This window comes from Nicotiana tabacum, chromosome 24, assembly GCF_000715075.1.
Source record: "Nicotiana tabacum cultivar K326 chromosome 24, ASM71507v2, whole genome shotgun sequence".
NCBI classification, from domain to species: Eukaryota; Viridiplantae; Streptophyta; class Magnoliopsida; order Solanales; family Solanaceae; genus Nicotiana; species Nicotiana tabacum.
The window spans coordinates 70,880,518-70,952,606 of NC_134103.1; the positions used below are offsets into that span (position 1 = coordinate 70,880,518).

Sequence of the window (72,089 nt, forward strand, 5' to 3'; positions counted from 1 at the left end):
CTGGGGCTGTAGTTAAAGTTGTCTTGAGCTTCTGAAAGCTCTGCTCACACTCCTCGGTCCACCTGAACGGAGCACCCTTCTGGGTCATCCTGGTCATAGGTGTTGCAATGGATGAAAATCCCTCCACAAATCGATGGTAATACCCCGCCAAACCAAGAAAACTGCAGATCTCTGAAGCTGATGACGGTCTAGGCCATCTCTGTAGCTGCGGATCTCTGTAGCTGATGTGGCCCAACAATGCCACTGAATCAAGCCAGAATTCACACTTAAAAATTTTTGCATATAACCTCTTCTCCCTCAAATTCTGAAGCACGGTCCTCAGGTGCTGCTCATGATCTTCCCGAGACAGGGAATATACCAGGATGTCGTCAATAAACACAATGACAAAGGAATCAAGATAAGGCCGGAATACATTGTGCATCAAATGCATAAAGGTTGTTGGGGCATTGGTCAGCCCAAATGACATAACAAGAAACTCATAGTGACCTATATCCGGTCCTGAAAGCAGTCTTCGGGATATCCGGCTCCCGAATCTTCAACTGATGATAGCCAGAACGCAAGTCAATCTTGGAAAACACCCTGGCACCCTGTAACTGATCAAATAAATCATCAATGTGAGGCAAAGGATACATGTTCTTCAATGTAACCTTGTTCAACTACTGATAATCAATACACATACGCATAGAACCATCCATCTTCTTCACAAATAAGACCGGAGCACCCCAAGGTGATACACTGGGCCTGATGAAACCCTTAATTAAGCAACTCCTGCAACTGCTCCTTCAACTCAGGAGGAGCCATACGGTAAGGAGGAATAGATATGGGCTGAGTACCCGGCAACAAATCAATGCCGAAATCAATATCTCTGTCGGGCGGCATGCCCGGAAGATCAGCTGGAAACATATCTGGAAAGTCCCTCACTACTGGAACTGACTCAACTGTAGGGGTATCAATACTGACATCTCTCACATAGGCCAAATACGCATCACACCCCTTCTCAACCATTCGCTGAGCCTTAAGAAATGAAATGACCCTGCGGGGAGTATACTCTAAGGTACCTCTCCACTCTAATCTCGGCAAGCCTGGCATAGCCAGCGTCACGGTCTTAGCGTGATAATCAAGAATAGAATAATGAGGCGACAACCAGTCCATGCCCAAGATAACATCAAAATCTACCATACTAAGTAATAACAAATCGGCTTTGGTCTCAAAACCCCTAAGAGCAATCAAACACGACCGATATACGCGGTCCACAATGAGAGAATCTCCCATAGGAGTAGATACATAAACAGGGGAACTCAAAAAATCCCAAGATATCCCCAAATGTGGAGCAAAATAAGAAGACACATATGAATACGTAGAGCCTGGGTCAAATAATACTGATGCATTCCTATGAAAGACAGGGACGATACCTGTGATGACTGAATCTGAAGCAACGGCCTCTGAACGGGCTGGAAGGGCATAGTACCTGGCCTGGCCTCCCCCTCTAGGGCGACCTCCCCGACCTCCACCTTGAGCTGGATGAGGAGGTGGGGTAGCAGCTAGTGCTGGAAGAATGGTCGGAGGACCCGGTGGAGCACGTGGAGGCTGATAAGTCTATGGAGGTGCACCCCTCCTAGCTCTAGGGCAATCTCTAACCAGGTGATGAGTGTCACCACACTGAAAACAACCTCTCGGAGGACGCGGCGGCTGAGACTGACTCGGACCTGGCTTGCTGGACTGGCCGGTGATAGCACCTCGAGCAGGAGGCATACTGGATACTAGCGGTGCATAATAGGGCTCCTAAGGTCTAGGAGGAGCTGGGATACCGCTAGCTGCTGGAAGAGCTTAATGAACAGGGCGACTCAAAAAACCCCTACCATAGCGTACTACTGGTGCAAGAGCTCCTGAATAATGACCAGTCTATCGAGACCTCTTGGCCTCTCTCTCCTCTCTGTCCCGGTCAATCATGCCCTCCACTCTCCTGGCAATGCTCACTGCCTGCTGATAGGTGATGTCCATCTCCAACTCCCTGGCCATACTAGTCTGAATACCGGGGTGGAGTCCCTCAATGAAGCGACGAACCCTCTCTCTGACTTTAGCAACCAGAGCCGGCGCATGGCGAGCTAACTCACTGAAACGGACTGCATACTCCGACACAGTCATAGCACCCTAACGCAACTGCTCAAACTCTGCGCCCCAAGCGTCCCTGAGGCTCTGAGGAACATACTCACACAAGAACATCTCTGAAAACTGAGTCCAAGTGAGTGAGGCTACCTCATCCGGACTACTCAGCTCATAGGCATGCCACCACTGATATGTCGCTCCCCTTAGCTGGAAAGCGGTGAAAGAAACCCCACTCGTCTCCATAATGCCCATAGTGCGGAGAATACGATGACACTCCTCAAGAAAACCCAGAGCATCATCTAAAGCTAGTCCACTGAAAGTAGGTGGGTGGTACTTCTTGTACCTCTCAAGTCTGAGTTGCTCTGCCTTAGAAGCAGCTACCCTAATCTCATGCTGAACCGGAGCCACTGGGGGCATAGGAATATACTCTAAGGCCTGATCAACCTGGACCCTCTGCTCAGGAGTGCAGGCTGCGGGAGTCTGTGCCCCTCCCCCGGCCTGAGATGTAGCGGGAGCTATCGGAAATAGTCCAGCCTGAGCCAGAGTGCTGAACATGCTCAAGAACTGAGCTAAAGTCTCCTGGAGGGATATCCGGTGTTGGCCCTCCAGCTGGAGCTGCTGGGGGCTCCTCTAATGCATCTCTCGCAGGTGCTCGGGCTGCACTGCGTGGTCGTCCTCTACCCCGACCCCAGCCTATGGCTGCTCTGACAGGGGGCTCGGGTGCCTGATCGTCGGTCCTCCCAGTACGGGTCCTCACCATGTGTGAGAAAGAATAGAATAGAATCTTAGAATTTCTAGTGTCAATAACTCGCACGACAAGGAAATCAAAGAATTATGATTATTCTAACAGTTACATAGCCTCCCGAAGATAAGTACGGACGTCTCCGCACCGATCCGCGAGATTCTAATAAACCAGCTTGTGAGCTCTGATACCAACTTGTCACGACTCAAATTAACCCTCCGTACGGTGTCGTGATGGCACCTAGTCTTTACAACTAGGTAAGCCTAATATTACAAAAAATATAAAGAAAACACAACATCTTAAAGATAAACAGCATATTATGAATAGCCAAGAGTAGTACCACTCGGCATATACAAAATAATTTTTCCAAGACTCGGAATATCACTAAGTCACAAGCTGCTATAATCTATGTAGCTCTATACAAAAGTCTGAAGATAATAAAGAAAGTCTATAGGCGAGGGAGTAGAAGGGGACTCCGAAGATCTGCGGACGCAAGCAGAAGTACCTTGAAGTCTCCTAGAATCAGCAGCACGCACTAACCCCAAGGCTGATAGCTCGTACCTGGATCTGCACACGAAAACATGTGCAGGAAAGGGCATGAGTACACCACAATGGTACCCAGTAAGTGCCAAGCCTAACCTCGGTCGAGTAGTGACGAGGTCAGGTCAAGGCCCTACCGGAGTAAATATAATAAATTAAATAGTAAAAGATATAAGCAAAATTTACGGTAACGCAGTTAAAGAAATTCTCGAAAATTTAATAGTTAAGGGAGCCCTCGGCTCAGAACAAAGTAAACATAATGGGGAATCTCCCGAGATACCGTCTCGTAGTTCAGAATGAATATGTAGTACAGGGGGATCTCCCGGAATACGTCTGTAGTCCCAAAGTAAATATGCAGTGATGTGGGATCTCCCGGAATACGTCAGTAGTCCCAAAGTAAATATGTAGTGCTGGGGGATCTCCCGGAATACGTTCGTAGTCCCAAAGTAAATATGCAAGACAGGGGGATCTCCCGGAATACGTCCGTAGTCCCAATTTAAATATGCAAGATAGGGGGATCAAGTAGGCAATTAAAACACGTAAGCATGCTTTTCTAGTCTAAACTAAATAATTAAGCATATTAGTGCAATTTAATAAGAGGAATAATTTATGATTAAAAAAAGGATAAACGGGATTTTTGCAATAACAGCCCGTGTATGTACTCGTCATCTGACGTACACGGCGCTCACACACCAAATAATATCGAAATATCCTAAGGGGAAAGTCCCCAACACAAGGTTAGGCAAACCACTTACCTCGAACCGCTCAAATCACCTCGATAACACGTTCTTGCCACTAGTATCCGACTCCAAATGGCCCGAATCTATTCAAATAAATTGCATAATGTAAATATAACTACAAGTAACTAATTTAGCTAATTAATTCAAAGCTAAAGCGTGAAATTAGGAAAAATGCCCAAAACGTCACCATGGACCCACGTCTCGGAATCGGGTAAAAATTATAATTTATAAACACCCATTCACTCACGAGTTCACTCGAACAAAAATCATCTAAAACCGACGTCAAATTCCCATTCAAATCTCAGATTTTCAATTGGGGAACCTTTTCCCCCATTTCTAAACTTTTACCCTCAAATTCCTTAATTAGACTAGGAAAACAACAATAGATTATTGTATTATGATCAAAATAGAGTTAGAAATTGTTACCCAATAGTTCTCTTTCAAAATCCCTCGAGAAATCGTCTCCCACCGAGCTCCAAATCAAATTTTGTATTATGAAATTTCAAACCCTCGAAATCCCCTTTTCTGCCCAGCGATTTCCGCATCTGCGCTTATGGGGCCGCATCTGCGGTCTCGCACCTGCGAAAAAATCAACGCAGGTGCGGAAGTCACTTATTGGGCTAGGTCTGCATCTGCGATCCCTGGGCCGCATCTGTGGCTCCGCTTCTGCAGACGACCAGCCGCACCTGCGAGCCTAGCATGCCCTGTCCATTTCCGCATCTGCGAACTCTCAAGCGCACCTGCGGACTCCCCTCCGCAGGTGTGAAACACCAGAATCAGCAATGCACCAGATTTTTCTAAGTCCAAATTTCTTCCCGTTAAGCATCTGAAACACACCCGAGGCCCCCAGGACTTCAACCAAACATACCAACCAATCCTAAAATACCATACGAACTCAGTCGAGCCTTCAAACCACATCAAACAACACCAAAATCATGAATTAAGCACGGATTCAAGCCTAAGAATTTAAAATTTTCCAAATTCTACAAACGACGCCGAACCACATCAAATCTAGTCCGAATAACCTCAAATTTTACACACAAGTCACAAATGATATTACGAACCTACAGCCACTTTCAGAATTCCATTCCGAGCTCGATATCAAAATTTTCACTATCGGCCGAAATCACCAAAAAACTAACTTTCGCCAATTCAAGCCTAAATCTACTACAGACCTCCAAAACACATTCCGAATGTGTTCCTAACCCCAAAATCACTCAACAGAGCTAACGGAGTTGACGGAAATCCATTCTGGATCCGTCTTCACACAGTTCCGACTACGGTCCAAACTCTAAGGCTTAAACTCACAACTAGGGACTAAGTATCCCAAACTCTCTAAATTCCATGACCAAACACTCCGGCAAATCCCAAAGGCAGAAACAAATATGGGGAAAGAAGATATTAGGGGATCAGGGCTCAAATTCTCAAAACGACCGGCCGGGTCGTTACACTATTAAAGGAGGGGGACAAGGAGGTACTAATGATACTTGTAAGCTGGAAAACATTATGTACAATGTCAATGAAGTGAGAAAAGCTATTGTTGAATTTGTAATCATTGATGAATAACCTTTTAAAGTCATTGAGAGGGAAGGTAAGAATTTGATGTCAATTGTTTTGCCTAACTTTGAGTTACCCTCTCGTTTGACTGTTGCTAGGAAGTGTTTGAAAATTTATCACGAAGAAAAAGAAAATCTTAGAAAGTTTATCCAGAACTAACATGTATGTCTCACTAGTGATACATGGACATTACTCTAGAATCTAACTTATATGGTTATAACTGCTCACTGGATTGATGATAACTGGAACTTGCAGAAGAAAATACTTAACTTTTTTCAAGTTCCAGATCATAACGGTGAAACGATTGCAAAGGGGATTGAGGCTTGTCTGTTAGATTGGGGGATTGAAAAGCCATTCACTGTGATCCTAGATAATGTAAGTGTGAATGATGCTGCGATTAGACACTTGAAGGGGAGGATTAAGGATTGGAAAGGAATCATCTTGAGAAATGACTTTCTACATGTAAGATGTAATGCTCACATTCTGAATTTAATTGTAAAAGAAGGGTTAAATAATCATAATGAATCCATTACTCGGTTCAGGAATGTTGTAAAGTATGTTAAGTCTCCAAGATTTACTTCCTTTAAGTCGTTTGTTGAAAAGGTAAAGATAGAGAGCCAAGGTCTTTTGAGTTTAGATGTTGAAACTAGGTGGAACTCGACATATATGATGTTGAGTGCAGCTATTAAATTAGAAAAAGCCTTTTCAAGAATGTATGTTGATGACCATAAGTACCAAAAGCATTTTACAGAAATGATTGGAAGAGGAGGGCATCCAAATGGGGATGATTGGAAGAAGGTAAAAGATTTTATAAAGTTTCTTGACATTTTCTACCAGATTACTCTGAAATTTTCGGGGACTCTGCATGTTACTTCAAATTCTTTCAGCCATGTGCTTTTTAATCTTTTTAATTTTATTACAAATAATTCTCACGGTGATGATTCAGTTTTGATTAATATGGCTGATAAGATGAAAGTCAAGTTTGAAAAATATTGGGGTGACTTTGATAATATGAACATATTATTATTTGTCATTGTTGTGTTGGATCCCCGATATAAAATGAAATATGTGAACTTCATCTTTGCCAAATCTTATGGTCCTTTGGTAGGAAATTTAAGTCAACAAGGGTGATGAATATTTTATCTCGCTTGTATGATTTTCATAAAGATTCTTCTTCTCGAACTTCTGATGAGAATCTGGGAAGTCCATTTAGAATGATGAGTGAAAGTGAGAATGGTGAGATATGGCACTCACAATGGGAAAAATATGTGCAAGAGGAAGATGATGGTGAAAATAAGAATGATCTTGACAGGTACTTGATGGACGATTTAGAGTTGACCAAACATTTAGATATCTTGGCTTGGTGGAAATATGCAAGTAAGAGGTATCCAATTGTTTCTAGGATTGCAAGAGATGTGATTGCAATTCCTATTTCTACCATAGCATCTGAATCGGCTTTCATCACCGGCGGACGAATTCTTGATTCGTATCGAAGTTCTTTGTCGCCAAAGACGGTAGAAGCTTTAATTTGCATTCAACAATGGTTGAGGTCAACTCCTAAAAAATGCATTGTTGAAGATATTCTTGAGGAAATTCAAAAGCTTAAAATAGTCGAGAAAGGTAACTTTATATGTCTAACTCTTTATGAATATATTTATATCCGTAAATTACTTAATGATATTTTTTCTTTCTTTCAGAATACTCCGACAGTATTTTGAGCATTGATTAAATCAGATGATGGAACTAACTTCAACTATATCCTTGTTGCTTGGAATTTAGGATGTAATCTTGATGTCATTGTTTTAGTTTACCATATGAAAGACTGAGTATCATATTATGCCTTTATTATTGTAATGTCTTTTGTGACTTTTTTGCTGTCAGCTTTCTAAAGCTGTTGTTGGAATATTGGTGTTAATGGTTGACACTTGACAGTACATGAAATCAAAGAGTGTTTGAATGTATTTTTATGAGAACGTCTACAGATGTTTTATGAAAAAATTAATTTAGTGAAAGAATCTATAGTGTTTTATGTTTTATGGAGGAATACATAGTATTTCATTGTTTTATATAACTATTTAGTAGAATAAAATGAGAGTGTATGAAAGAGTTTTCTAACTTCAGTTTAGTGGAACAGTTGGCATTTGAATGCGCATAAGAATATTGAGGAGGCTTGTTAAAATGTTAGATTTGGTAGTCCATATCCAAGGTATTTGTGTCGTAAAGTTTAGATGTACAGTGAAGTGCAGGTCAGTAGGGAGCTTGTTTTTAAAAAACCCGATAAAAACCGAAAAACTGACAAAAACTGAATCCATAATAAACCGACTCAATTGGTTTGGTTTGGCTTTAATATTTAAAAAAACTGATAAAATTGGTTTGGTTTCTCTTTATGGGAAAACCGACCCAAACCGAACCATGAACACCCCTAGTCCTCACCATCTGTGAGAGAATAGAATCACAGAAATTTAGTTCCCGGAATCAAACAATCCGCACGATAAGAATACAAGAATATGAAGTTTCCTAAGGGTTCGGCAGCCTCTCGAAGATAAGTACAGACGTTTTTGTACCGATCCGCAAGACTCTACTAAACCTGCTCATGACTCATGAGACCTATGTAACCTAAGCTTTGATACCAACTTGTCACGACCCAAAACCTAGCCCATCGTGATGGCGCCTAATATGGTACTAGGCAAGCCGACACCTCAAAATATTTTCAACACTTTTAAATGAAAAATGAACTAAACAGGTTTGAATAATTAAAGCTCTCATAAACTGGATAGAAGATCAAACTCAATACGTAAGTTCCCAAAACCAGGGTATCACTGAGTACATGAGCGTTTATACATCACAAGTCTAAAATATTGTCAATGAAAAACTGAAACTAAATACATAAAGCTGAAAGATAGGGAAGGAGGGTCAAGGTCTGCGGAAGCCGGGCAGCTACCTCAAAATCTCCGAATAACTAAGCTACTCAGATAATCAGCACCCATCGTGTCCGAAAATACTTGGATCTGCACACGAAGTGTAGGGTGTAGCGTGAGTACATACAACTCAGTAAGTAACATGACTAACTATTGGACTGAAAGTAGTGACGAGCTTCATGGTACAGTTCAATTATAGAATTATAGTACATGAAAGTAGGCATGCTTCCAAGTTTGACAGTTAAAGCCAAAATAGTTAAATTATGTCAAGTTCAATTGAAACAAGATATTGCACATCTCAATAACTACATGACATATATATATATATATATATATATATGCCAACTGATGTACAGACAGTAATGAAAACATGTGCATACTCTCAGAATATCAGTCATTCAGTCCTCCTATTCACTTCAACCTCACAGTCACTCATTCCTCACAGTCACTCCATCCTCACAATCGCTCGGCACTCGCACTCGCACTCAATAGGTACTTGCGCCCACTGTGGATGTGCAGACTCCGTAGGGGCAATTCTAGCCCAAGTGCTAATATAAGCCAATCATGGCATGAATCAATAAACATGTTGCGGCGCGCAGCCCGATCCCATAAATATCCTCACAATCAGGCTCTCGGCCTCACTCAGTCATCAATCTCTCAGTCTCTCGGGATCACAAGATTTATGATAATCAGCCCAAACAATGATGATATAATGTATCAATAAAGGACAACAGAGACTGAGATATAATATGCAAGTAAAAATTATGACTGAGTACAAAATGGAAATTTAACAGATAATTCAACATGTAGCACGACCTCTATGGGTCCCTATAGTACCAACACGTAGTCTAAGCATGATTTCTAACATACAGCAGCTCAATTTCTCTAACACATGGTGGAAATACGGGTAATGACAAGATTAATCAACTATATGGTTCCATGGAATTAACATAGTCACAATTTTTACGGTGCACTCCCACACGCCCGTCACCTAGCGTGTGCGTCACCTCAGCACCAATCACATAACACGTAATTCGGGGTTTCATACCCTCAGAATCAAATTTAAAAGTTTTACTTACCTCAAACCGTGCAAATCTCTACTCCAACATGCCCTTGACTCATGAAACGACCTCTGAATGCCTCAAATCCAGCCACAAACAGTTCGATACAATCAACACAAGCTAAAGGAATCAATTCGATAAGAAAATACTAAGTTCTTAGTCAAAAGTCAAAAAGTCAACTCAAAAGTCGACCCCCAGGCACATGCCTCGGAATCCAACAAAGGTCACAAAATTTGGAAGCCCATTCAACTACGAGTCCAACCATATCAAATTTACCAAAATTCGACACCAAATCGTCACTCAAATCCCCAATTTAAACTCTCCAAATCCCTAGTCTCAAACTCCAAAATTACACCTCAAAACCACACAATCTAGGTGGAAAAATCAATGGAAAAATATTATTATTGAGTAAAAATAACCAGAAGTGATTTACCTCAAGAATCCCTTCGAAATTCCTCTCAAAAATTGCCTAATTCCGAGCTTGAAATGTCCAAAATGATGAAAATCACGGAACTCTCGATTTTAATACACTGCCAAGGCTTTCCGCACCTGCGACAACTTACACACACCTGCGGCTTCGCGGGTGCGACCAAAACATCCGCTCCTATGATTGGCTTCGCGCTTGCGGACTCGTATCTTCGAGCACACTGCCGCTTCTGCGAAGCCAGCTCCCTTTCCCATTTTCGCTTTTGCGTTCATCACGTCGCACCTGCGACCTCGCAGGTGCGGGCAAGCTCTTCGCACCTGCGAGCACTACCCAGTTCCATTCCTGACCACTTCGGTTGGGTCGTTACAATCATGTGGTTAGTAAATAATTATTAAAGTATAAATTTTTATTTTTGATAAGTTTTGAAATCTATTTACAATAAAGATATGAGTCAATCTTAATTGATTTATACCTTTAAATTAAACTTGATCAAATCTGATTCGCCTTAATTCTTATTAGATTTTGTCTAAATATTTCTAGATTTTATCCTAAAAGTACTAAGTGGCTTTTTTTCGGTACGCCACTTACCTCAATATTAATCTTGACTACCCTCTTTTTAATATAATATAGATATAGATATCTATATCCACTCTATAAATTATTTAAATTTAAATTTAAGCGCATGATTTGGAAGATATATAGAGAGAGAGAGAGACAAAGAGAGAGGGAGAGAGCGAGTTAGTTATGCTTTATGTATATTCTTTCGCATAGTAATTCATTTGCCATTTATCCGAGTGGTAAAGATTTGTTCTTATTAAGTTAAATTTTTTTAATTATAAGAAATATTTATTTACGTAAAAAATATTTATTTGCCCGATTTGTCAATATTAATATGACTTTTTTATTCTTGTTATTAAAATATTTTTAATGATTATTTAATTTTTTTCTTACCTTATAAATTTTTTTATATTTTATGTAAAATCTTATTTTAGTGCTTGAAACTTTATTCCTTTATGAGAATCTTCGTACCGATCCGCAAGACTCTACTACACCTGCTCATGACTCGTGAGACCTATGTAACCTAGGCTCTGATACCAACTTGTCACGACCCAAAACTTAGCCCGTCGTGATGGCGCCTAATATGGTACTAGGCAAGCCGACACCTCAAAATATTTTCAACACTTTTAAATAAAAAATGAACTAAACAGGTTTGAATAATTAAAGCTCTCATAAACTGGATAGAAGATCAAACTCAATACGTAAGTTCCCAAAACCAGGGTGTCACTGAGTACATGAGCGTTTATACATCACAAGTCTAAAATATTGTCTATGAAAAACTGAAACTAAATACATAAAGATGAAGAAAAAAGAAGGAGGGTTAAGGTCTGCGGACGCCGGGCAGCTACCTCGAAATCTCCGAATAACTAAGCTACTCAGATAATCAGCACCCACCGTGTCTGGAAACACTTAGATCTGCACACGAAGTGCAGGCTGTAGCATGAGTACAACCAACTCAGTAAGTAACAAGACCAACTATTGGACTGAAAGTAGTGACGAGCTTCACGGTACAGTTCAATTATAGAATTACAGTACATGAAAGTAGGCATGCATCCAAGTTCGACAGTTAAAGCCAAAATAGTTAAATCATGTCAAGTTCAATTGAAACAGGATATTGCACATCTCAGTAACTACATGATATATATATATATATATATGCCAACTGATGTACAGACAGTAATGAAAACATGTGCATACTCTCAGAATATCAGTCATTCAGTCCTCCCATTCACTTCAACCTCACAGTCACTCATTCCTCACAGTCACTCCATCCTCACAATCGCTCGGCACTCGCACTCGCACTCAATAGGTACTTGCGCCCACTGTGGATGTGCAGACTCCGGAGAGGCAATTCTAGCCCAAGTGCTAATATAAGCCAATCATGGCATGAATCAATAAACATGTTGCGGCACGCAGCCCGATCCCATAAATATCCTCACAATCAGGCTCTCGGCCTCACTCAGTCATCAATCTCTCAGTCTCTCGGGATCACAAGATTTATGATAATCAGCCCAAACAATGATGATATAATGTATCAATAAAGGATAACAGAGACTGAGATATAATATACAAGTAAAAATTGTGACTAAGTACAAAATGAAAATTTAACAGATAATTCAACATGTAGCACGATCTCTGTGGGTTCCTATAGTACCAACACGTAGTCTAAGCATGATTTCTAACATACAGCAGCTCAATTTCTCTAACACATGGTGCAAATACGGGTAATGACAAGATTAATCAACTATATGGTTCCATGGAATTAACATAGTCACAATTCTTACGGTGCACTCCCAAACGCCCGTCACCTAACGTGTGTGTCACCTCAGCACCAATCACATAACACGTAATTCGGGGTTTTATATCCTCAGAATCAAATTTAAAAGTGTTACTTACCTCAAATCGTGCAAATTTCTACTCCAACACGCCCTTGCCTCGCGAAACGTCCTCTGAATGCCTCAAATCTAGCTACAAACAGTTCGATACAATCAACACAAGCTAAAGGAATCAATTCAATAAGAAAATACTAAGTTCTTAGTCAAAAGTCAAAAAGTCAACTCAAAAGTTGACCCCCAGGCACACGTCTCGGAATCCAACAAAGGTCACAAAATTCGGAAGCACATTCAACTACGAGTCCAACCATACCAAATTTACCAAAATTCGACACCAAATCGTCACTCAAATCCCCAATTTAAACTCTCCAAATCCCTAGTCTCAAACTCCAAAATTACACCTCAAAACCACACAATCTAGGTGGGAAAATCAATGGGGAAACATTATTATTGAGTAAAAATAATCACAAGTGATTTACCTCAAGAATCCCTTCGAAATTCCTCTCAAAAATTGCCTAATCCCGAGCTTGAAATGTCCAAAATGATGAAAATCACGGAACTCTCGATTTTAATACACTGCCAAGGCTTTCCGCACCTACGACAACTTACACGCACCTGCGGCTTCGCGAGTGCGACCAAAACATCTGCTCCTGTGATTGGCTTCACGCCTGCGGACTCGTATCTGCGAGCACACTGCCGCTTCTGCGAAGCCAGCTCCCTTTCCCATTTTCGCTTTTGCGTTCATCACATCGCACCTGCGACCTCGCAGGTGCGGGCAAGCTCTTCGCACCTGCGAGCACTGCCCAGTTCCACTCCTGACCACTTCGGCTGGGTCGTTACAATCATGTGGTTAGTAAATAATTACTAAAGTATAAATTTTATTTTTGATAAGTTTTGAAATCTATTTACAATAAAGATATGAGTCGATCTTAATTGAGTTATACCTTTAAATTAAACTTGATCAAATCTGATTCGCCTTAATTCTTATTAGATTTTGTCTAAATATTTCTAGATTTTATCCTAAAAGTACTAAGTGTCTTTTTTTCAGTACGCCACTTAGCTCAATATTAATCTTGACTACCCTCTTTTTAATATAATATAGATATAGATATTTATATCCTCTCTATAAACTATTTAAATCTATATATACATCTTAAGATATATATATATATATATATATATATATATATATATATATATATATATATATATATATATATATATATATAGAGAGAGAGAGAGAGAGAGAGAGAGAGAGACAGGGAGAGAGGGAGAGAGAGAGTTAGTTATGCTTTATGTATATTCTTTCGCATAGTAATTCATTTGCCATTTATCCGAGTGGTAAAGATTTGTTCTTATTAAGTTAAATTTTTTTAATTATAAGAAATATTTATTTACGTATAAAATATTTGTTTGCCTGATTTGTTAATATTAATATGATTTTATTATTCTTGTTATTAAAATATTTTTAATGATTATTTAATTTTTTTTCTTACCTTATAATTTTTTTTATATTTTATGTAAAATCTTATATTAGTGGTTGAAACTTTATTCCTTTATCTCACCACAAATTCTCCTTAAGATTGTTAAGTAAAAATTTAATTATAGTAAATGAGATTTCATATATATACATAACCGATATTTCTTATTTGACAATCTCCCCCACAAACTCTACTTAAGCTTGCAAAGTAGCTTGTTAATAACTTGCCACTTGGTTTAATTATTATGGAAACTTTATTCCTTTAATTATTCATAACAGATATTTTTTATTTGACAATCTCCCCACAAACTCTCCTTGAGCTTGCCAAGTGGCTTGTTAATAACTTGCTACTTGGCTTAATTATTAGGGATAACTTTTATATATATATATATATATATATATATATATATATATATATATATATATATATATATATATTATGTTAGAGATTTTCAAAACCCAAAAACCTTTAGGGGTTTGGTTTGAATACAGCTTATGCCGGGATAAGTTATGCTGGGATTAGTTATGTTGGGATTAGTTATCCTGGTATTATTTTTTATCCACTGTTTGGTATGTTGTATTAAAAATGACAATTGCATAATTTCTAAGAAGAAGATATAAGTTATCCCGACACTAATTACCCCACCCTCTACAAGGTATAAGTTATTCCGGTACTAATTATAATCCTGGGATAACTTATATCAGGTTTGCTAACCAAACAAACTATTAAGGTGGTATTAAATTTTTATACCAGTATTATATCTTCTTATACCGCGTACCAAACGACCCCTTATTGTACTTTAATTCTAATCGCTGCAGCAGTAAAAATGGGTACATTTGCAGTAGCGCGACGTTGCTGCCAGAAAAATTTCTTTACAACAACAACAACCCAGTATAATCCCACTAGTGGGGTCTGGGGAGGGTAGTGTGTACGCAGACCTTACCCCTACCCTGGAGTAGAGAGGCTGTTTCCAATAAACTCTCGGCATCCTTTCATCCAAGAACTCACCACCTTGCTCTTGAGGTGACTCGAACTCACAACCTCTTGGTTAAAAGTGGGAAGTGGAGGATGCTTACCATCAGAGCAACCCACCTTGCCACAAAAAAATTTCTTTGTGAATAGTTAATTAAAATTTCCAGAAAGGGGAAGGGGGAAGCCGGCACGTTAAGAGGAGAAATGTACCTTTTTGGGAAAGGTTAGACTGTTTTTGGAAGAAAATCATGGCAAGGGATTTGATTTTGCCACCTTTCTCTATCTTTCACTTTTCTTCCTCTCATCTCTCTCTTTTACCCCATCACGAAATATTCCCCAAAATTTCATCTCCACATTTTCACAAACACATAACAGGCAGAAATCTACGCCCTTCTCTTTCATCTTTCTCACCAGCTAACACATTTTCTAATACTAGTAACTAAACCCATTTTAGCTAAGAAAAAATATGAATATTGAGCAGCAAAAGTTTTGGGCTACGTACTTGTGGTGTTTCTCGTTGCCTCTGCTTTTGGCTACGGAGCATGGCTTATCTTGCTGTACTTCGAGCACAAGCGCCGCCACACAGGGATCGCACTAGCAGAGGTAGAGGCAGAGACAGAGGCAGACGCAGCTGATCATCTCCAGCATTTGATCACCTTGGATCAGATCATGTCGAATCTAATTATAAGTACATTTTATATTAGTGTTTCTGAGAAGATAATGGTTCTGATATTATGGGGATAATGAAGCCTATCTAGACAGTGATTATTAGTATAACCATGTCATTAGTTTTGTTACTATGTACGTAGTATGTTGGTGGTTGGTGTTGGTGGTGGACCATTTGGTGTAAGCAGGATTTTGTACTGGATATTACTTCACTATTAGATATCATAGGATCCCTGTCATAGGAGTTATAAGAAAGCTATGTTTTTGGTTCTTTTAAATTGTAAAGATGGCTTTAGCACATCCTTTACCATTCTGAACCAATGTCTAATTCAAAAGATGTTTTTATAGAGAAACTCTTCTAAAGAAACTGAGCATTCTTTTATATCAGTTATCAGTAGATTTTTGGCAATATACTGAATGATAGAGTAAACCAAGCAGTGTTGAGTAGCATCTTCTTCGATATCAGTTTTCAGTAGATTTTGGCAAAACCAAGCAGTTAAACATCTAAAAGGTAGATCAATTCACTTATAATAACATATAAGAAAATATCTCCTGGCATATATTGTAAACCGTTAAATATAGACGATTACAAGGCTCGTGCACTTGACGAGTTTACAACTACTTCAAGCAAGATTGCAGTACTTTCTTACACTCATTCAATACATTGATTCATATATGATTTTAGTGATGGACTCTTTCAATAGAATGAATCATATCAGAGTACCATTCAATTCTATGCCACAAACGCGGTACTTTCTTACACTTACACATGCATTATATAAAAAACATACTCAAAATAAAACCCAAAAAACAAATATGAATGGCACCCATAAAAAGAAACAACAAAGGAACTGAAGCAACAACCTGATGCAGCAAGCTCTTCAATTATTTGGCAGATCCAAATGCAAGCAGCTGCAGCTCTAGCTCATGCTCAAAAACTGTCATACTGTCTTTGTCCTTCAAGCATATCCATGCGTCTACTCCACCACTATCTCTTGAATCCATCAATATAACAACATTTATGCCTATATCTTTAATTGGATTTACCCATGAAGGTCTTCCCCAGCCAAAATCAACATCATAAAATTGGTAGCCACACAAGCTACTCATATGTATTATCTCTATCTCGCCTCCAAAACGTGCTGCAGCAAACTCTGCGTTGACATAGGGAATGGTCAAAATTGCCTCTTGTTGATTCTGTTTATCCGCAAATTCTGAACTCATTTCTGATAATGCTTTCCTTATACAAGTGACCAAAGTGAGCAAATCAGAGCCATCATTCTCACCTTTACATGCTGTGCTAATTGCAACAACGTTTCCTACACTATGGTTTGGTAACGGAGGGACTAACCTCTTTCGTATATTTACATTGTGCACCAATTGAGATAACCTTCTGATCTCATTCCCTGAAACAACCATGGCACATTTCCAGATCAAAGCTGATACTACTTCAACACGAGTAGGCGCTTGTACTGAACCGCTGACAGCCTTACCCTTGAGTGATGTTATAGTTGAAGCATCAAAGGCAAAAATTTTAGTGACACGTTGCTTATCAAAAAGGACTTTGATTATTACTTCAGGCATAATAGGCTTGGGTGGAACATGGGAAATTGGTGGTGGCAAGAATTTAGCAGCTGCAACAAATTCGGGAACCAGATAATCGGGGCTACCTCGGGCAATTGTTGACCAGGCACTGATGAGGGTGCACAATGTGGCACGATCAGCAACTTTGTGAGAAGCACATATACCAATAGCCATACTTCCACACTCAAAAAAAGTGACTTGAACAAGCAGGGGAGGATATAAGGCTGAATCAGGCAGTAATGATCGGGCCTCTTCAACAGTACTGGGGAGGAACTTTTTATTGACATCTGCAGCCTTTCTAAGAACATCTTCCAACTGATAATTATGAGCAAAAGCCTCGTAAAAAGGCACCACATCGTCGTTGCATTCAATTGAGTTGTTCTTGATTCGACCAGCAAAAGGGTAAAAGCGAGCAAGTGTTTCAGACAAAGATTTCTTCAATACAAGTAATCTTGATAAATTAGCTGCCCGCAGCGATTCGCCAACATACAGGGGAGGAGGAGGATAAAATAGAGCTAAGGGAACAGGTATGGTTAGTACGTGTTGATCCAAAATAGAGAATTCGAAGCATTTAAGGTGACTGGGAGTGCGAGAAACAGGTTTAATGAACTCCACACAAACAATCTCAATCTTTCTTTCCATGTCTAACTTTAGTTTGATCTCTGGCTACTTTTGTCTTTGGTTGTTGCACTCAATTATGCAACTATTATACCTAATATACAGAGATGTATCATGTTTGTGCTTTTTATATAACTCCCAAGTACCGTCTATTGTCGAAGGGGTATTTGAAACAACCTCTCTATCTCTCTATATCTCTACGAGGAAGGGGAAAGGTTTCGGTATGTTGTTGTCCCATGTCCCATCTATTATCAACTTGTAGTACCATATATCTTCTGATTCTAATGTTTTAATAAAAATTGAGGTATCAATTGCTAGAATATATGAGCTGTAAATGGTTATCTTAATCTTAAATTAATCCTGGGTAGTTTGCCTTTGCCCTCCCACTAATTTTAACTTATTAGTCAACAACAGGAGATGAGGTACCAAGTGATCTTTTAATTCTTATTCTTAATAGAGAAAACTACCCGGCTAAGCACTTTCTAAAAGTTATTTAAGAAAATAATATCACTTCTTGTTTATTCCATAAATAGCAGATTTTTTTACATAATTAGCATATTGTAAAATTATGGGCACATTTAATTAGTCAACACATGGCACAAATCACGGAATTGATTTTTATTTTCACACTCTCTCTCCTCTCACCTTCTACTCTAAATTTCTAAATTTCACCTCATAATTCATCTTATACACGTATTTTTATTTATTTATAATTTTGACACCATACATTCAAATCAAAGATTTTAATTAAACATAAAACTCTTCTTCGGTCTATAAGGGTTTCAACCTACAGAAAACTCCTCTCTAGCAACCACTTCGGGGTTATCTCTTACTAACTTCAATTTTTTATTCATTTACCAATTTAAATATACCTGATATATTTCAAGGTATATTATTGTTGTTAATGAGATTATATAGAAACCACATACATACGTACATTTTCTTCACTATATATATATATATATATATTAGAACACACCGGTTTATACTGTATAAATAACATATATATCCTTAAAATATTTTATTATACATTAACCATATGTATAAATGGTTTATAATGTATATATACCACATATATACCTTACATATCTTTTTTAAAAATATACAAGATGATATATAATTTAATATGCAACTGTTAAATATAAAATATGTTGATATATATGGGATATCACATATATTAGTGTACAAGATTGACTAAAAAATAAGATACATGTATCCTATCAAATTATCAAGTTAATATATGGGATTATACGTTAATATTCTTAGGATACAATTATCTTTTCTTAATTGTATTTTATTTGTAAAACATATTTGGAAGATAATATTTTGAGCTATAAAATAGGAAAGAAAAGATTGGAGTTGTTATACCTGATTCCCTCCTTTGATTTAGGAAATCTATTATGGTGTTGTCTATATTAGTTGCCATAATAAATGCCTAACGGCTCCAGAATGACATTAAGTTGCTGCCATTTTTTGTTAATTATGGCATACTTCTATGATTATGTAAAATTTTCTAGAATAGTGCCTACTTATGTTTTTTTCCCTAATAGATAAGCTTAATACATTGTTAAACCCCTAAGCTTGTAGCCAAATTCCTCTTACGCACATCTGTATTGGAGAAACCTTATTTTTTTATAAAATAAATTCATTCTCTATCAGAGAAGTAGAAATGAAGAGCTAAAAGTTTTTAAAAAAATTATATGTACGAATACGGATCCAAACGGGAATCGATAATGGAGAAAAAGTAAGGCGTATTTATCAACGAGCATAAATCTCATTTAATAACTGTGCCTTATAAATTGCATAAATCGCATTTGAAACCAATAAATTTATAGATCTGTATGAAAATCTTACTTTGGTCCCTGGAGTGTTTAAATGTCTCGGTTTAGTACTTGTATTACTTCTGTTTTAGCAAACATCCAATAAAATAAATGTGACTTATATTTATGATGATTTTCCACTTTTTTTGAAAAAAAAATTGCTCCCATTCTCCATTTTCGTTTTTTGGACTTTCTTGTTAGTTACATATGAAGTCTCTTTTAAAAAAATTAACTCTTCATTTATAATCCTTCAATAGAGGATAACTTATATAAAAAAACAAGGTTTCTCCTCTATAATGTAACCCCTTATATAATAAATGATTTGTTAATTTCTTTGATAAATTTAGAAATTCACTGATGCTTAATGAATATAGAAATTTGATTTTATTTCCATCATTTTGCTTTATCCTTAAGTCATATTCTACACATTCCTTTTGCATATTTAATGATATTCCCTTAAAAATAACATACCGCTTAAATTATTGAGCCAAAAGCAATGATAAAACAAGCAAATATGCATATATAAAGCATGTGCAAAAAAAAAAAAAAAAAAATTGCACATCTCGGGAAAAAAATCCTTTTTTCTTACTTAGTGCTACAAAAGCTGAATATTATATCAGATTATATTAAATAGTTTTTTGTCTCCATCAATATTACTGATGTATCTGTAATATGTTCTATTAAAGATTTTAAATTATTTCACTGAGGATTAAAGGGAAAACAATCATCTGTTTTAAACCAGATCATTAGTGGCCCTCCTTTGTAACTAAGAAGGAAAAAAAAAGGTAAAAACAATTGCAGTAAAGTAAAACTTAAGAAGGTAACAAGATGTTTCTGTAGACTTCAAGAGAAACTGAGCATCCTTTTTCTATATCAGTTTCAGTACATTTTTGGCATTATACTGAATGATAGTGAAAACCAAGCAATGTTGAGTAAAATTCAAAGCTTAATCCCAATGCCAAATTATATATAAACTGTAGATACAGCCAGCACCATATACTAAGTAAGAAAATACTTTAAAGTTGAAAGGAAAAAATATTAGCCACAAGGGCAAGCCAGTATGTTTTGAGAGGCAAAGAAAAAAAAAGTCATACATCATTGTATAAATATCTAACCAGCAACATTTACATAATTCTTTGAGGTACTAGCAACTGAAGTAGAAGAATCTATCAAAATTAATTTAGTGATTGATTCAAATATGATTTTAGTGTTGGAGTCATTCAATAGAATAAAAGGGAGCCTTGGAGCAATGACAAAGTTGTCTTTGTGTGTGACTTTTAAGTCATGGATTCAAGCCGTGGAATCAGCCAAGGTGCCTACATCATACCCCCTCAGGATGGCGCCCTTCCTCGGACCCTGCGTACTTTGAGGATGAAATTCCAACTCACTTCCAAGAGTAAAGAGCAGGAAGAAAAGGGAGAAAGGATTTTGACAAAAGCAAAAAAGAACATCTAAAAGGTAGATCACTTGTGACCAGACAGACAACAAACGAAAAAGGAAATGCCGGTGAGGTTTTCTACACAGAAGGGAAAACAGATGTCAAAGGAGCTAATACCATATAAGAAAATGTTTCCTCGCCTATTGTAAATCGTTAAACATAGACGATTACTAGGCTCCTGCACTTGACGAGTTTACTACCACTTCAAGCTAGAAAACTGAGGACTGAGATTTCTAAAAGGTGGTGGTCTCTACTTATATTGGCATTTCAGAAGGGGGGAAATGATCTCCCCAAACTAACAGAGACAAACACACTTCAGCATGCCAAATAAAGTGGAAGGGACAGTTAAACAAGACAAAAGAAGATCTCTAGAAAAGTTGGATGGCCATTGACTCATTTGTTGCATATAATTAACATCACTAAACTAGATTTTAGTTGTCCTGAAAGACTGAAAATATCTTCTATTACATATATTTGGTAGCTGAAATGTAATACAAACATTTGCCTACTTTGTGATAATCAACAATTTCAGTAGCCATGTATCTCTAAAATATTTCACTTAGTCAGAAGTAAAGAGACTATTCAGGAAATGTGTAAAATTAATCCCTTAGTCTTGATTATTGAAGTGGCAACTTGGGGCAGCTTGCTGTTTATACATAGCAAAAGAAGCAACATAGAGTGGAATATACATGATAGTTCACCAGTTTTTATCTGGCGACTAATTTCAATGGAGCGCCAATTCTGAAAGGCAATAAGCATTATAAAGGAGTAATCAAGTTACACAGACGCAAAATTTGATCATGGCTCATTAAAAATGAACACATTGCTAAGGCATCAGAATGATTAGTGTTTTTAAAGATTAACAAAAAGAGTTGCGAGTCCTCGATCCAATCACATAATTTACAAGAAGCAGACTCACCTTTAAGCTAAACCAGGAACAAGAGAACTAATTTCTTTTTCAGGAGATTCATGAAAATAGCCTACGAACTAAGTTGATCACTGTCCATTACTGTTGCTAACAACTAAGTATTCAATTTCCTCAGAACAATTTTAGCAATCTGTCATGGGCTGCAACTGATATCAGTTACCTCAGCAAGAACTACAAAATTTGCACTACTCAGAACAGAGAACAATAATATAGTCAAAGAAATCACATGCAAAGATTACAATTTGAACTAAGTTGCACTTTCCGAGTCAGATTATGACATAAATGCGCCCAAAGTGACATTACGTTCAACATCCATAACTAGTAGCTGATAGCAGGATAGAAAGAATGCTAAATGAAGCTGACAATAGAAAACACAGTGCTATCACAACATAATTACAATAGTCGAACTCATCTAACTGAACAATTTCATAACAGATACTAAGCACCAAATCCTAATTCTTCGAAAAGTAACAGAGTTTGACCTTAAGAGAATAATGAAGTGGGAAAAGGGGATTCACAGTTCCATGAAGACTTGAAGAGTTGAAGACCATACCGACAACTCCATGTAGACATTTACACTAAAACAACATTAGTCCAATAAAAGGTACTAAAACAAAGACCAAATGTTATTCAACACAAATTCTAGAATACATAGAAGTCAAATTGACAGGATTTGCAGAAGGCTTACAATCAACAGTTACCCTGATATCAATCATCCCCTGTTGGAAACAAAGTAAGGACCTTCCTCCCATTGACAGGTGCGGCTGAAGAATCCACATCATCAACATAAGGTGACACCACAGGACTACCATTATGCACTGATGTCCCCATCCTCTGAACCTGCTGCTGTGATTGCCTAGACAAAAATGGATGATGATCAAAATGTCCATTAGCCGGTGACCCAAATTGCCTATACTGCTGTTGAACTTGAGGATGATGGTGTCCAACAACCACTCCCATATGATGATTATGATGCTGCATAGATGTCACTGGCACAAATGGCAAGAACTGGTCAGGATTACCCCTCCCGGCCGGATGCAAAAAATGTGCTGGCACAGGTGAACTAGCAAACAAATTGTCCATTGCAGAATCAACACCTGCCCCTGATAAAGATTGACCACTGTTTCCACCACTACCACCATTAGAAAGACCTTGCATTCTTTTCAAATAAAGCCTGTATTTTTGCAAATGACTAGCAACATTTTCGCGCGTTAGGCCATCGACACTCATCAGTTGCATTATAGTCTTTGGGACAGCATTCTTGATCCCCAAATGAGCAACTGCATCCACAAACCTCTTGTGTAACTGTGGGGTCCACACAAGCCTAGGCCTTTTTAATGTCCTAGCTGGTTCATCTCCACCACCTCCTAATCCATTCAATTCAGCGGACTCAAATTCAGCTGATGAATTGGGTTGCTGTTGAGAGGATTGAGGAATCTGAGTCTGCTGCTGCAGCTTGTTTTGAGGATTATTTGGGCTAGTGGGGTTTGCAATATCAAAAGCTATGGCAAGATCAGGAGATATAAGGGTTTGGGATAAAGGCATTAACTCTTCTGGTTTTGGCAATTCTTCTTCCCATTTAGCAAACCAATTTGAATCCTCTTCCCTCATTTTCCTTACCAATCTTGAAAGCAAAAATCTTGGATTTTCAACCAATTATTTGGGTCAAGATCTCACCTTTATGATTGCTCTAACTTGGTGGATAGCTTGGATTACATAAATTAGCTCTAATATTACTGTCATCAAGGGGAAAAAAAAGATCTCACCTTTATGGGAACTTAAAGATTGACAAAAGAATCTAAAACCAGGCTAGAATCAGACAAAAGAGTCTATGTGAAGATATGGGGGTGGGAAAAAGACAAGTGTAAACATTGAAAGATGAGATTTTTATGAGATGTGTGTTTGTTTTTCTCACTCTCTCCTCCTCTGTAGTGAAGAATCTTGATTTCTGGGTGAGGGAGAAAATGAAGGTTTACTTTGGAAATTTGCACATGTGGATTACGGAGAGGATTGAGGGAGAGTGAGGGTGGATTGTGGAGAGGGGTTCGAAGTGGATCTTGTTTCTTTTCAGCTTTTTAAATATACATATTATGTTACTGTTACAAGATGCTTTTGTTATGATATTTTGTGGAAATTTAGGGGCCATGTGGATGAGAAGCAAGATGGGGTAGGTGTGGGGTTATAGGGTGGCTAGTAGGGGGAGTATGTGATGGCAAAAATACTTATAACTTTGTGTATTATTCCTCCGTTTATTTTAATTAATTTTTTTTTGGCTGTTTTCACACGTATTAAGAAATTCACTTTTTAGCATTAATTAACAATAAAATTGATTATATTAACCTTCATTTGTGCATTGAAAATATAACAAATAATCATAAGCTCTTTACTCCAAGTGCAACTTTTAGAAAAAAGAAGTTAATTTCTGAAAAATCAAATATTACATATCATAAAAATGAAGCCAAAAATCGAAATAAAGTGGACCGGAGGGAGTACATTACGTGAGATACTATTTTCTTATTGGTCCGCTTTTTTAAACATTGTGTTGAATTAAATTCCGCCAGATAAATTGGAACGAGAGTATGTGCTATTTATATACACTTAACTACAGTATATGCATTTTCATCTCAGTTTACACTGATAAGTTTAATGGTTTGGTAGAAACAGGATCTGTAAGCAAATTTTTAACTAATGTGATGTTATTTTTGCGGGATTTAAGGTTCCTTGTGTTTTGGTTGCTTAGCAAAAGAGTCTCTAGAGATGGAGAGTACATGAGATCTTAATGTGATTTTACAAAGTATTGATCTGGCTTTGTCGGCTATAAGTTTGAATAAAAGAAAAAAATTATGATAGCTCAATTATTAGTATAAAGTCATCTGACTATAATTAATCTTTAAAACATTAAGGTAACATTTGTTTCAAAGTTTGAAAATGCTTAAGATAACTTAGATAATAATGTACTAGTTAATTTTCAGTGGTTTCTTAAGTTATCATTTAATCCGACATCAACTTTATTATTTATGCTTATATATCACGACCCAAACCACTGAACTGATCAGATGGCCATGAAAGGTGCTTTTACAGCTCAAGTCAAAGGTCACAAAGATTCTCTTTTTAAAAACACTCTTTGTACATTGTTACAGAAACATAGATGAGATTGTACAGGAATTATGATTGGAGAGAGGATATAAAAATTATGAAGCGGAAAGAGGGAAACACTTTCCCCAAAAATAAAGGAGAGAGAGAACAAGATGAAGTCGAATGAAAGAAAAGGAAAGTGGAAAGCTGACCCCATTTTAAGTATATGTAATACACTTACTTTATTGCAAATATCTATAATAATAACAAGGATTATGCCGCTATGTGCAATGCGAAATGGTCACTAGCAACATCTTTTTAAGATACCTGCTTCCAAATTGGACAATCCACTAGTGAAAACATCACCATTCAACATTACCTAATCTGTGACTTGGCTTGCATATAAAGGATGCGAAAGACATCACCAATCAAACGGAATATTAGTGTAAACCCACTTTTGGTTCTATATAGCTTACAAGAAATGTTTATGCATAATACACAAGATATCATGAATGAATGAATGAAACCGCATTTTATATGCTGCAGATATCTGGTTTTCTTGTCAAACCCCAGAAGTATACCAATGGTGGAGAGCTCCCTCTCTATCTACTTAATACCAGCATCACATCAAACATTTCATGAGCATGGAAGCCTTGAATGCAAACGATCTGTTGAAGGATCAGACTGAAATATCAATTCCTGAAACATTGCCCTCGCTGTAGTGACCGAAACAACTCATTCTGGCTTGCTATTCATGGCTTCTGCAACCAGATGTTCATGACCTTCACTATACAGAAAGGACTCTCCTTTGATGCATCTAAATCAACAACTTTTGGAGATCAATTCCAAATATGTCAAGTTCTTCCTGCTGTATATTTCTGGAGCTAAAATGGGATGCAGATTCGTGAAAGGCAGCATATGTAAACAATGGCAACAGCATCCATCTGTGCAAAGACTCCAATCATAATCTAGATGGCTGTGATAAAAGAAATACCACAATTGGTTAAAGGTCGCACTTCAAGGGAGAAACTTTATGTCCATGCTTACTTTCATGAAGATATATGAATTTGCTAAACAAGTTGGAATAAGGAAGATTTCTAGGAACTCATACAAGGAGACATTCTCGAGAAAACAGTCAGAAGCAAATTAGCAACCTCAATGCACCATATTGACTTGACAAATAATATAAAAATAAAAAAGGGCAGCCCGATGCAGTAAGCTCCCGCTATGCGCGACAAGGGCCTATTGTAGTGAAAGAGAAAGATACTTCTGCTTCTACCTGTGCTTCCTATAATATGTAGTGATTTTGTGCGATACGCTAAGTTGCTCGGACAAGGGTGCGGGTGTCCGACACGGGTGCGGATCTAGAAGTCGGGCACTTCGAGATGTAAATTCTAAGGTTCAAGGATATGGATCCTAGTACGGGTGCAGGTGCGGGGATCCGGCTAAAAATAATTCAAAAAAATAAAAATATAAAAATATCTCTAAATTATGAGAAGTTTTGAGGAATATTTACATATATCTTGTAAAGTGTGGAATTCTTTTTTATTCTCAAGTTGTAGATAAATAAAGGATTGATTTCCTAGATAAGATGTGCTATTTTCTTCAATTTTACCCTAGTATTGGTTCTAATTCGGAAATCAAACTGTATCTTGTCTCGAATTTTTCCATCTGTCGTGGTCAAAGTACCCAAAATTGTTTGACCAAATCCAGTACGGATCCCATATCCTCACTCATACTAGTGTCGTGTCGATACGGGTGTGGCACATAAACTGCCGTGTCGGGGCAACTTAGGCGATACGAACGTTACTAAACTAAAATACATATACAACATACTTAAACATCTTAACATGCATTGCTTGATGATATATTTTAATCAATATCAACGTATCCTCAATTTAAGATTAGAAATCTAGCATTGTGACATCAAGTGTTCCCATTCCAAGAGAGCCATGCTGCAAACAAAAAGAAGAGTCTAATGTCTGCTGGTTGAAGCAACTTTTAACAAATCAGCTTTTGGGAATCAATCAGTTACAATCTAATACTTAGACGACAGAAATATAATTAACATATTTATTAAAGATTTTGCATCCACAATCAGAAGTGTTAGTATTTAATCAGGTCGCTTCTATCCTTAGGATTTTGCCTCACTGATTTATGGTTGAATCAGATAGTTTTCAACATTCTAAATTTGAAGCATCTTTTGGTCAAAAAGCACTTCGTTTGCAGGTTTGAGAAGTACATGGAACAGAATGTAGATGTGGATACATTATATTCCTGATCTAATAAGATGTGTTTTTTCTTTTTATCATATTAGACTACTTTCTAAATTATAAGTGAAAAACAAAACTGATTTAGTTTACAGTTTTCCCGTGCCTAGTCCCCCTCCCCCTCGATCTTCCCATTGGATGTCAGAGAACTACGTTAAAATACATCCAAGTTTGAAACCCCTCCTTGAACTAGCAGCCTTATATATCAAATCTTCTACCAAGAAGTAAAAAGCTACTAAAGGTTCATAAGAACAACTTTTTTTTGGTTAAAGGGGATTGAATAAATTAACAAACTAAACTGATAAAATAGGTACATCAGAGGGGAAATTTGCATCCCCCTGTAGAATCCCCTGTAAGATCTATATAATACACTGCTCCCTCCGGTCCACAATAAGTGACTTTTTGGCCTTTGGCATACCCCTTAAGAAAATAATAACTCCTAGAAAAAAAATAAGTATCTTGACTATATATTACCCTTAATTAAAATTTGTATATTGTTAACTTGACACATTGGAATATGTAAATAAGGGCAAATTTGAAAAACTACAGTTAATTCATTCTTGATTATGTAAAAAGGACACTTATTCTGAACCAAAATAAAAAGGCCAAAAAGTCACTTATTGTGGACCGGAGGGAGTACTATATAGATAAATTTAGCTTCCTCTGCACCAGAAGGTATTTATTCTAACTTCAGTTTCCCCAACTTTTAAATGGCTTTATTCTGAACACAGTTGATAGGAACTAAACTTATATCCAACTGCAGTTTGATACATACTTCCACAATTGTGTAAAAAAGTTATAAAATAATAGGGGCGAAATACATAAATAGCCCCTTTAAGTTTGTCCTCAAATATCAGACAAACACCTCAACTGAGCTCATTTTCAGTTAACACTTCAAGTGGCTATCAAGTGTATCAAGTAAATACCCGACCTAGTCAGCCCACATCGCCTGTGATACACATTCCAAAAAATTCTAAGAACCAATTAGTATTTGACACGTGGCTAAACAATTAAAATAAAACTAGTTTGTGGGCACGCGCAACGCGCGTGTACCCCTAATGAGTATTAGACTTTAAAAATAACATAAATATTACTATTAAAATATTTTTAGTTATAAAATGAAATTTAATTGTAAATTCCGAAATAATAAATGATGATTCTACTTAGCTAATTCCATAAAAGAAGAAATCTTACCCCATAAGTCCTTGGATACCTTAGATGTCAAGGTTCCTTTATTTCAGATAGTCCATAAATATAATAGCAAAGAAGCAAATACAAAAGAACCGCTCAAAGCAAATATCTCAATTTAATTGTAAAAAATATAAAAATGCAATTGGCGATTACAAGAATATCGTAATCATACGAATACAAGCTTTCGTGAAGCTTTTTTAAACAAAAAAAAATTAAGAAATCAAAGAACAAAATGATTAAGGATTACACATCCACTCAACATAAATTTATATCTTTGTGTGTCAGAGATATTTATTCATTACCTGAGGAGAAACTAACCACTTGCACTCAATTGCTTCACTTGCTGCATCCACAACTCTGTTAGGCAAAATTTTAGCATCTATCTTACACCTGCAACAAAAATCACAAATTGGGGTTTAAGATATCGATATTTTAAATGAACCCAAATCAAAAAATATAAAATTTTGAGTAATCAACGTGAATATATAAAAAGACAAAGTGGGGATAATTTAGTTTTTATCGTAGAATAGAAAGTAAAGTTATATCGGTAGATGAATTCAGATACGAAAATATAAATTCTTGAGTACTAAACTTACATAGAAAAAAGAATGGATATAAGCTTTTGCCCAGAAATAAGAGGTAAAGCTATGATGTGAAAGGTTATCAAGATGAGTCAATTCAGAAGGTGTCTTCCTAAGTTTTTAAACGGAAGAATAAATAAGTGTCCTTGCTATTTAGTGTGATTTAAAGAGCATAATAAAAGTAGGATGCCATAAATCAAAACAAACTAAACTTTGTATATATTAAATGAATAATTCATTATTTGTTGATCATTTGCATTCGGTAGATGAATTTGGCTTATATTAAATTAGCCAAATGAATTCAGCCTATTATTGAGTTACTCAATGCAACTCTTTACATTCTCCAACTTTTTTAAAACTTTATTAGAATGTGTAATTCCATTTTTACACAATTCTTTTTACTTTAGTAGTATTTGCTTGAAGGGTAAAGAAAGTCATTTTACTTTTAAAGGACAATTTGGTAATTCAGCTTTCACTTTGGGTCTTCCTACTTATAATATAGCATGATGATTAATAAAAAATCAGAAAACCTAATAAACTAGTAAATTACAAATCAGCCACCACCAGTACCCTACTTCTTTCTTTCTTCTCCGATGACCCCTCTCCCCTTCTATAGTGCTTCCCCTTTTTCCTTATTCAACTCTTCTTCCCCACCAACCACATATAACAAAATACTCAATCTTTTAGTCTAGAAGATAGCTTAATTACATAATTATTTGCGTTGTTGGTAGGTTGAATCAGGTTTTCACATAATTTTGCCAGTGCTTCTTTAAGTGCCCATTATGGATAACATTATTGTGCTTCATTTCTTACCATGCGGCGGCAGATGACACCGAACAAAACAAGTGGAGCTTCGCTACCAGTTGCTAAAAGACAAGTTAATTGGACCATGAAAATTTTCAAATTATAGCCTCAAAAGGGAATTGGAGAAGGTCGATTGCCAGAAATGCGATTGAACTTTTATGCATGATCAATGGCATTGTTATAGAGTGGTGGCTGTTACTGATTTTTTTTAAGATTGAAGGAGAAGAGGTGAATTAATGGCGGAAGGTGGAGCCGTGAAAGAGCTACTGATATTCCCGTGTTTAGGTCAAGAAAATTTGGTGATGGAGATGAATTATTTTGGGAGTAAAATGGAATTAATGTGGGAAAAATTAAAAAGGCAGTGGGATCCACATAAAAATTATGGTTGAGATGAATTCTTCGGTGAAGAAAGTGAAATTAACGTGGCCGAAAGTAAAAAATTATAGTGGGACCCACATAAAAATTAAGTTTAATCTGAAAGAAAAAAGAGGACAGAAAAACATAATAAGCTCACGCGCTCAACTTTAGGTGAAACACACTTGATCTGCCATGTCATCCTTAGGTATCTACCAGGCACACTTTTACCAAGTAGAGGTGTCTAACTGAAAATGGGCTCAGTTAAGGTGTTGGCTTGGTAGTTGAGGACAGCTTAAAGGGGCTATTTATGTATTTTGCCAATAATAGGTGTAAGCTAAGTAGGTAATACGAAGGCAAATTCAATATAATGCCATGCAAGCACAAGCCATTATTACTCAACCAGTGCCATTTAAGGAAAACAATAGTGGTGGATACAAATTACTAAACCAAGGAAAAGGAGGACAATGGACGAGAATATACCAGCATGGAATTCGACGTGATCTGTATTAGCAATCATTGGTGACACTAATCGTCTTTCACAGAGTTTGAGTGCACAAGCCTCTGAAACCTATTTGATAATTCTTGGTATGAATGAACTTCAGATGGAGGCACTTGTCTAATGGCGGCCTTCAGATGTTTCATTGTTATTTCAGAGGCATCAAGGCTTTCCTGATACCAAAAAAGTTAGTACAGACGAAAATATGCATAAACAGAAAGAGAGGGTGGGAAGATGTATAGACACAGCCACAAAAGAGTAAATTTACTTCAATTGCTGCAATAGCTGCTTCACGACATATCATAGATATGTCAGCACCAGTACAGCCGCTCGTTAGCCGAGCTAGGTCTTTAATGCATATGTCAGAACTGCATGGCATCTTCTGCAAATGTATGTGGAATATTGCCTCCCTGTCTTTTTCATCTGGAGGTCCGACATACAGCAATCGATCAAAGCGTCCTAACAAAAATTGCAGCACAAGCAGCAAACAAGGTATTGGTAGTAGTAGCAGAATTCAACATGAAAGGTAGTAGCAGAACAGAGGATTTCACCTGGTCTTAGAAGAGCAGGGTCAATCTTGTCTGGCCGATTTGTTGCAGCAATAACAGTGACATTAACTCTCTGGTGCAAACCTTTAACAAAAGAAAAGTAAAATTCCAGCTTAAAACGAATAGAAACTTTGACAATCAAGAGTTCCTCATACATAAAAAAAAAACTGAGACAATTTTGAACTGCTTTGCCACGTTAGAATCCTATTTCTACCAATTCAACTAAGCCATAGATTACGGGCAATGTTGGCATTTGTATTAAAGGAATTGAATTTTTAGTCAAGAAAAAGAAAATCATATAATGGAATGTCAGTGCCTTTCTCTTCCCCCAGCTACCCGTTAGTACCTCAAGTTTAATATGGAGATAAGAATCTCATGTTATACATGCTTAGGAATGATTTTAAACAACAAGATATTCAAGAAAATACGTCTCAAGGACCAAATCACTCTTGCAGCCCTCCGCACTATATTACTCCTCCAGCTATTAAAAGACATCCTTAGGCACCTGCTTCCGACGAGAACAAATAATGGCATTGACTCACTGATAAAAAAGAAGAAAAACTTATACACTCTACCATGTTAAAAGTGAATGACATGGGCGTAGTTACTTCATGCAGACTTCAAAAATCACTGAAAAGCCTTCTAAAACCTGAACGTATGCATCCCGAATACATACTCCTATGTGATGCTTGAAAAGTTCATGTAACATGTCTGTGTCTTGGCACTGCAACCTCAGCTTCAACCCTCCTGAACCTCACCACCCTAAACAGGTCATTCATACCCAACCCAAAAGTACCTGATTTTTTTAACATCGGAACTAGCACAGCAAAGGAAAAAGGCACAAAGAGAGGAGGCAGTGTCTAGTATATGGCATTGATCTTGATTCATTACTTAGAAATTCTTTCCTAACCCAATGAAAAACATAGATTGCCTAGTATATGACGTTCATCTTGATTCATTAATCTTAGAAGTTATTTCCCCACCCCATGAAAAAAGTAGTTACGTCTCTTTAAATTTTGAAGTGGGAACTTTGGTAGAATGGTAATCTGGTTTCATTTCAAATTCTGCTTAGTCAAATGACCACCAACTAAACTTGCTGACCTAAACAAACAAGATCACCCACTAATGCTCTTCAATATAGTTCAAGTGTTGACAGCTGAGAAGTCCTTTAAATGTGGAACACTCACCATCTAATTCAATAAGAAGTTGACTCATGACCCGGTCTGCCACAGAAACCCCATCACTTTCTTTGCCACGTACAACAGCAAGGCCATCTATTTCATCAAAAAATATAATTGAGGGAGCATTTGCCCTAGCCTTTGCAAATAAAGTCCTGACAGCTTTTTCTGATTCCCCCACCCATTTACTGTAAAGCTCAGGGCCCTTCACTGCAAGAAAGTTCAACCCTGCTTCGGAAGCAACTGCACGAGCTAACAATGTTTTGCTGCATCCTGGAGGACCGAACATCAAAACTCCAGTAGGGGGACGAGTGCCAATGCGCTTGAAAGCCTCCTGGTGTTTCTGAGGCCATTCAACAGCTTCTATGAGCTGCATCTTCACCTCCCTCTGTCCTCCTACATCATTCCAGCTTACCTTTGGAACCTCAAGTATAACCTGATATTAAGAGGAACCAAGTCAGTACAGGGCAGACTGCAATTCCAGATGTCTACAAATGGTCCTTAAGCAAATTTGTTGAAATAACAGGCAGCATGAAGTTCAAGTGGAAAAGCAGGTAATGATGATCAATTGCAAAGTATATACAGAATAAACTTAATTACAGGATGTGAGCATCCATGACCAAAACTTACATCATAACCCTACTGCACTAAATTAATCAAAGACAAGTTAAAAGTTGACCCTTTGCAAAAACCAACTCATGAATGCAATTTGACTGGGTTCAATCCCAGAACTGCTAGCTCGATGGCCAAAAACCAATAGAAAAATAGCCTGTTTTCTGAAACTTGTAATCATACAAATATCTGAATATGAAAAGCACATCAACATAGAAAGCATCACCAAACTTAATAACTATGTTTAACAAAAAAAAACTCTAAACACGTAAAACATACCTCTCTCATGGCACTTGGCCTTATTTTCATTCTAGCCTTTTCAAAATCCTTATAAGTGATCCTAAGAGTGTCTGTTTGTTCCATGCAAGTAAAGTCTCTAGGAATATCTGATGAGATACATGCTTCTGAAATAGATGAAGATGCACCCTCGAAATCACAGTCAGAAGAGAGGTCTTTATTATCTCGCAAGCAATGGGTACCATTCCTGCCAAGGCGTCCATCAAATGCTGGAATTGAAGGTTTACTATGAGTATTGCCAAAGCATGTCTTTGACTCAACATGTTCACGAAGACAATGCAAAGCTGCTTCGTTGCACAGAGCAGCTAGATCAGCGCCCACAAAACCATGCGTAGCTGTTGCAAGGTCTTGAACATCCTTTTCCAGAAGAGCATGTTCCATTTCACTCATCAGTGTATGTAGTATTTCATACCGTTGTCTGGCAGACGGTACGCCTAAACATATTTTTCCATGAAATGAGAAAGGGTCATATATCACATCAAAAACATGATAGCTAACGCAAAAAAATACTGACTATGCTCAGCCGACTCGCAGCAAGAATATGAAGAGTAACAGCAGCAATGACTGGTGGATGAAGTGACAGAATTTTAGCATCGAAATGTCTTGACCTCATTCAATATTACATGTAGGAACTCCTTAATTGCGTTCAATTACCATCACAATGTTGAAAATGAAAATAGGAACCAACAAATAAGTTGTACAAGGGCAGGGAAGGCATTCCATTAAAAAGAATATCTCACTATCAGTACGAAAAGAAGCAAAACAACAAATTGATACAGGAAAAGTCAGATCCTGTACAGAGACGAGATACTACAATAGGAGAAGAAGAATTGACACGTAATGTACCACAATAGGAAAAAAACATATCATGAGCATTCGCAAGAGTTTCCTTGTCTCTGTCTCTCGTTCTTTTTCTTTTATTGTTTCTCTAGTGGGGATGAGGGGTGGGGAGGAAGTAAACCTCCTTTCTTAGGAACTTGAGAAAGAAGATTAAATAATTCTAAGAGCGTCCAACAATTTCCAGTAGATATCGAAGAGCAAAAATATAAGAGGCAAGAAGCCTAGACTACACTAGAAGAAGACAACAACAACAACAACAACAACAACAACAACAACAACCCAGTATAATCCCACTAGTGGGGTCTGGGGAGGGTAGTGTGTACGCAGACCTTACCCCTACCCTGAGGTAGAGAGGCTGTTTCCAATAGACCCTCGGCTTCCTGCCTCCAAGAACTCCCCACTAGAAGAAGACACAATCAGCAAAATCTTTATTCTCTCCGAGTCTAATAGACTTAGCTTCTTTTTTAGGCACAGTACAATTTTATTGACCCCATTTCCTTCAGTAGCAAAGTTTCCACTTCTGGAAACTCAAATCAACATGGAATTACACTAGATCACTTTCTCTGTGATATGAGATCTCACTTGCTTTTAACTGTTTAAACTATTATTTTCAACATCTCGACCTAGCTACATGCACAATTTAGACTTTATGCTTAATCTCAAATAGGATCATTTAATGGAGGTACCTGCAAACATACATCAAGCTCAGCTCCTGGAATCATCCCCACCCAAAGACTTGGTAATATTTGTCAAGGAGAAGAAAGACGGGAAGAACCAACAAATAGTCATGTAAAACCAATATGGCGACTTTGGTATAAGCACGTCTAGAATCTAGACTTTAAGGTTTTCATAATTTAATGTCTAGTCCATTTGTGAAAATGATTAGGTCCCATAACAATAATTTATAAGGAGATTTTGTAGTGACCTATTTCAATTTCCCTGTCAAGTCTTCCAGGTCGTCTAAGAGCTGGTTCAACACTGTCAGGTCGATTGGTTGCAGCAATAACAAGTACTCCATCAGCTCTTCTTATTCCATCCATCAAGTTTAACAATGTAGCTACCATTCTTTGGGAAAGCTCTTCACCTGCATCTTTACGAGCAGGCGCAATGGCATCCAACTCATCAATGAAGACCTGTAAATGAAAATGGCTCTGGGTTATGGAAAAGTTAATCAATTGACACTTGATATCAGAAAGCTTATATATTGCAGAAACCATGACCAAGATTTGTATTACAGCAAAGATACAGATATCAAATTGACTTTTTATACGGCCAAAGAAAAAAATAAGGTTGGTTAACTAAATTTAGTGTCAATCCCATAGTTTAGACATACTAGGCTATGCCAATCTCAGACACCGTTATCCATTTTTCCATCTGCACAGTTTACTATCTGAGATAGGGGTGTTCATGGTTCGGTTTGGATCGGTTTTTTCCTAAAAAAAAAAACAAACCAAGTTAGTCGGTTCTTAAAAATGCTGGAACCAAACCAAACCAATTAAGTCGGTTTTTTATCGATTCGGTTTTTGTCGATTTTTATCGGTTTTTCGGTACTTTCGGTTATTTATCGATTTTTTTCTTAAATATGAGACATACATTATGAAACACATATTCCGGCGACTACATTTTCAACGTTAACACTATCAAACCAATTGCTCTTTGAGAAATCTATCATTTACCAAGATATATTAATGATAATTGAATCAAATAGTGATGAATAATTTAAGTAATCAATGAAAAATCAATTATTTTTAACATGAGATAAATTCTTGTACTTAGCAAAAGAAAACTACCAATCAAACTAGAATGTAAAGGCAAAAAATTAGATTATTGTAATAGCAAAGAACTAGACTAAAAATACAAACGACTAATATGTACTATAACATTTAGAAACTTTATATAAAAATATATATATTGTAGGCATATAAATTTTATCGGACATAAATCCAATAAAATAACATGGATCATATTTTAAATGAAAGATATATTAGGCCAAATAAATATTATGGGAATATAATTGAATTAATTATATAAGTCCAATACATATGGGTTAAATAAATAGGTCCAAATCTATTGGGCTAGCCCATTTAATTGGGCTAAAAGTGATGAGCTCACTTCACTAAGCCCAAGATCTCATCTTCCCAGAGGCCCAATTCGGTGCCACGTATCAAATGACATAGCACGCCAAATCAAACAAAATAGCCAATAGGATCATGCCACGCGTCAAAATGACAAGGCATGTCAAGTCAAATTAAAAGGCCAATGAAACCGTGCCACATGTGCAAATGACATGTTCTGGCCAATCAAATGCGGCATTGTCACTCTTCAATCTGATTGGTCGGAAAGAGTTTGTTCTTATCATAACTCTTCCCTCCCACAACTATAAATAGGGGTTTTCATAATTCAGAAAAGACACCAGAAGTTATAACAAGAAGCAAGAGAGAGCTCGTGGATCAAACGCCGCAAATTTCTCTACAAGTTTCAAGCTTCAAGCAATCAAGTTCAAGTTCAAGAAATCAAGTTCAAGCTCAAGAACGAAGAACAAATCCAGATTCAAGGAGTACGAGTTCAAATCAAAGTTCGTGCTAGTTGAATTCAAGATCATCATTCGTGGCAACAACTACATATTCAAGATCAAGCTCAAAGGCCTTTGAATTTATTTACTATTGGAAAGAAGAATCAGAGGATCCATAGAGATTGTACACTCATATTATTTGAAATTAAATACTACGATTGTTGCATTATTTTTCGGTCTCAATTATTTTCTTGACGCAATATTGTCTACACATATATATAGGTGTAATAATAAATTTAAATAGCTACTTCTATAATCGGTTTGGTTCGGGTTTTTTCAGTTATTTTTTTATTAAAACCAAAATCAAACCAAATTTGATCGGTTTTTTACAAAACCAAACCAAACTTAAAAAGTATTGGTTTTTTTGGTCGGTTTGGTTCGGTTTTCGGTTTGGTTTGGTTTTTCGGGTTTTTATGATCACCCCTAATCTGAGGCAATAGAGCAACTCCTATCTTCTGTACTAGAGTCCAATACCCGCAGTAATCAAACATCATATAGCAAGTATCCAAGAATAACTTAATGGTGTCCTATGTGGACACCTAGAACGAATCTGACACAGCAACATTCAATAATCTCTATGGTACCTTCTCAAAGAAAATCAATAATCTCTACATATTGTGTATCTTGAAGGATAATGAGAAGTCCATGCAACATAACTTGACAATGATGGGACACTGCTTCCATTTTTTAATTCCGTTTAAAATCTTTTCTTGTAACACTGCTTTCCATCTATTACCAATTTGCTTTTACCTATTCAAAAAAGAATATTGCTTTAGGAAATCCACGAGTTGTTTCTATCAGGAAAAAAAGTCCATTCAGCTGAAGGAAGCAAACCATAATACTAGCTTGCAGAGCTCAAATGTTAGCTTAGAGATTCTGCTGTAGCACTGACGATTCCAAATATAGCCTATCATAATTTATGAATGAGATATAATCAAGAGTTACAGCTTCATGAACTACCCAGGTGCAATGCATTTCTAACAGGAAGATCTAAACTAGATATAAGATTCATGGCTCAGGACTAAAACGTAGTACCTTCAAAACCGATGCGAAGTAATAAAAGGAACCACCAAAACTTTTTGATAAGGTAAAGATTAAAGGAACCATTCATACATTTCAAAAAGATTGTTTTTTTAAGAATACATTTCAAAAAGATTCTTTCCTTGAGATCACAAGAATTGATATCTCGTTGTGACTTCCTACTACTGAAGTTCTATTTTCCATTTTGTTGGCATTACACATTAAGACACTTTAAGCAGTGAGACTTCTATTTCAGCTATTGTGACAATCGAACTCAAGCAAATTTACTATTTAAACAGAAGATATCTGAACTGTAAAAAGTGAGAAAGTAAACCACGGCAGGAGCTGCTTGACTCGCTGAATCAAAGACCTCGTTCAATGCCCGTTCACTTTCGCCATAATATTGACTAATTACTTCAGGCCCATTGACGGAGAATAGGTTTACACCAGCTTCATGAGCACATAATCGCGCTAAAGCAGTCTTTCCAGTTCCAGGTGGGCCATGAAGAAGTACTCCCTTTGTAGGCCGTAAACCCATGCTGAAATATTGACAACTGAACATCAGCATATGATAGAAAAGCAATACGACATGGACATTTTCTACATAGAATGATTTTGTTATATTGGTGTAGTAAGGAAGCTCAATAGCAGTGGTCCTGCATCAGAGATATGCATTTGCTTTCAGAAATTCCAACGATTTTCCTAGAGAACAAATTACTCTTCCCCCAAAACAGAAAGGAAAAGCGGAAAGCTGCTTATTCAATTTCTGGCAGGAAATTTGAAAATATATTCATGTTATTATCAATGTGCTGCAACAACGGTAAATCTCACAGTAACTGTATATCAAGCTGAAAAAAGGGACTAGTTGAAACAAAAAAATTCCACCAAATAAGTGAACATTTGTCATACTGCACAAAGAAAAATTTAAAACCCATTATCGTAAAAAGGAGAATATTTCAGCACAGAAATTTTATGTAAATCGAAACCACTTTTTAAGGGAAAAATTGCATATATATAGGTTCTGAGTCCAAATGCCATTAACCAAAGTTATATCCTTCTAAAGAAAAACCTGACATTTACATTAGAAAGAGAGCATACCTAGCCATAGTACCTTTCACAGCTGATGATATTATTATGTCCATTAGAACTGCAAATTCTTCAGAAAGACCACCCAATTTTGGGTAGTCAACTCCATCCTTACTGTTGATATTTCTATGTTGAAGCTCTGACGGTGATAATCTTCTAATGGGAGTTCCCATATCAGTATTCTGGGGTAAATGTAGAACTACTTTTGTTTTGTGATCTACAGAGAAAGCAACATTCACATACTCCCCCAAACTCTGTTGAGGAGAAGCACCTGTAACTTGGAAAAAACACAGCCTTGAAAGCAGTGGGACAATCACAAGATTTCCAGAGAGTAAAATACGAGAATACAACCACGAAGCTGTACAGGTTTGTACAAGTTTCTTTGAATGCTCATCTACCAAAACTTCTCTTATATTGAATATGTTGCTAGACGTGCCACCTACATCAGAAGAAATTGACACTGATTCTTGATCCTTGGGCGTATTGAACTCCCTGGTGCCAGGAGAATTAAGTCTAGAATGAGAGTGTAATGGAGTCCTTGGAGATGAAACCCTCATAGACTCAGCTCGACCATTTATTGTTTCAGTGGTTGAATATCGAGGGGATATGGAGCTGTTTATCACAGATTTTCCATTACGAGATACCAGCAACAAAGATAGTTCCTCGCATTTACTAACGGAAAGGGAACTAACTTTTTCATTGGACAGTCGATTGCTTCCATTTGCAATACTCCTTATGGTATGATCCCCGATAGGATGAACAAAAATGATTCTACCTGAGGCAGGAGAACCCATACTCCATGAGAGGCTTGAAGATAATCGTGCTCCATCTTTTAAAACCTGCAAAGAGATCAATGTCAAGACAGTGAAAATTCTGTCATTTGGTGTTAGAATCCAACAGAACCTCTCTTTAAATACTTTCGAAAGAATAAGTATTTAAAATAATACTCAGATTCAACAAATATTATAAGCTAACATCAGGTTCAGGAAAAATATTATAACTATTTCATGAAGCCTAATAATCGCTCTGGAGCATCGCTGTGTTTTCATTTCAAGTTCAGGATAAAATAAACACTTAAACAATCTCCAGGTTCATATGCTTATTTGCCAAACTAAGTAACAGAGACTGGACAGTAGAGAAAATGGAAGAACGAAACAAATATTTGCATCCAAACCTTACAAGAAGGGAAAACAGTCGCAAGAGCAAAGAAGTTTCCTGTTTCATGAGCCACGTTTTCTGTATCCTCAAGCCCAAAATGCCTTGTACACTCATCTACTAATGAGCTAAGCAGGAAGTTACTCGCATTTTTCCTCGAAGAAGCAAGGGACACCTGTTAACATTGGAAAGTAAAATAAGATCAAACTCTATGAAACCAATAAATGTTTTAACTCCATAGTATTGCTGAAAATTGATTACACGCACTTAAAATGAACTTATGCAGCACATCCATAAATCTACTAACAAAAACATGTGCATAGCACCCGAAAAGCACATCCCTTGACAACGCCGCTTTCCCAAATCACAAACCAGCTCAAATATCTAATTTTTTATAAGAAATATTTCCTTAAAATTTATGTTAATACACACTTTTAAAAACTTTTACTGCCTCATTTTTCCCTTATTCACGCGATCCATATCAGAAGCTGCTTCGTCAGCAAAGTTGTGGTTTGGACTTTCATGATGTTTGTAATATGGTGTCACATGGCCAACATCTTCTGTAAGATAATTCCTTAGACAGATGTGAAAGGAATAATGAATGCAGCTCTTTTTTAATTGTTCTCATGAACATATTCTTTCTGTTGAAAGAGGCTCATATAAGTTCTAAGTCGAGCTTAAGTCATAAACTAAGGAAAAATATAGAACTCAAATTACTTACAAACAAATTAAAGTCTATTAACCAAATTCAGGCACAACAAGAATTCTTTATATCACAAAACACACAAACGCGCGCACACACACACACACAACACAAAGACGCGCATACACACACAACACAAACACGCGCATACACACACACATACACACACAAGACACACACACACACACAGAGAGAAATTCATATGCATATTTTAGACGGGAAAAAGGCAATATTTTTGAATTAGAACAATAGAGATGAAAAAAAAAAACAAATTTTACCGATACAATGGAGCCAGGGGAAATAGAAGAAGAAAGCATGGAAGATTCGGAAAGCCAAATCTTACACCCTTTCGTATCCACAGTTTCAACAGCATCTTCCGAAATTCGGCCAATGAAAGCTGTTTTCGAAATCAAAGACGGGAACTTTCTAGAAGCTTCTTCAAGACGGAACCTTCTAATCTCTTCTTCACTGAATTCTTCACCGTCCGATGAAACTGATGGAGTAGTAGTAGAAGTAACTTCTGATTGTGAAAGTCTTGATGCTGATTTTTGATTCTTCTTCTTTGAAGGCATTTTCAAAATTGAATAAATTATAATTAGAAACAAAAATTGATTTTTTTTTTTTTATGAAAAAAATTGTGAATTGAATTGAATTTCTGTGTGTATCTGCTGCTGCTGCTCCAAGAATTGGAGGTGCAATGCTGTTTAAACCCTTAACAAAGGTTTGGCACTTGGGAGATAGAAGTGTAAAATACTATTCCAGTCCCTAACTTTGTTCTGGATTTGCGCTTTTGTCCTCAAAAACTTCTTATTTTTCAAATGGATCGTGCCTTAGCATTCCCTTTCTAGTTTCGTTTTTCCGTTTTCTTCTTTCCTTTATTAAATACTTCCTCAGCTTGACTTTATGTCCAAGTGTCACTAATCTAAAATTGAAAACAAACAAATTTAAATCTTTAGAGAAAAGACATAAGTTTACGGGCGATTATGTCCTCTTATGAATTTAATACCGCCTTGATAACACATAATAAGTGTTGTTGTATGATGTATAGTACACACGTCACGTGTCTAAAGTTATTTTATTTATTTATTTCCACTTATTTCGTTATTTTTTTCAACTCTTTTTGTGTGTGTGCGCGTGAGAGAGAGATCTTCATCACCACATACACCATCATAGAAGATCCATCATTTTCACCTTTAAAAAGTAGGGGAAAAACTCCTCGTCGGAAAAATGATGCCGGCAAATCCCAAACTTTTTAGCCAGTTAAAATCTGTCAACTTTCGAATAAATTTTTGTCCAAATGGAAAAGCACTTTCAAATTTCAATACACTGTAACTTATCAATGGCTTCATAGTGAGTTATTGATCCTTAGGCCATTCTATGCTCTTCCCTCTATCAAAAGACCCGGGAAATATTTTACAAAAATCAAGCTCATAATTTGACGCTAAGTAAACTAATATGTATCATCTAGAACTCAACTCAAATAAAGTGAAATTCAAGAATCATGGTACAAGCAAATATTTAGAAATTAGCTAATGATTTCAACTTCTGCATTATTACTCCTTTAAGAAAAAAAATACTACAATATTTTAAAGAGGCCAAATTATACCATTTATTCATTTTGGTTCAACGAATGAAATATTACAAAAAATAAATCAGAAACACTAGATTTTTTTAGCTAGTAGAAGTTGGTGAATGGCATCAATATGGCTATATATGGGTGGGGGAAGTACATGTAGTATTGTCATTGGCGGAGCCACCTCATAAGAAGGGGTGTCATTATATAAAAAATAGGTAGGTAAAAATATAAATTATATATACTATATATAGACTCCCATTAATTAATTTTCTGTTATATTTACTTTTATATATTTTGACACCTCTTAACCAAAATTCTGACTCCGTCACTAGGCATTGCAACTGAAAAGGTGGTGGAGAGTATTTCTACTTGGGTAAAGAAAAAGTAGAAGAGAGAAAGAAAAAAAAAAAAGAGGGGATGGTGGCAGATACAATGGTGTATGGCGGAGAATGGAGATACGGTGGTATCTTGGGCGGGAAAAGAGAAAAAAATAAGAAAAGAAGAAGTAGAAGAAAAAGGGACGCACAATCTTATTTTGTGAAGGCAGAGAGATTAGTTCCAAAACTCTTGAATCAAAGAAAAGTACAAAAGCAGAGATAAGAAAATGTGATTTTCTCAACATAGAGGACAAAGTGATACTGCATTGCCCCACACCGTAGTGAGAAATGTTTGTGCATACTTTATAAACAAAGCACAGGAAGTAGAGTGACACTGGGCTCAGTAACGCGGGCCTGTAACCCAAGTGGGAGTAATAAAGTAATGGAAATAGGTTATTGTGAATTAACCATAATGAATTGTGCCGAGCTCACGATTGTATGAAGGTCCGGTACAATACTCTGGCAAGTAGAGATAGAGATATAATCCCTACCCGTTTGGGTATTGTTATCGGCTGACTTAACAGAGCAGTCGTGGGTACAGTTCACCGCATTGGGTGGGCATTAAGGACTGGATCTCATATTTGCGTTGGCTATGGCCCAATTCCTTCTGGGCTCATAATAATTGGACCATTACTTTTGTAGAAATAACACGGATAGTTATTTTAAAGGTCGAATTATATGATTTAAAGTGCAAATACTCGATATCATGAATCAAGAATTCCCGGTGATATACATCGGTGCCTTAGGGGAACAGCTCCCAAAGCTGATTTCCTTTAAGTTGTAGGATTCTTCTAAATTTTGTTTATTTTTTCCCAGCAAACTATCTTGTAACTAAGGATTGAAAAATTTACATGTCTTTGTTAGCTTTTCTTTTGCCCCATTTTGCTTTTTCGTTTACGCTTTAACTCAAGTTCTTCCTTTTTATGGTAGCAAATATAAAATTTTGTCTGAAATATTTTAGTTTATGTCTTTCTTTTATAGCAGCAAATATAAAATTTTGTCTGAAATATTTTAGTTTATGTCTTTCTTTTATATTTCTAGAGGTTTCTTACATATATATATATATATCAGATAGAAAGAGGGAAAGAGAGAACGGATGAGAAATGATTCGGCCAACCCAAAACAACTGTGCCTCCTTTCATTTATACTCGGTATAACCCGGTACAAGTTCAAGTTTTACAACCGAAAAGAACAATTGGGTCAAATAAAATCAAGGCAAAATTTTTGAAAATTTTACCTCCTATAGCAAAGCTTTGCACTCTATTTATTATAAATAAAAACCCTTTTAAAATATTATTTTCTATATCTACCTTTTAGTTTTTATAGCAAAATATGTATTTATGATCACTTCCTACTATTAAGTCATTAAATACGTTGTCTAATATTTTTTCTCTCATTCTTTCAGTTTATTCTCTCCCAAAATCACGCATAGTATCTTATTTCTCCCTCCACGATCTCTCTCATTCTTTCCTATATGGACCAGAAAACTGGTTTCCTCCAACAAACGACGAGCTTTTCCATGATTTCCATGGTTATCACTACTCTTGAGCCATGAAAACAGTGAGCTTTTTCATGATTTCCTGCAAGTTTTCTTAACATTCTTTTCAAAATTGTTCTTTCCCAATTCCACATGACGTGGAGGCGTGACACCAAAATTTTTCCCTTCTAATTCATGATTTCTTGCTTCTGTCAAAAACTATGAAATTGTGCAAGTCGTAAATCATCAACACAGATTTTCACCACTCACCACTAAAGTTTTTGGCCAGTTAAAACTTTTTCTTTTTCTCTTCAACATTTTTTAAAAAAAAATATTCACCATTGTTAGGTTTTCTACATAATACCTACTAAATCATTCAATTTCGAAGGGCCATCTTTCGATTTGCAAATCACTCAAGAGGAACATGTATTTGTTGGTTCATCAACAACCATTAAAGCCAAAAATAGAACAAAAATACGCAATGGCCCTAATTATAGATATATTTATATGTATTCGAGTTTGCATACATTGTTTTTTAGTTTCTACAACGGGTTTCTCTTCTTGTATTTAGATGTATTTATATGTATTTGAGTTCTTACAACAATATTTTTAAATACATTGTTAGTTCTATCATTTTGATGTTATTCATCAATTAGTTATGCATTCAATCTAACTGTATTCATCTGTGTTTTAAACCTAACTGTATCCATCTGTATTTAAAATAACAATACAGTAAAATACAGTAAAATACTCTCAATACAAATAGAAAATCAATGAATACAACCAATGATATATACTCAATAAAGCAGTAATACCATGTATTATGAATAAATAAAATATTGTGAATACAAAAATAAACTTGAATACATTAAACACAACTGTTAGATACAACAGAATACAAGCACTATGTTTATTATTAAATATGCAGCCAGAAGGTTACTATTACATGTTATATTTGGCATAAATACATGATGTATTCATATACAGAAAATCGAATTTCAAAATATTTCTGTAGATACTTGTATCATTTTCAAGCAGAACCTCGAACAATGTCAGGGAAAAAAAAAACTTGAATTGTATCAGGAAAAAAAAGAGGGACTGAAACTCTTAAGAATGCTCTATTTTTTTATGTTTAGCGTCTCATAAATCTTTTCATTAATTAGATTGATAATGTTGTGTGTTATAATTGATTTAGGTGAGTTATATTAGGAGTGTATCCCGTTAAATTAGCAGCTTTTCGTTATTAAACAACTTGAGAGACCTATTATTACGTTGTATTCATGAATGCATGGTATGAATACATGTGAATACAACGGCTGACAGCTGGACTGCCCTATTTTTTAGCTGATTTTTGCTACTGTATTCATAAATACGGTAGCTCGAATACATCGAATACATTACCATAACAATTGAAAGATAGCCACGGAAAATAATTATGTATATGATAGCTATAAGAAGGTAATAGCCACTAAACAATAGTCATTTCTGAAAATTCCTCAAAATTTATCGAGAAAACTACTTACTATAGCCACTTAAAATTTTAATAGCTCATGTTTTTGCCCATTGACACAAAATGGCCCTCCGGTCCAAACATATTACATCTAATATCCCGAAATGTCTATTTTATATATTTTTTGTATAGTGACAATCTATTTTGTATATTTTTTTGTATAGTGACAATCTATTTTGTATAGTGACAATCTATTTTGTAGTATATATTTTGTATAGTGACAGTCTATTTTGTATAATTTTTGTATTTTATTTTTTATTTTTTTATATATATATATATATATATATATATATATATATATATTATAATATACCAATATTCAAAAGAAATGCTCTCTAGTCTAATACATAATCTAAAATGACTTTTAAATATTAGCCTCATATATAATTTTTTATGAAAAAAGTTGGTCCAAAAAAGAGATTGATAAAATATTCATGTTTGATATGCACGAGTTGCAACAGAGGATAGGGAGAGTAATTGATACTTGAGGGTCAAATGGGAGTCAACCCTCTAAAACAGATTACAAAGAGGAAATGACAATGATCAGAAAAGATATTGTTGACTTCCATGGTGAAATTGAAGGTTTCAAGAATTGAATACAAGATTTGTCAAATCTCAGTCGTTGTAGTATTAATATTAATGGTGCCCAGGCTCCAACTTCGACCTCATCACACATCATGAAATCGAAATCAAAAACCAGCTAGTCTAACCCACTGTGCTCGATCTCGTTGACTTTAGATCTGGACGTAAACTCAAACACCGGCGACTCTCCATTAAATTCAGCGACTCTTTCTTCTCGTTTTATTTATTGTTTTTGGGGCTTTTGATATTATGAAAATCTAGATCTAAAAAGATGGTTTATTTGCTATTTGAATTTCGGCGACCGTGAATTTTTCGGCCACTACTGCGAATGGTGAAGTTTTCCGGCTAAACCATTTTGGGCCGAAAATCATTTTTCCAATGAACCTGTGTTTGTGCTTGTAAGTCAGATGTATTGTTCGGTAGCTAGCCGTTATAATTGATTTTGGGCTATAAAATGCATATTGCAATTTGTGGCTAGCGGCTGATATTAGTTTCTAGCGGATAGTCATAAATGAAGTTTGCTCAAATTTATCCGAACAATTATATTGCTTAAGAAATGAAGAATAAAAAAGGAGTGAAATAGGAGGTCATGTGTGCTGAAAATAAAAGGAGTGAAATACGATAAGTTTCCTCTCGAACAGAAACTAATCTTAGAGGTTATCATAATGGTATTGAGAGAAGCTAAGAACTGCAAATATAAAATTTTTGTATTAGTATGCTATTTTATGTCTTTCTCACATATTTCTTGCCTAATAATTTGGAGAAGTTGCATTTATGAGATAATTTCGGGGCAGAATGTCTTTCAGAGGCATATCATAATGGTATTGAGAGGAGCTAGGGGTGTCAAGCGGGCGGGTCGAGTCAAAAACGGGTAATTTAAAAACTAATAAATTATCCGACCCGACCCGTGGTTGAGACGGATAAAAAACGGGTAATTTAAAAACTAAATCCGACCCGACCCGTGTTTGAGACAGATAAAAAATGGGTTATTCGGCGAATAACATGTATATCCATGGCTTCTTGAATATGAGGAGAATTCCTAGTCTCCCAAACTTGAGGAACCCCCATTTGAGGCTTTACAAATGTAAAAGTTAAACACATTAGTTATCAATATCCATTTGATTAACCATTTTCTAAATGGATAATATAATTTTTATCCATATTCGACCCGTTTTTAAAAAGTTCATTATCCAAACCATTTTTAATGCATAAAATGAGTGAATAACTGTTTTCTTTTAACCATTAGTTATCAATATCCATTTGGTTAACCATTTTCTAAATGGATTATATGGTTTTTATCCATATTCGACTCGTTTTTAAAAAGTTCATTATCCAACCCATTTTTAATGCATAATATGAGTGAATGATTTCTTTAGCAATTTATATTTTTGGCAACAGATTGATGAATTTTATGCACTATAAAGAGTTCTGCAATTTTCAAGAACCTAAACTCCTAAACTATAGTCATATGGATAAGGTTCTTATCCATATTCGACCTGTTTTTAAAAAGTTTATTATCCAACCCATTTTTTAATGCATAATATGAGTGAATAACTGTTTTCTTTTAACAATTTTGCCACCTCTAAGAGGAGCTAAGAATGATTTCTTTAGCAATTTATTTTTGGCAACAGATTGATGAATTTTATGCACTATAAAGAGTTCTGCAATTTTCAAGAACTCCTAAACTATAGTCATGTCAACAGATCTATTTAGCCAATTGAAGGACTCCATAAAGCTGAAAAGTACACTCCCTTCCTTTCTTTGTTCACAACAATGGAAAAAGAAATGGAACTAAATGGAGCTCAAGTAGTTCTCCATTTATAGAAACTAAATGGAACCTAGCAATAAAAGAACAGTTTGGATTCTTGATTAATGAAACCAACTTAAGTCATCTTCCTAGTAGTAGTGTTCTTGCATTGGGGGCATCTTGGATCAGCTTCAGTTACCATGACATACATGTGGCACCTTTGACAACCCACCACCACCATAGGGGATGATGATGTTGCTGCTGCTTCTGTGCTTTTGCCTAAATCAGCTTGCTCCGACGACACACGTAATGATGATGCAGCCAACAGGGATTTGGCTGGAGTTAGCAATGCAACAACACCTCTTTCCGGACTGGAGTACTTCTTGTATATCACCTTTAGCTTGTGAGTTGCAGCCGCAGATTGATAGCTCACTAACAACCTTGCACACTCTCTGTTCCAAAATCAATCAATCATTCAATTAACTACGTCTCAATCCAAATTAGTTGGAAGAAGAACAAAGGGAAGAAAAAAAGGTACTAGTATAGAAAAGATTGACTCACATTAGCTGAGATTCTGAGAAACCAGTGTGCAGCTTAAGTGTCTCATTCCAAAATGGTGTCCTATTGAGGGTGTGTCGAGCAGCATAGACCGCTGAGGCAGCAATCATTGAAGGGCAGTAGATAATGGTTGGATAATTCATCAACCCCAGCTCAGCCAGAAAATATACCATGTTCTCAGTCTGATATTTGAAGGGGTTTAAAAGCAATCAGTCAATTAGTACCATGAGCTCATAGTGACAGAAATATCCAAGAATTTCAAAGAACTTACTTCTGAATCAGGTGGAGAAGCTTTAATGAAACGTGCTAGGAACACATAAGGTGTTGGAACTGTTAAGTACCATTCCAATTGCCCAAGAATTTCTTTCTCCATAGTTAACACCTGATCATGAGTGTAACTTTTGTCTGAGATGCACACAAAGTCATTGACCTGAAAAATCAAATTAACATTCAGAAAGTTGTTAGCTTTAGCCATTAGCAGCTCATAGACTAGCATAATCCTATTTGATGTAGCTTCAAAAATATACCTCAGGAGCCCAAATTTCTTCATATTTGGAGGCTATGAGCATGGCACTGACACCCACTAGCTGCAAGTCCCTTCTTGATGTACTCTTCACAGCAAGGTAGCGATCGACAATGTTGATTGTGAGGTAAAGAGTCTCTGGATTAAGTTCAAATTTTTGGTGGACTTCAACCAACCAATCAATCAGAACTGCTCTCATCCTATCATTTATTTCAGGCTGTGAATCCATGTAGTCATGGACTCTTGTCTCATTCTACAAACAGGCACAAGTATTCAAGTTGATCAAATATATTACTAGTAAACAAGCAAAAATAGAGAGCAACAGCTGATATATAGCTCAAGTTCAAGACCATGGATACCTCAGCAAGTTTGTAGAAGCTGTAAATGTCTTCAACATATTCCACAACTGCCAACTCATTGTTCACATCTGCAGCATCAATATCCACTATCTGCTCCTTTGGTTTTTTACTCAGACCACATGCAGCCTTTATAAAGTTGATAGAAAAATCAGACATTCCTCTAGTAGTGTAACTGATACAATATTGTAAAACACTAAACAATAAAAACTACGCCTCAATCACAAACCTTGCTTCGAGCAGTGAGAGTTGAAGTAAGAGTTGCTTTCTGTTTTAATGAGTCTTTATCAGCCTTCTTCCTTTGCATCTTCTCCTTCAGTTTTTCTTGAGTGTCCGGACTAATTTCAATAATCTCCTCAGGTTTTGGTTTAACTGTGGCTTTCTTCTGAGCTGGTTTCCTTACTGCAGGTACTTTAGCAACATTTGCTCCTTTTACAATAACAGCAACAGGTTTCTGCAAACAGCAAAAAAACCACAAGTCCACAACCAAAATCAGTATTATAATATCATTGAGATTGAAATGCAAAGAAAGATTATGACTTTTGTTGTCATAACCTTCTCATTTTCAGCTGCTGCCAACAATTGTGCACAAAAGCTCCTTGTTAAGGGGTGAGATACCTGAGGAAGTGGCTTTTTTCCTTCGACCCCACGACCTGTAGCCACATTCCCAATATCACCAAGCGCTTTCCTATTTCTTCCTTCTGCTGCCACATTCTTTTTCTGCTTTAATGCCCCAGGGACTGCCTCACCTGAACAATATAAAAGTCTATCCATATTAGGAGTATCAAACAAAATACCATTAACAATCAATACATAGTAATACTTATAGAGTTGATTATGTAACATCATATAAACGTCTATCATCAACATTTCAAGAGGTTCACCCAATAACAATGGATGGTAGACAAAAGTCTATCTACTTAGTATCAAACAAAATACAACTAACATTCAATAATATTTAGAGAGTAATTCTATGTAACATCATTTACTGGACCATCTATCATGTTCAAGAGGTTCACACCCAATAAGAAATGTTTATGTCCCTGAAAGCTTACTGAGAGGCCAATTTACAGAAAAACCAGTAGCCACCGCTATTTTCATCAGGGTAATCTTAACACTACCGTTCCATTTTTTTTTTAATTGGTAAAGAAACAACATATAATGATTAAATGTGCATCATTTACTGAAAAATTATAACACAAATAGCCAAATAGGTCGATTGGTTCACCCAAAAACAATGCAAATCTATGTCCTGAATATTACAAGAAACCCATATATAGAATAGCAATAGGCCCCATTTCTCATCAGATCACGCTCCAAGTCTCCAACAATGAATTTACCAACAGTCTCTTGTTTATTTCTTTCTTTTATTTAGATTAACATCTAAAATTCGTAACATTTAGGAATTTTTTAGCTAGTTATTGGGACACGAAAAATTCTAAAGCGTATTGCAGAAATTTCCAATTAGTTCAAGCATATCAATACCATATCAATACCACTAGACTAGATAGTACTATATTTTTACATTTAATTTAAGCATCTTTATAACGCACAATTAATGGGAAAAAACGACTTGGGTCAGTAGTAATCGAAGGACCCATCACAGAACTTGAGAATCGTTGAACCACATGAGATTCAGAACATTTGTTCAAATGAATAAGAAATATTATCAAAATGAAAAGGAAAAAGATAGTAAGAATCAAAAGATAAGTATATTGTATATAAAGTAAGAAATCATCAAAATGCTTATTGAGAAATCTAACCTCTATTCTGCTGTTGAAGGACGATTCTTGAAGCCATTTTAGAGAAACCTTGAAACTCTTTCTCCGAAAGGTTTTTGAGAGAAAGAAGAGATATTTGGGAGAAGTGAAGAATACACCCTTTTTGAAGCTGCACAATCGGCGCTTCGCTCCCAACGGTCTTATTTTTCCTTTAAATCTTAGCCGTCGGATGAAGTTCTAGATCAACGGTCGTAATTGGGTTTTAGATAATTATGCCTATTACCGTTTGGGTTTAAACCTACTGCTTTTGATATAGTGTGGAGGCCTCCACTACAAGCTTTACCAATTCCAAATATATATCTTTAATGAATATTAATCTTAGAAATATTAATACTAATAAATAGTAATAATATCCTGTCTTCTAAAATAATTAATCGCTATTCCAGAATCTAATTAGTTTGAGTCAACTATATGAATCATTTTAAAACCATTTCTCTATAAAACTTGTACTAATAAATAAAAAGACTACACTTATCACTAAAAAAGTTCTGCTGACAAAGGAACTAGCAAAATATCTCTTTTTGGGGAATTTATATATCATTAATTGTATACCCACACTAAAATTTACAATTAATCCACACGTACAAAAATATGGATACATGATTCACTCAATTTGATATTTTTTCTTATTAAATTTCCATCATAATTAAGTTGATGATGGACAATTGAACATATCGATCGTTCACCGGTAACTTGGTCTTTTAATCATCTACATTTTTTTATACTGCACTTGTTTAACATTTTATCCACGTTATTTCAATATTATGATAAATAATAAGTTTAGCATCTACTACATAGAATTTTTTAACGAGACAAATACGGGTTTTCCTCCTTTTTTCCCCATATAGGATCTACTTGTAAAGTATAATATAATAGTATGAAAATCGCATATGTTATAAACTGAAAGATACATCAGACGGAATTTGACAAACTATTTATAATAAGATAAATAAATATGTGGATAATAAACATTGAAAAAAGTTGATAAACCATATGCCGATGGGTCAAAGGAGTAGGAAGTTAATGATATAGCTGACATTATAGTTTCAACGTGCTCTATGGTATAAATAGAGAATCAATAGTATGTAATAATTAAGCACGGTCAACACGTTGGGTGGAGCTAGAAGATTAGTTACAGATATAACAAGCTTTTCAATTAGCTGACATATCCAAATACTAGCAGTTGCAGTTCTAGCTTGTGCTGAAAAACTGACATACTGTCTTTGTCCTTCAAGCATATCCATGAATCTATTTCACCATTATCTCTTGAATCTATTAATCGAACATTATTTGTGCACTTGTTTAGCGTTTTATCCATATTATTTCAACAATTTTGACAAATTATAAGTTTTGCATCTACTACATAGATTTTTTTATTGAGACAGTACAATTTTCCTCTTTTTTTTCTCCATAAAGGGTCTACTTGTAAAGAATAGTCAGAAAATTGCAAATTGAAAGAATTTTGTGCGATATATCTTTTTGTATATATAAAAGATATATCACGTAGAATTTGATAAACTATTATAATAGGATAAATAAATATGTGGATGATTAACTTTGAAACAAGTTGATAAACCATATATATATAGCAAGAATACTACTGTAAAAGCCGATGAAGTAAATGATATAGATAAACGTCATAGTTTCGACGTACTCTATGGTATATATAAAGAATCAACAATATGTAACAAGCACGGCCAACAAGTTGAGGCGGAGCTAGAAGATTAGCAACGGATGTAACAAGCTCTTCAATTATTTGACATATCCAAATGCTAGCTAGTAGCTGCAGCTCTAACTCGTGATGAAAAACTTATATATTGTCTTTGTCTTTCAAGCATATCCATGCGTCTATTCCACCACTATCTCTTGAATCCATTAATCAAACATTATTTGTGCCTATCCTTGGATTTGGACTTACCCATGACGGCTTTCCCCACCCAAAATCAACGTATAGTCTGTAGCCGCGCAAGCTACTAATTTGAATCGCTATCTCGCCTCGGAAATGCGCTTCATTTAGCTCCTTGAGGTCAGGGGGAATGGCCAAGATAGCTTTATCTCGACTCTGTTTATCCACATATTTGGTACTCAGTTCTGATAATGATTTTCTTATATAGGTTACCAAGGTGGGCAAGTCAGAGCCATCATTCTCAGCTTTACATGCCGTGGCAACTGCAACAACATTTTCTACACAGTGGTTTGGCAATGGAGGGACAAAACGCTTTCGTATATTTGTACGAGGCAAAATCTGTCTCTGGAGTATCTAAGCCAAGATAATATTATGGGAAGGATTTTCGAGTCGACGTTAGTCGAAGCGATCCAAGAAGCAACAAAGTCCTTGGCCGAAGTGTCGACATGAGCCATAGTCGAGATGTCGACAAGAGCCATAATTGAGATGTCAAAAAGGGTCGAGGTCGAGGTTGAATATCGATCATAAGAATTGTAAAGGCTAGTTTGTCAGGATAGGATATTAAAAAGAAATATTCTAGTGGATATTCCCTGCACTTGTACTATTAGGGTTTCTTAGAACATGTCCCAGATATAGAGAAAAAGAGACAATGATAGGGGCATGTGATATTCATTCGTAAGAACATACTTTGACAAAAAGATTCTCTCTTTCTCACTAAGATACAAACACCACATTTTCACTGAGATTCTTGTCTATATTATTCTATACTTTTCCATCAGATCCGAGAATAACTTGAATATTCAAGGATTTGTCTGTCACTCATCATTATGAGGAGAAACAACTATCTAGTTTATCCTTTATTGGATGAATTATTTCTCCTATTTACTTAAATGTCATTTATTATTATTCATTGCTATTAATGCTACATCATTGCTCATAATTTTTTGAACAGTTATTGCATATTGTTATCACTATTTGACCAAACCCATCTAACGTTTATTGCACCCTCGGTAGCTACATCTAGAAATATTATTGTTAACTAAGTTTAACCCATAATTACATAAATTTTATTATTTGAACCAAGAGCCATATTTTTGTTCAAATAATTTGACACCGTCTGTGGGGATTTCTTAGTTAAATTTTTAGTTTCCTCTAGATCTATGACTAATACGAGTCACTAACATCACAAAATTCAAGATCTCCTTTCTTTGTGCATACAAAACCCTACATGGTAGGTAACCGAGAAGAAATAACGAGAATAGCAAGTGACCTCCCAACCAACCTCATAAACGTCATCAATGAAAGCTGTGAAACGGCGGGTGAGTCCCTAGGCGAGATGGGTCACCACCCCCTCACTGCAGCATCACAAAATCTCGTGGTAAGGGAGCCTCCATGTCTGTGGGGGAAGAAACGCCCCCGGCTGTAAAAAAAAATCTCCTCGAAGTGTGGCTAACTGACACGCTAATCAGCGTCCTCAACAAGCCCGCTCGGGACATAACTACAGAAAATGCAAGGACTTACACGATACAACAAGCGGATGAGCAGTGCAACTATCTTTTTCCTCCAACGACAGGTATTACTCACAATGCCATTGATAGTGAAGGTGACAACACCCTTGCATCCATTATGAAAAGGATAGGAAGAAATGGAGAATGAAAACAAGGCGCTCCGAGATCAAATGAAAGAACACCAAGAAAGGGACGATAAAATACCGGGCGCCCCTAAGTTGTTGTCGAAGAGGGATGCCGGCTGGTTCGTCAAACAGCCGTACAGTGATGATGCAGCCCCACATGCTATACCAAAAACCTTTAAAATGTCGCCCTACCTCAGGATATATGACGGCACAACCGACCCTAAAGATCATGTGACTCATTACGTTAATGCCGTGAAAGGCAACGACCTCGCCAAAGAACATGTGTCTTCTATCTTGCTGAAGAAGTTCGGCGAAACCCTCGCATGAGGGGCATTAACCTGGTATTCGCAGCTACCACCACGCTCCAAGAAACCTTTGAATAAATGGCCGGCAAGTTCACGCCAGAGCCAAGAAGGTCGAGGCAAGAGTGAATGACATATTTGCTATTAAACAATCTCTGGGAGAGGGACTGAGGTACTTCATCGCCCGTTCAACTGGGTAAGGATGACTTTGCCAAACGTGTCCGAAGGGATGGCGGTTGCAACTTTTTAGAACGAGCTGGGTAGGGATGGTTCAAGAGCAACGAAGAAATTACTGATTCGGTTGATAAGGTACCCCCAACCACTTGGGATGAAATCCACAATGCTAATTGTGCCGAGGTTCATGCAGATGAGGACGACCTCAACGGGTCAACCCATCGACTAACCTCGGTATACGCGGAATCAAGAAAGGGTCGAAGAGACAATGCCAGAAGAGATCATCCAATTATGCGACCTAACAGGAAACGACATCAACCATATATCAGAACGGTCGTCGTCCTCTCCCCCCGCTATGAAGAAGGTCCATCCAGACCAAGGATGGGAACCCATCGGAACGATAGAGGTATGCCCCCTATTATTTGCTCAAAATTTTTATATGTCACATATAGAGATAATCTACGCCCTGGAGAAGCTCGGGCCAAACGTGAAGTCGCCGCCAAAGATGAGATCGGACCCTAACACCAGAAAATTCGACACCCTCTGTGAGTTCCACCAGGAACGAGGGCACAAGACTGAAAACTGCATCGCCCTGAGGTAGGAAGTCGTGAATATGTTACGACAAGGACAACTTAAAGAGCTGCTAAGCGATAAGGGAAGAACCAATTTTGCCAGAGGATGCAAACATCAAGGGCCGCCTAAGCCACCCTCACTAGCCCGTACCATCAACATGATCATCAGCGGCGGCGACAACTCCTCCATAAACAGCGTGAAGTTCACCACTACCCACAAACTCAAGCGATCTATCACCCGCGAATGGTACGACGAACTCGAAGAAAGTATCATCTTCGACAAGTCGGACGCCGACGGTTTGGCTTTTCCTCATAACGACGCCCTTGTTATTACTCTGCAAATTTTAGATACTGATGTTAAACGCATTATGATAGATGACGGGAGTGACGTGTGCATTATCCATCCCCGAGTACTTACCCAAATGAAACTCGAGGTTAAGATAGTACTGCGATGTATCACGCTAACTGATTTTAACAATGCAGTTGAACGGACGTCCGGGGAAATTACACTCCCCGTTTTGGTAGGCAGTGTGACTCTGGAAACAACATTCCACATCATGGACCAAGACACCGCGTACAACGCCATAGTGGGATGACCATTGTTACACCCCATGAAGGTCGTCCCCTCCAACTTATACCAAGTCATCAAATTCCCAACTCCTTGGGGAATATACAACATACGAGGAGAACAACGTATGTCCCGGGAATGCTACCGCATTGATTTAGACAGCATGACCACCCAAGAAATGAAGGATAAATAAAAAGAGGCATAACAATCAGCAAGGTCGAGGTCGGGGGCATGACAAGATCAGGGAAGGCATCAAAGATCCCGACATACTCAAAGCCGTAGGATCGACCATAAAAGTCCTCGACCCGTTCAATTAGATCCCAACGACCATAGCATGAAGGCCTATATCAGTTGCGAACTTCAGGAGCCAGGTAAATTCAGTTAATTCTTAAAAGCTAATGCAGATTTGTTTGTTTTCAGCCATGTAGATATGCCGGGCATCCCAAAGGAAATCGCCACATACAAATTAAACGTCGACCCCTTCCACCCCAAGTGAGGCAGGTCAAGCATAAATTCAACTCTGCAATCAATGACGCAGTATGCGAGGAAGTGAAAAAACTGTTAGAAAATGGTTCCATCAGGGAGTAGAAGTACACCAAGTGGGTCGCCAACGTAGTAATGGTTAAAATAAAGAATGGGAAATGGCGGATGTGCGTGGACTTCACAGACTTGAACAATGCATGACCAAAGGATTCGCTCCTGCTGTCTCACATCGACCACTCATTGACACAACGGCGGGCATGAGCAACTAAGATTTTTGGACTCTTACTCAGGCTATAATCAGATCCTCATGGAAGAGGAAGATCTGGAAAAAACCACGTTCATCATCCACCAAAGAGCGTATTGCTACAGGGTCATGCCCTTTGGATCAAAGAATACGGGGAAGACTTATCAAAGGTTGGTGACAAGGATGTTTAAGGATCAGCACGGTAAAATAGTGGAAGTATATATAGACGACATGCTAGTCAAGTACGAAAGGGGAGAAGATCACATCAACCATCTAAAAGATACTTTCGACATACTCAAATAGTACGATATGAAAATGAACCCTGAAAAGTGTGCATTTGGCGTGGCCTCAGGAAAATTTCTAGGTTTCCTGGTATCACAGCGAGGGATCGAGGTCAATCTTGGCCAAATTAAAGCCAACAAGGGGATATGTTACACCCCATATTTTTGTACGTGAAAGTATGTCGTAGGTCAATTGATGTAAGCTCATCTCGCGGTCGTCGAATAGGTGCCATATATTCTTTGGCGTACTTAAGAAACATAACGACCTCTAATGGACTTCAGAGTGCGTCCAGGCTCTGAGGGAACTAAAGGCATACCTGTCGTCGCTGCCCCTTACTTTAAAAACCAGAGTCGGGGGAGCGCCTCCTCATTTATCTAGCTGTGTCCGAGGTAGCTATAAGCGCAGTCCTAATTCGAGAAAATAAAGGTACGCAATCTCCCATCTATTACATTAGCAAAACACTAGTCCATGCCGAGATGAGGTACTCGCACCTTGAGAAACTGGCTTTGGCCTTAGTCATAACTTCACGAAATCTTAGACCATATTTCCAATGTCACCCCATCTCTGTCGTCACAACTTTCACCCTAAGAAGCATTTTACATAAACTTGAGCTATTGGCAAGGCTGGCCAAGTGGGCCATCGAGCTAATTGAGCATGATATCATGTACCAGCCGCGAACGACGATAAAGTCACAAGTGCTCGCTGACTTCGTCGCCGACTTCAGTGCAAAAATAATGCCTGAAGTGGAAAGGAAAGCCGTCCAAATTCCCCCCCCCCCAACACAAGACCTCTGGGTCCTCGATGATGCATCTAACGCCTCGGGATCCGGACTAGGACTCGTACTCAAATTCCTAACAGGTGAAGTAATTCACCAGTCTATAAGGTGCCCGAATATGACTAACAATGAGGCCGAGTATGAGGCTGTCACTGCAGTTTGAGACTAGCACTCAAGTATGGGGAAAAATATTTAATATAACATTGTCATTCCCAACTCATGGTCAACCAAGTCACATAGACTTTTCAAATCAGGGAACAAAGATTGCAAAAATACTATACCGAAATCTGCAAGTTGCTGCCCGAGTTCGACGAATGCCAGCTCGACCAAATTCTACGAGCACAGAACGCCGAGGTAGATGGCCTCGCTAAACTAGCAGCATCCACCAAAAGCATCATAACAGGAGACAAAAACGTGGTCCATCTCCTCAACTCACCGCTAGACTAAGCGGGGTAAGAACTATTAACTTAACTTGGGACTGGCGCAATCGTATTGTCGCATACTTGCAGTATGGTACAATCCCAAGTGATAAAATAGAGGCCAAGAAACTGAGAATTGCAAGTAGCCAGATACATTATCCTCCACAACGACTTGTATAAGAGAACTTACGGCCCTTTAGCGAAGTGCCTGGGTCCAAACCAAACTTGGCGCGTCCTTGAAGAAATCCACAAAGGTCATTGCGGGGATCATTCCGACAACCGAGCACTGGTCAGATGCCTCATACGGGCGGGATATTACTGGCCCATCATGAAAAATGAGGCTGTAGATTTCGTGAAAAGATGCCAACAATGCCAGAAGTATGCCCCAATGATTCACCAAGTGGATGAACACCTCCACTCGGTTACCTCACCTTGGCCGTTCATCAAATGGGGAATGGGCATCGCGGGTCCCCTCCCGGCAGGATGAGGTAACGTACGATTCCTTTTGGTTTTAACTAACTTTTTCTCTAAGTGGGTAGATGCAGAAGCATTCGCCCAAATACGGGAACATGAAGTAATCACCTTTATATGAAGAAATATCATATGTCGTTTCGGCCTTTCCAAAGAAATCAGCTGCGACAACGGACCCCAATTCACGGGAAAGAAAGCCGCCAAATGTTTTGAGAAATGGTATATTAAAAGAATACTCTCAACCCCGTACCACCCCGCTAGCAACGGGGAAGTAGGCTCCTCCAACAAATCGATACTAAACATCATGAAGAAGAAGCTTGAGGACGCCAAGGGACTGTGGCCGGAAGTACTACCAGAAGTATTGTGGGCATACCGAACAACTCCGAAAATGTGCATAGGAGAGACACTCTACTCTTTGGTCTATGGGACCAAGGCAGTAATACCAGTCGAGGTCGGAGAGTCCAGTCTAAGGTACTCCTACGAGAGCGGCGCAAGCAACGACAAGAGAATAAAGTAAGAACTCGACGAAGTCGACGAACGAAGAGATATGGCCTATATAAGAATGATCGCCCAAAAACAGCAAGCAGAACGCTATTATAACAAGAAAGAAAAGGTCAGGCAGCTTAAAATCGAGGACTATGTACTGAAAGCTAAAACTCAAGCGAGCATAGATCCTAGGGAAGGCAAGCTGGGAACAAATTGGGACGGTCCATACAAAATCACAGCGAACGCAAATAAATGATCATTTCAACTAGAAACAATGGAAGGAAAGCTACTACCAAACAACTGGAATATCGGCCAGCTCAATACTTCAACTTTTAAAAGAAAAAAGTGTCCCCCAAGTCGTACTCTTCTTTTCCTCACTTGAATTTTGTCCCGATTGGGTTTTCTCAAGGAGGTTTTTAACGAGGCGGCGAAGGGAACACTCTAAGTCAAAGTATGCGAAGACAAGGTCACGATCACTATTTTATTACTCTACCTCTCACTATTCTCCAGATCGACCAATGAAGGGACTAGATAGACCGGGACTGGGACTGGAACGCCAGCCAACACCCAAAAATCTGTAAATTTCTCTAAGTATGTAGCATAATCAACAAAGTCAAGGCAATAAATTTTACACTTATCAGCACATCTTCCTTAAATTCAGGTTATGTTCGACCTCACTCGAACTAACACCTACTGGCCCTGAGACATAATTAAATTCTGGTTATGTTCGACCTCCCTCGAACTAACACCTACTGACCCTCGACCATAATTAAATTCAGGTTATGTTCGACCTAGCTCGAACTAACACCTACCGGCCCTCGGCCATAATTAAATTCATGTTATGTTTGAACTCGCTCGAACTAACACCTACCGGCCCTCGGCCATAATTAAATACATGTTACATTTGACCTTGCTCAAACTAACACTTACCAGCCCTCAGCCATAATTAAACTCAGGTTATGTTCGACCTCGTTCGAACAAACACCTATCGGTTCTTGACCGCGATTTAATGAAGGGTCACGACCAAACAAGTCAACGACCTCATCCATGACTCAACGCACAAAAAAAATAGCAAAGGCAACCAAATAACAGAAGCAAAAAATATACAAGTACAGAAAATAAAGCACAGGAAAAGAAATAGATGCAGAGAACAACCTTGGCATTTCATACTTAAACATTTTATTACAAAGGCTAGTGAAGGCACCCGTAAAAATACAGAAGTTCACAAAAAAGAAGGAAAAACTACTGATCACCACCATTATGATCCCATGCACCTTTACCACCCTGACCATCGATGCCCAGGCCGCCTTGATCCCCCCATCACCGTCATCTTCGCCCTCAGGGTATGCAACATCATACCAGGCATTCTCTTCAAGTTGATCCATGCACTCGTCCCCCTCGTTGTTGCCGGTTTCAGGCGTGGCAGGATCATATCCACAAGCAATCCGACCCTCACGGGCCTTAACACGAACATCATCAAGGGCAACCGTAGAAACAGACCCCGCCTTATACAAATATCGAAACATGTCCAACTGAGCCTCGACGTCAATCCATTCTTCATACATGTCTCGAGGAATGTTGGGAAATTTTGAAGTATGAGAAGAAGACGAATGTGCAAGCAGGTGGGCCTTCTCAGCTTCTAAATTGGCCACCCGATCATAAAGGAGGGAATTGTCTTTCTCCAACTTTCTGATCCTCTCATTTAGTCGATCCTCTTTTACCTTCGCTGTGGACTAATCAATCTCCCGCTCGGCCCGGAGAGTTCTATTCTCCAACTGTAGCGTCTCTGATTTCCTCTAAGCCTCCAAACGTGAAGACTCCACCTTATCAAGCTCGTTCTGCTTCTCGACGACTTCACCATTAAGGACATCCATCTAAAGCTGGCAATCTTCCAATTGCCAGCGCAGCTCGACCACTTGTGCTTGAAGGTCGCTGCACTGGGCCTCCACGGCTCTGTTGACCTCAAGCTCTTCTTCCCTACTCCTCAATGTCCCCTCAAGGATGCTACACTTCTCAATGACTCTCACAAGCTCGTCGTCCTTCTCCTTCAACTCATCACGAAGGTCCTGCAACTTGCCGCCCTCACCAAACCGCCTGCGGAACTCCTGGTACATGCCACAGTACTCAAAATATTTGTTTTTCAACCTCACAAATATTTTCCTGCACTTCTCCTCCCTTTGGGTGCTTTAAATCTCCAAAATCACAGTCTGCAAACACAAAACGAAAAAAGAAGTAAGGCAAACATGAAAGCGCCCCTACTAACAAAGGAAAAAAGAGAGGGACAAAACACTAAGCACTCACTCTAAGACCAAGACCAGCTATACTCCTCGACAAGGTGACGTCGTCCAATTCTTAGAGGGTCTTACCCTCTATGTCGAAGCAAAGAGGGTCGAGGGCAGGTACCACGTTCTTCATGTTCTTCAGCAAGTCGCGGTCCATGGGGATCGCAATGGTCCTCATAGACCCCTCCAACCTACCTCCAATTGGGTAAAACCGTCCCTCATCATCTTTAGTTCATCCGCGTCAATGTCCGACCCTGACTCCTCGCCTTCCTCGGCCATATCCTTACCTCTCTCATTGTTCGGCAAAGAAGTATCAGTGGCCGGTTGAGAAGTCGATGCCTCATCTCGCCTCGAAGTATCGAGAACGTCGGCAGTCGATCCCTCCACCTCTGCCACCATACAAAGCATATCCACTTCGGCTGCCTCAAACCTCGGAGTCCCGGACTTCGGCTCGATGTTATCTCTAATGATAATGGTCGTCGTCTTGCGCAGTGAAAAATCACCCGCCACTCAGTCAACGGCCTGGGCGACCCCATCATCGGCATCCGTTGATCTCCTCTTACGGGGCATCAACTCCACCTCGCCCAGCACAAATTTGTCATCTTCATCTATAAGACGATATATAGGAGAGGCCAAGATCTTCGTGGTCAAAGTCCCCACGGCCGCGGAAGGCTCAATACCAGACACCGCAAAAGGAGAGGTAGAGGCGCGAGCAAAAATAGTCGCTGTCATAGATAGAGCAGAAGGCGAGGGCATAACAATCTTTTTTTCGGAACGAAGGGGCAGGAGCTCTCGACCTCCTTGAAGGACCCCTAGTTAAAGCTAAAAACAAACATGAGAAAGGGGATGTCAGCAAAGTAAACGGAAAGAAAAGACACCAAGACTCCAACAAAATAAGGGACTTACCGGTAGAAAGGGGAGTCAACCCAAACCTCTTGAAGAAGCCTGGCCACTCACGGATCCCTACGATGAGAGGGAGGACATGACTAACCCAGTCCGAATTGTCTTCAACTAGAGGAGGAGGCGAGGTCTTAGCTGCGTAAAAAAAAGAGAGGGGAAAGGACCATAAATCAGAACCCACGACCAAGCAAAAAAAAATTAGACACATGCGAACATGGAAACTAAGTGCTTACGAGTGCAATTCCAAAGCTTAGGGAAACCATCGACGTTGGCTACCACGTCTTCGGTTCTGACGAAGAAGTAGTTTAACTAAAATTGGCGATTAGCCTTGTCGTCCATCTTCACCACCAGGCACTTACCTCCTTGGTGGTGAAGGATTAACATTGCCCCATGTAAAAGCTAGGGGAAAACAGGTGTATCAAATGCCAAAGTGAGAGCTCGACCCCAGTTAACTCGGCTAATTTAGTGAGCATCCTTATAAGCTTGTAGACGTATGGGGAGAGCTGGGCTGGGTAGACGCCATAATAACGGCAAAATTCCTCCGCCAACGGAAGGAGAGGGAGAGTGTGGCCGACTTGGAAGGGATAGGCGTAGAAGGTGCAGTATCCAAGGCGATAGACCTGCACCATATCCCACCCAGCCGGGATTAATTCGAAGTGATCGGGGATGTCGTTCTTACCCCTAAGTTCTCCCAATTCCTTCTCCGTCATCACGGATCGAAAGGCTCACTTCGAGAAATTAGACCTGGTGTCAGGATTGCAAGGAAATATATCCTCTACCAAAGGGAGGCCTCCATCCTTAATGGGGCATGAGCATTCCCCTTATGAGGAGGGAGCACCATCGCTAAAGGTACCGGCTCACTTCCTTTACTAGACTCGGAAGGTACGTTAGTCATGTTTTATCGGAAGAAAAAAAGTATCAAGCATTAAAGGATCGAAAATAACAAATCCCTTGGATCAGAAAGTGTTAAATCACATAGAAGAAAGAAAGAGATATGGAGTTTCGGAGTAGAAGGTTTAAAACTTCAAAATTACACCCTAGCACATCTATTTATAAGAACCTAGGCACCAAAATCGAAAGTGATTCATCATTATTGGCGTTGTAACCAAAGCGACAGGTTCAATCAAAAGACGCATGAGAAATGAAGCAACGCATCGGGAAAACGCGTCATAATAATGCATGACATCACGACGTCATCTTAATTTTTGGACAACCCACCTCCAACAAAACGATGGGGAAAATCAAGACGTCTTGAAATAGGTGGCCCGCATAGGGCCACGTTGCCGATTCACCATGACCACCATGACCTGAATTGCTCGCTCAATTGTTTCTACCATAACAAGCAAATTAGCTCATCGACCCCGCCTGAAGCTGGTTTCAATAAGAGAAAGGGACTAACTGTATTAGGCAAAATTTGTCTCTAGAGTATCTAAGACAAGATAATATTATGGGAAGGATTCTCGAGTCGACGTTTGTCACGATCCAATTTTATCTATCGGCCGTGATGGGGCCCAACGTCGCCGTTAGGCAAGCCAACGATAAACTAGCCATGTGTTTATTCCTTTTAACAATTTCGAAATAGTGGATTTTTATTTGATAAGTAAGTAAGAGGTGAAAATTTAATAAAATAAAGTGTAAACTAATATAAAAACAAGTGTGGTGAAGTAAATATTCAAAAGTCATCAAATGTCTACTAGCATAATTCCAAGACCTAGTGTCACAAGTGTATGAGCTACTAGTAAAATATACAAAACACTAAACTACTGTATGAAATATTGTAGATAGAAAGTAAACGCAAAAGAGAGACTCCGAGTGCTGCAGAACGGGCTCGAAAAGCAGCTCACCACTAAGTCTCGGAGTATCAGGGGTGACCGTCGGGATGACTGCCAGATGCACCTGCCTCAAATCCTACACGATTAGTGCAAAAATGTAGCGTGAGTACATTAACAACATGTACCCAGTAAGTATATAGTCTAACCTCGAAGAAGTAGTGACGAGGGATCGACTTCGACACTTACTATGTGCCAACATTAAATACAGATAATACAATGTTAAGCAGGGAATAAATGACCCATTAACTGATAATAAATTTCAAAATCTCCAGCCAACATCTATTAACCCTGAATCAAATTCTATCATTTAATAAATTTATAACCTCTCGAGCCATTAAGTAATATCAGGTGTAATCAGGCTCCGAGTATTATTACGCACGATTTATGCTGAGTTCGTACGACCTGATCCAAAAATATACTGTGTGCACTGCCGAGGGTCAAACGACACGAACCACAGATGCATCTATTAACCTGTCGAGCGAATGGCCTGCTCCCATGAGAATAGAGAAGTTTACCTCGCCCGCAGAAGTACTTGCGATGCTATAGGACATGGATTTCGCAAAGTGATTACGTATTCTTCAATTCTTTCCCCAAAATAATAAATCTACCTTGGAAGTTTTCAACTAAAATCTCTAGTCTCTGCTCTATTTAAGATAATTAATGTGCACAACAAACACGACAGTACAATTAAAGCATGATGTAAATCTAAGACTACCCGGACATCTCATGGAATATAGCTACGCACGGACTCTCGTCACCTAGTGCGTACGCAACTCCCCACACAAGTAACTCACAACAAAAATACACCTAAAGGGAATGAGTTCCCTCTTACAAGGTTAGGCAAGAGACTTACCTCGTTCTCAAGCTCACTTCCAATCCACAAATACGCTCCAAGTACTCAACTTGGCGCCAAACAACTCGAAACTAGCCAAATATTATACAAATAAATCAATATATACTCAAAGTTCATAATGTAACTATTAGAGTAATTACCCAACCCAAATTGAAAAATTCCTAAAATTCATCCCCGGGCTCACGTGCCGGATTCCGAAAATTTTCGAAGATAATTGTTACCCATAACCTCACAAACTCAAATATATCATTTTCACCCAATTCCATAACAATTTTCATGGTTAAATCCCATTTTTATCAAAAAGAAAATAGGTTTTTCAACTAAACCCATAATTTTTCGCAATTTTACATGTTAAAATCTACCCATAATCTATGTATTTAACTTACATTGGATAGGAATTACTTACCTTCAATAGCTAGGTAGAAATCCCTCTCTAAGAAGCTCCAAAAATTGCCCATGAAGTGAAATGAATGAACCAAAATAGCCTAAGTCTAGTAATAAATGAACCTTTTTACCTCCCAACGGTTTCCGCTTCTACAAGGAATTGGCCGCTTTTGCGACTCCGCATCTGCAGAAAATGCATCGCAGATGCGGCCCTCCCCCAGTTGGCCTACCTCCGCTTCTGCGGACAAAAGGCTTGCTTCTACGAGCCCGCTTTTGCAGCGTCCGTGCCGCTCTTGCGACCTTAACCGCTTCTGCGATTTCTTCGCTTCTGCGACTACCCGCCCAGGCTGCCCAAGCGGCTTTTGCGAGATTCACCTCGCTTCTGCGTGGTCGCTTCTGCGACCAAACTTCTGCAGAAGCGGTCGCACTAGCAATAATAAAACTCCCAGCTCTTCAACATGGCCCAAATCGATCCGAACCCCATCCGAAACTCGCCCGAGCCACTCGGGACCTTGACCAAATATACCAACAAGTTCGTAAACATAAGACGGACTCGCTCGAACCCTCGGAACGTGTAAAACAACATCATAATTAAGAATCACACTCCAAACCAAATCGAATCAACTTATGAACTTTAAGTTCTTCCAACTTGCTCCGAACACGCCGAATCATACTTAAACTACTCGGAATGATACCAAATTTTGCGAGCAAGTCTTAAATCACTATACGGAGCTACTCATAGACCTCGATAACACCAAAACCTATTTCAAACCAAATTTTAAAGAACTTTAAAACCTTCAATGAGCCAACTTCCAACTTTAGGCGCTGAAACGCTCCCAGGTCATCCAAAACCCGATCCGAACACACGTCCAAGTCCAAAATTATCATATGAACCTATTGGGACCGTCAAATCCCGGTTCCGAAGTCGTTTACTATAAATACTGACCCAAGTCAAACTTAACCCTTTAAAGCCAATATTAAGGAACTAAATATTTCGATTTCAACCCGAACCCTTCCAAACCTGATCTAACCATCTCCGCAAGTCATAAAATAGTAAAAACACATACGGGGAGTCTTATTTAGGGGAACATGGTTCTAGAAGGCAAAACGACCGATCAGATCATTACAACATTAGTCGAAGCGACCCAAGAAGCAGCAAAGTCCTTGGCCGAAATATCGACATGAGCCGTAGTCTAGATGTCGACAAGAGCCGTAATCCAGATGTCAACAAGGGTCGAAGTCGAGGTTGAATATCAATGATAAGAACTGTAATGGCTAGTTTGTTAGGATAGGATATTCAAAGGAAATATTCTAGTGAATATTCTCTGCACTTGTACTATTAGAGTTTCTTAGGAACATGTCCCAAATATAGAGGAAAAAAAACCAATGATAGGGGCATGTGATATTCATTTGTAAAAATACACTTTGATAAAAAAATTCTCTCTCTCTCTCTCTCTCTCTCTCTCTCAGATACATACAAACAATACCTTTTTACTGAGATTCTTGTCTATATTATTCCATAATTTTCAATCAGATCCGAGAATAACTCGAATGTTTAAGAATTTTTCTGTCACTCATCATTGTCAGGAGGAACAACCATCTAGTTTATCTTTTATTGGGTGAATCATTCCTCCTATTTATTTAAATGTCATTTATTGTTATTCATTGCTATTAAATGCTACATTATTGCTCATGCTTTTTAGAACAATTATTGCATATTGTTAGCACTATTTAACCAAACCCATCTAACGTTTATTGTATCCTCGGAAGCTACATCTAGAAATATTATTGTTAACTAAGTTTAACCTATAATTACATAAATTTAATTATTTAAATGAAGAGCCATATTTTTGGTCAAACAATATTAATTAAATGTGCTAACTTTGATGACCTTGTCCCATTCCCTGAAGCAGCTATGATACTTTTCCAAATCACAATTGATACAACTTCAACCTATGTAGGCACGGGTACATCATCGCTGATGGCCTTAGCCTTCAGCGATGCTATTGTAGAAGCATCAAAGGTAAAAAATTAGCGACCCATTGCTCATTAAAAAAGAATTTGGTAAAGTCAAACTGCGACTTAGGTCCGTGTTAAACATAGGGAATATGTGGTGGTAAGAATTTGGAAGCTGCAACGAGTTCGGCTATAGGACCACACAATCGCGGCTGCTACCTCGAGCCAGAGGCATACCTATGCTTGTAGAAGAGGGGTCACTGGACCCCGCTAACTTCACCAAAAATGATGAATATATAAGTGTTTATATATTGAAAACGATCATATATTGTGTTTGGAACCCTTAAGATCAAAAGTCTGATGGGGATATTGGTTGAGCAGTTCACTCATGTAAACCTGTGAACCTTCAAAATCTGGGTCCGCCACTGGCTCGAGCTGTTGTTACCCAAGCATTAGCGAGGGTATACAATGTGGCTCCATCAACCCCGTAAAAGCGAGTAAGAGTTTGAGACAAAGATCTCTTCAAAAGTAGTAATCTTGATGAATTAATTGTCCTTGCTTGCTCATAGAAATAGGATTCATCATTATCGATCGAATGAGGAGGAGGATAAAATAGAGCTAACGGAGCAAATAGGGGTATTCCCATCCGATTCAAATAAGAAAATTCAAAGCATCTAAGGTGATTTTGAGTGGGAGAAAGAGGTCTAATGAACTCCATAGAAACTATCTCTATCTTTCTTTCCATGGCCAATAACTTAGTTTTCTGGCTAGTTTTGTCTTAAGGCCGAAAGCACTCAATTATCAACTTGTAATTAAAGGGAGATGGGGTGTATATTATGATATTCTAGTTCGAATTTTTAATTGTAATTCAGAGTATCATATGACATCAATTATTGCTAGAATGAGTTGTATAGTGGTTTTTTATACTTAAATTGATCATGCGGCAGTTTGTCTCCCACTACTATTTAATTTATAGTGAATGAGTCATGTGATATCAATTAATACCGGAGGGACTTGTAAAATTAACTTTATTGTATTCTGAAGGTATTTAGTGAGACACAAATAGTAATGACGAATTCAATTAATTTGGATTAAATGTGAGACTCATGATAAGATCATCCTATTTCCTCTTTCACAAACCCCTCCTCAATTAATACACATTGTGTAATGGAGGGAAGCCAAGTCCAAGATTAAGATGCTTGTTAATTGACAAGCATCTTAATCTTGGAGTTCGCTGTGTACGTGTTCGATATGGTATTTTGATAACGTTACACAACTTAATTAACAATATTATCTTGTGGCAGCTTAATTGTTAATTTTAGCGCAAGGTTGATGACTTTTTGGGAATTTTCATTATGGAAAATATAAGGATTGTTGATATATTATTTTGTCACAAAATTTAGCTTTGCGACTTGCAATTGACCCTTATTTTGTTGACTAATTATGAAATCAACTCTCTTTCATAAACTTGTTTTTTCAATCTTTTTATTTAATATGCAATTTCATAGAAGCTCTCAATCTTATTTTTGGAATTGTTTGACCAAAAAATATTGATTTTGGCTCAACCAATTAGATTTATACAAAGAAGGGTTAATCTAAGTTAGAAATAATATTCAAAAGATAAAGCTATCGGTGTTAAGGCAAAATAAATAGTATGTTCTATCCGGATGGTAAGGAATATGAGTAATGATAGCAGTATTCAATGATAAAAAAAGATAGAATATAACATTAAATGGAAATAAATAGCAACAAATGACATTTAAGTAAATAAAAAGTGTGAGTCATCCGAACAGGGATGAGATCAATGGTTATTCTTTCTCACAATGATGAAAGATTAATAAGGCTTTGAACACTTGGGTTGTTCTTGGATCCGGTGAAAATACTAGACAAGAATCTTGGTAAAAAAGTTATTTTTGTATATATGTGATAAGACCAGATTCTCTCTATAAATTCAATGTGTTCTTTACAAATGAATATCTCATGTCCCCGATCATTATGTATTTTTCTGTTTATAGGGAACATGTTTCTATAAACTCTAATAGTACAATTGCAGAAAATATTCGCTAGAATATTCTCTTTGGTGTCCTATCTTAAAACTAGCCGTTATGACTCTGTCAAGGGTGCTCGACTTCGACCTCAAAGGTTGATATCTTCTCGATCTTAATCCTTGATGTCTTTTCGATCACAACCTTCATTGTTTCTTGAACCACTTCGACCTTGGGCGTGTCTCTATAGGAGCCGCACTGGCGACACATGGCGGCCTGTGAATGTCTCACTAATACTATCACGACTTGAGCTTTTTAGAGATAAATTTTGACCTATACAATAATCATGTTTGATGGAGCTTTATGCAACTTGCAGGGATATTAAGTTATAAGCTATAGTTATCTTGTAAAGTGTATAATTATTCTCGAAGATTCATATACACTTTGATGTTTAAACTCATTTTATAAGTCTATGGATCACTCAGTCGTATTTAGGAAGCTACGTGGGTATTTAGAACCTGAGTTATCGTACCAAGTATATTGCGTGGTATGACCCTGAGTTAATTAAAGAAGTGTTATTACACTTTGCAATTCTCTAGGGGCAAAGAGATGAGAAGCACATGCTAATGTGCTATATGTGACTTTTCGGATTTTCTTTTCCGAATATAAAATACTCCTTCAACCTACTCTTATTTTGTTGCACCTATTTCTTTCTCAAACCTACTCTCAAGTCCTAATCTATTCATCAGCACATATTTTGTTATCAAAAAATACGTTCATGTCTCATGCATGTATATCTTTTATTATACACATATCACATGTTTACAATCCATTAAAGCTAATTTACTTGTTCATATAAAAATGTCCATTCAATTTTTTAAATCAATATTCATCTTTTATCCAGAAAAAAAATTGTTTTTATATTAAAAAGTTTAAGTATGTAATCATTTTGCATGCAAACAAACATGAAATTGAAAATTACGTTGTGGCAAAAATATCTTTGAAATTAATAGGCTGCATAATTACTACTTTAATAAATTACCAACTTAGTAATTCTCCATAATTTGTATTAATTGAAGTAATAAAAACAACAACTACAACAATAATGTACCAGTAAATCCAAACTTACTTTTCATCGAAATCTTTACGGAGCCTTCAATCTTGTCCGCCCAGAGTAATTCTCATTTATATGCTTATATTAGCAAGGCTCAAAATAATGATGACTTTACAAATATAGCTCGAGGTTTTAAATTAGTGACAAGGACACAACACGTGATATGCAAATAAGATGTCACAAAATTAAAATCCTGGGGCAAACAAAATTTGATAATTAAGTTGAAAAATAAAAAGAGAACTCTTCTCTGAATTTCAAACCTGTTCGTCAGCTGAAATCAGATCAAAGCTTGAGGGGGACTTTTGCAATTAAAAAAAATGGGTAGGTCAATATTGAATTTTAGAATAAAAATAAAATTAAAACTGAAACTCCAGGGCTAAGGAAGCAAGATGCCTTTAATGTTTTAGCAAGTGTAGTTAGTGGGAAGATAGAAAGACCGACGGATCAGTTTTAGTATTATTTTACCAAAACTACCCCTCGTTCTCCTTTTTCCAGTATTTACATCAGTATGGTATTTCTGTTATTACAGGAAAAGAAAGACCTATTTTTGGAAACTAAAACTCTCATCTTTTCCTCTTCAAAAGTCTTCTGAAGTACAATATATGTTCCTTTTTCCCACTGATCAACTCAAACAAGAACTTGATAGAATTCAAGCTGAGGAAATTGCTACAAAAGGAAAGCGAAAGAAAAAGAAGATTTTCCCAAATGGGTTTTCTCAGTTCTACGCTTCAGTTGATCGATTTCCTCGCTTGGTAAATTCATTTTCTTTCTCCATTCTTGTTTTTGTTTGGTAAAAAATGGAGCTTGGGCATAAAAATATTCTTGAGTAGTAGTAGTAGTAGTAAAAAAGAAAATGAACGCGATTTTAGCTTTGTAGCTAACAGATTAGTGCTGATTTCTTTTTACCATTATACGTGTATATTTGCATGATTCTACGTATTCAAGTACGTATTTTGCATGTATGTGATTATTGTGTATTTATATTTTGTTTTATTTTTTTGCTGTACCAAATTTGCAGGCCGGTACTTGCTCTGGGCTATCCTATGTAAGTTTGGGAACTCCCAATTACTCCATACTCATCTGTCATCACTTCCTTTATCCTTTACAAGTCTATTTACAAGTCCATATATATATATATAGTATGTGATCTTAATTATAATTCCATATTCTGATTTAAGCCCCTTTTCTTTACAAATAAACCAACTTTT

General features: G+C 37.5%; 5 protein-coding genes and 1 non-coding gene across 16 annotated transcripts in view; 1 reads left to right on the forward strand and 5 right to left on the reverse strand.

The window, feature by feature from the left end:
* Positions 1 to 11,154: 11,154 nt before the first annotated feature.
* LOC107824743 (vinorine synthase-like) lies at positions 11,155 to 18,028 on the reverse strand. Of its 5 annotated transcripts, none has more exons than XR_012706871.1 (4): positions 16,465 to 18,028; positions 15,437 to 15,612; positions 12,546 to 12,613; positions 11,155 to 11,582 (listed from the first exon to the last, which is right to left on the reverse strand). XR_012706871.1 is itself a non-coding variant. In XM_016651550.2 (2 exons), the coding sequence occupies exon 1, from the start codon at positions 17,824 to 17,826 to the stop codon at positions 16,486 to 16,488; it is 1,341 nt and encodes a 446-aa protein (XP_016507036.1). In that variant the 5' UTR covers positions 17,827 to 18,028; the 3' UTR covers positions 14,465 to 15,612; positions 16,465 to 16,485. The 5 variants fall into 5 exon arrangements, 1 of the variants encoding a protein (XP_016507036.1); XR_012706869.1 differs by having other exon boundaries at positions 12,546 to 12,617; XR_012706870.1 differs by having other exon boundaries at positions 11,155 to 12,613.
* A 4,340-nt stretch (positions 18,029 to 22,368) lies between these two features.
* Positions 22,369 to 24,079, reverse strand: LOC107824744 (transcription factor MYBC1-like). The gene has a single exon (XM_016651551.2). The coding sequence runs from the start codon at positions 23,597 to 23,599 to the stop codon at positions 22,697 to 22,699; it is 903 nt and encodes a 300-aa protein (XP_016507037.2). The 5' UTR covers positions 23,600 to 24,079; the 3' UTR covers positions 22,369 to 22,696.
* Positions 24,080 to 25,503: 1,424 nt separating this feature from the next.
* Positions 25,504 to 41,476, reverse strand: LOC107824745 (calmodulin-interacting protein 111). Of its 4 annotated transcripts, none has more exons than XM_016651552.2 (12): positions 41,052 to 41,475; positions 40,090 to 40,245; positions 38,928 to 39,754; positions 38,164 to 38,368; positions 35,163 to 35,370; positions 33,380 to 33,831; positions 32,498 to 32,924; positions 31,314 to 31,394; positions 31,031 to 31,221; positions 30,747 to 30,935; positions 28,827 to 28,914; positions 25,504 to 26,039 (listed from the first exon to the last, which is right to left on the reverse strand). In XM_016651552.2, exons 1-10 carry the CDS (start codon positions 41,343 to 41,345, stop codon positions 30,792 to 30,794), a joined length of 2,985 nt encoding a protein of 994 aa, XP_016507038.2. In that variant the 5' UTR covers positions 41,346 to 41,475; the 3' UTR covers positions 25,504 to 26,039; positions 28,827 to 28,914; positions 30,747 to 30,791. The 4 variants fall into 4 exon arrangements, with proteins under 4 accessions (XP_016507038.2, XP_016507039.2, XP_016507041.2 ...); XM_016651553.2 differs by having other exon boundaries at positions 40,095 to 40,245; positions 41,052 to 41,469; XM_016651555.2 differs by lacking the exon at positions 41,052 to 41,475 and adding an exon at positions 40,338 to 40,444 and having other exon boundaries at positions 40,095 to 40,245.
* A 6,549-nt stretch (positions 41,477 to 48,025) lies between these two features.
* On the reverse strand, positions 48,026 to 51,395 carry LOC107824747 (G2/mitotic-specific cyclin S13-7-like). 2 transcript variants are annotated; one of them, XM_016651557.2, is made up of 8 exons: positions 51,243 to 51,395; positions 50,098 to 50,228; positions 49,709 to 49,933; positions 49,483 to 49,608; positions 49,128 to 49,376; positions 48,872 to 49,030; positions 48,604 to 48,782; positions 48,026 to 48,494 (listed from the first exon to the last, which is right to left on the reverse strand). In XM_016651557.2, the coding sequence occupies exons 1-8, from the start codon at positions 51,277 to 51,279 to the stop codon at positions 48,179 to 48,181; spliced, it is 1,422 nt and encodes a 473-aa protein (XP_016507043.1). In that variant the 5' UTR covers positions 51,280 to 51,395; the 3' UTR covers positions 48,026 to 48,178. The 2 variants fall into 2 exon arrangements, with proteins under 2 accessions (XP_016507043.1, XP_016507042.1); XM_016651556.2 differs by having other exon boundaries at positions 50,035 to 50,228.
* On the reverse strand, positions 50,647 to 50,782 carry LOC142178719 (small nucleolar RNA snoR74). Its single transcript, XR_012706982.1, has one exon. It is a non-coding gene; the product is annotated as a small nucleolar RNA snoR74 (small nucleolar RNA).
* Positions 51,396 to 71,344: 19,949 nt separating the features above from the next.
* LOC107772785 (HVA22-like protein a) overlaps positions 71,345 to 72,089 on the forward strand; it is an 11,198-nt gene continuing 10,453 nt past the window's right edge. The window contains exons 1-2 of one of the 3 annotated variants that reach the window (XM_075247101.1): positions 71,362 to 71,633; positions 71,900 to 71,926. In XM_075247101.1, the coding sequence (XP_075103202.1) occupies positions 71,587 to 71,633; positions 71,900 to 71,926 (74 nt within the window). In that variant the 5' untranslated portion in view covers positions 71,362 to 71,586. Of the gene's footprint in view, positions 71,634 to 71,899; positions 71,927 to 72,089 lie in introns of all 3 variants that reach the window. The other 2 variants (XM_075247100.1, XM_075247102.1) reach the window with 2 other exon arrangements.

Excerpts from the sequence above, each read along its gene's own strand:
- LOC107824743 (XM_016651550.2), bottom strand. The coding sequence starts at position 17,826 with ATGGAAAGAAAGATTGAGATTGTTTGTGTGGAGTTCATTAAACCTGTT.
- LOC107824744 (XM_016651551.2), bottom strand. The coding sequence starts at position 23,599 with ATGAGGGAAGAGGATTCAAATTGGTTTGCTAAATGGGAAGAAGAATTG.
- LOC107824745 (XM_016651552.2), bottom strand. The coding sequence starts at position 41,345 with ATGCCTTCAAAGAAGAAGAATCAAAAATCAGCATCAAGACTTTCACAA. Across the intron at positions 33,832-35,162 it reads TGACAGGGAAATTGAAATAG|GCGTACCGTCTGCCAGACAA; the intron begins GTCACTACAAAA and ends AAATATGTTTAG. Across the intron at positions 31,222-31,313 it reads CCCTGCTCTTCTAAGACCAG|GACGCTTTGATCGATTGCTG; the intron begins GTGAAATCCTCT and ends AATTTTTGTTAG.
- LOC107824747 (XM_016651556.2), bottom strand. The coding sequence starts at position 51,279 with ATGGCTTCAAGAATCGTCCTTCAACAGCAGAATAGAG. Across the intron at positions 50,229-51,242 it reads CCTTCAACAGCAGAATAGAG|GTGAGGCAGTCCCTGGGGCA; the intron begins GTTAGATTTCTC and ends TATATTGTTCAG. Across the intron at positions 49,377-49,482 it reads GCTTCTACAAACTTGCTGAG|AATGAGACAAGAGTCCATGA; the intron begins GTATCCATGGTC and ends GCCTGTTTGTAG.